The sequence below is a fragment of the Manacus candei genome, unplaced genomic scaffold (genome assembly GCF_025592945.1).
Source record: "Manacus candei isolate 608988 ecotype Guabito, Panama unplaced genomic scaffold, ASM2559294v1 h1tg000014l, whole genome shotgun sequence".
In the NCBI taxonomy this organism is placed as follows: Eukaryota; Metazoa; Chordata; class Aves; order Passeriformes; family Pipridae; genus Manacus; species Manacus candei.
The window spans coordinates 36,836,423-36,907,666 of record NW_026138062.1 but is presented as its reverse complement, the minus strand read 5'-3'; the positions used below and the strand labels follow the sequence as shown (position 1 = coordinate 36,907,666).

At 42.6% G+C, this 71,244-nt stretch overlaps 3 protein-coding genes across 16 annotated transcripts; all 3 read right to left on the bottom strand.

The window, feature by feature from the left end:
• Positions 1-8,216: 8,216 nt before the first annotated feature.
• GJA3 (gap junction protein alpha 3) lies at positions 8,217-22,369 on the bottom strand. Of its 8 annotated transcripts, none has more exons than XR_007903054.1 (4): positions 19,863-21,554; positions 13,314-14,822; positions 9,772-10,400; positions 8,217-8,411 (listed from the first exon to the last, which is right to left on the bottom strand). XR_007903054.1 is itself a non-coding variant. In XM_051779120.1 (4 exons), the coding sequence occupies exons 3-4, from the start codon at positions 14,803-14,805 to the stop codon at positions 10,264-10,266; spliced, it is 1,629 nt and encodes a 542-aa protein (XP_051635080.1). In that variant the 5' UTR covers positions 14,806-14,822; positions 19,863-20,249; positions 22,265-22,366; the 3' UTR covers positions 8,217-10,263. The 8 variants fall into 8 exon arrangements, 6 of the variants coding, with proteins under 6 accessions (XP_051635080.1, XP_051635082.1, XP_051635086.1 ...); XM_051779120.1 differs by adding an exon at positions 22,265-22,366 and having other exon boundaries at positions 8,217-10,400; positions 19,863-20,249; XM_051779122.1 differs by adding an exon at positions 22,265-22,366 and having other exon boundaries at positions 8,217-10,400; positions 20,172-20,249.
• Positions 22,370-27,901: 5,532 nt separating this feature from the next.
• Positions 27,902-67,371, bottom strand: LOC127467319 (gap junction beta-2 protein-like). 4 transcript variants are annotated; one of them, XM_051779152.1, is made up of 2 exons: positions 67,351-67,371; positions 27,902-34,185 (listed from the first exon to the last, which is right to left on the bottom strand). In XM_051779152.1, the coding sequence occupies exon 2, from the start codon at positions 34,161-34,163 to the stop codon at positions 33,486-33,488; it is 678 nt and encodes a 225-aa protein (XP_051635112.1). In that variant the 5' UTR covers positions 34,164-34,185; positions 67,351-67,371; the 3' UTR covers positions 27,902-33,485. The 4 variants fall into 4 exon arrangements, with proteins under 4 accessions (XP_051635112.1, XP_051635109.1, XP_051635111.1 ...); XM_051779149.1 differs by lacking the exon at positions 67,351-67,371 and adding an exon at positions 36,691-36,768; XM_051779151.1 differs by lacking the exon at positions 67,351-67,371 and adding an exon at positions 36,491-36,681.
• LOC127467317 (gap junction beta-6 protein) lies at positions 56,564-67,365 on the bottom strand. 4 transcript variants are annotated; one of them, XM_051779145.1, is made up of 3 exons: positions 67,183-67,365; positions 66,693-66,769; positions 56,564-58,348 (listed from the first exon to the last, which is right to left on the bottom strand). In XM_051779145.1, exon 3 carries the CDS (start codon positions 58,324-58,326, stop codon positions 57,535-57,537), a length of 792 nt encoding a protein of 263 aa, XP_051635105.1. In that variant the 5' UTR covers positions 58,327-58,348; positions 66,693-66,769; positions 67,183-67,365; the 3' UTR covers positions 56,564-57,534. The 4 variants fall into 4 exon arrangements, with proteins under 4 accessions (XP_051635105.1, XP_051635104.1, XP_051635106.1 ...); XM_051779144.1 differs by having other exon boundaries at positions 67,202-67,365; XM_051779146.1 differs by lacking the exon at positions 67,183-67,365 and adding an exon at positions 66,899-67,106.
• Positions 67,372-71,244: the final 3,873 nt, after the last annotated feature.

Sequence of the window (71,244 nt, the reverse complement as noted above, 5' to 3'; positions counted from 1 at the left end):
ACCTCTGACAGCTATTGAGTAGGGGAAGCAAAAATATAAGCTGGATAATGGGGGAAGTTGGGTTATATTACATGGGTAAGATCCTTTGCAAGAAAAAAGAAATCTGATGGAAGGATAGTTTGAGAAGTGAGCCAAAAGACTCATGGAAAAGTGAGATGTTTATCTGGAGGAATGAGGAGTTACAAAGAGCAGCACAGGAGAATGTTGCAACCAGCAGTGACATTTTTAGAGATGAATTGGGTGTCACAGACACAGCAGTAGAAGGCGGGGAAGAAACGGACATATCACGAAATAGTGAGGATGAGTGCCAAGCAGAAAGGACAGAGATGGGAATGGCTATGATGCCACCATAAATAGAGAAGGATAGGGATGTGGGACTAGCTCTGTGCTGTTAAGGTGATGGTAGAAAAGCAGGAGGTGAGGGAAGAATCATAAAGGGATGATACTGCAGAGCATGTGTGGACAGGAAAGGGAGGAGAAAGAAGCACAGAGTTACAGCAGGAGTCAAAAAGAATAGCCTAGATAAGGTTTCTAAAGAAATCTGTCAGTGTGACATTTTCAGCTGTTCCTGTGACGCCAGGAGGCAGTGACCTCTACCTCTGGAGGGACTGAGCAGGCTGGGAACATCCTCAGATGTCACCCTCTAAGGGTTCCTCAGCAGCCTTGGCCAGAATCTCAGTCCAGGCCCAGTACTGGTTGCTTCTCATAAATATGCCCTTTTTTTAAACCTCTTAACACATACACAAAGTCAAATTTTAGGAAAACCAAACTAGCAAGATCCCTTCTGCACTGAAGAAAGCAGTACTGCCATTAAAATGTTCTCATGAAAATATAAAAATAAGAGGTAAGAATTCCCTCAGCCACAGTGCTGACAGTGGCTGGTTGAAAATGGGGACAGGATTTTACATCTCATTCCAGCATGTCAAGGAGTAAAGACACTAAGGGGAAAAGGTTTAGCAGTGCAAAAACAATGCTCTGCCATGCTGGTCACAGTGCCTATCCTCAGCTCTCCCTAAAGATTGAGGAGTTTGCCCAATGGCCTCAGTGCTGCCAATGCCATCACCCAGAACCAGCACTAAGGCTAAAGAGTCCATAAACCCAGTCTCCAGGTTTGAGGCTCTGACATTTCCTTAGGTGGACAAACCACTAACCCTGACCCCACAGTCAGCAGTATCAGAGCTTCCCAGGATCTCTGGACAGCAAGAGATCTCCTGGCTGTATTCCTCAATGGATTTCTACATTACTAGAGACTGCAGTCAGTAACAGTAGTGCCCCAAGCTTTATGGCATGTTGTCTCTGTCCCTGCCAGTGGGGTTCTTTCCACTGAAGGGAGTATTCCCAAAGTACCAACCCTCCTTAGCACACCCCTGCTGCTCACTGCCAAGCCAAGCTCTAAATGTGTGGGACAATATTGCTGAGAACTCCCAAGAATCATCAGTACTTTAATTCCTGCCTAAACTCTAGGCAGGAATCCTAGAGTATCCTCTAAGAGGATATCTGCCAAGCCACAGACGTGCCAGAGACTGGATGCAACTTAGTCCAAATATGTCAGTGAGGCCATTAACCTCACTGCAAGTGCAAGTTGCAAGAAAATATTGTAAATGTTGTCTGGCATTGCAAGGACAAGACTAACCCTTGGGCAAGATTCTCTCGGTGTGATGAAGAGGACCTGAAAATTAATGGTATTAAAAAAAAAAAGAGGGAGGGAGGGTGAGAAAGTTGCCCAGGCAGATCTGCTGAACCACAGACACTGTGGCTGCAGCTCTAATCATGCAAAAAGCATCACAAGCAGCAACTTTTTAAACTCCGAGAAAGGCTAAACTTCTTTCCTCTCTGCTATTGAAAGTTGCCCTGAGATCCCTAGTTATTTATAAACCATGCTGCTGTAGGAAACCCTATAAATATCCAAAGTGATAAGCAAGCCCTTATTCTTAGAGCAGCCAACTAAGTAAAAATGGAAATCACCCTTGGCTTACTGGAACCTCTGCAGCCACATCCTCTGTCCCCACCTAACCCTAACCCTAACCCTAGCCCTAACCTTAACTCTAACCCACCACGACCACCACTCACAGTTGATAAACCCAAGAGGAGATACAGGACAGTTGATAGACAATGCAAGAAAATGGACAATGCACAGCATAGAGGATTATATTCTTCTAAGTGCAAAGATTATTGGCAAGAATGGCACAAACAGGTCCAAATCTGGCCCTAGCCATGACACCATAAAAACTCGGTCATGCACACTTTTCTAGGTTCACTTGTTTTGACCTCTTCTTCCTGCTGAAGTTTTTTAAAGGGCTACTTCAAATCTACCTGTGAATGAGAAATCTCACTTCTGTTCCAGCAGAGACCTAAATGCATACATCTCTGAATGCTCACTGTCATGCTGCAGCTGCCCTGGGAATTATCTTCTCAAGGAGGAAAATGAGGCCAAATTGCTTGATTTTACAGAGTACCAGCAAGGGCACATCTGGAATACTGCGTTCATTTTCATGGCTGTCAGTTCAAGGGGAAAGTGGAAACTGGAGAGGGCCCAATAAGAGTCAGTCAAGATAGTCAAGAGCCTAGAGTCCCGAAGATAGGTTGTGGGAGATGGGCTTATTTAGCTTGGTGAAGAGAAGGCTAAAGGAGGATGTAATAGAACCCTAAAACTGATTGTAAGGGAATTACAAACACAATAAAGCCAAACTCTTCTTGGTCATGGCAGATGATAGTGTAAAAAGCTGAAACAAGAAGAAGCAAAAGGTGTTTATGCAACTCTGACAGACAGTGATTGCTTAAAACATTCAGCTCATGTGTTGCTTTGGTGGAGTCTGAACAGACAATGATCTCCAAAAGCACTGTGCTCACCACAGGCTGAGGGACTCAGCAGCTGTAGCAATGTCTGGTATCATAACATTTATAACAGAAAACTATACAGAAATCAAGCCTGAAACCAGAAAAAAATTAATGTTACCTTAACTTCTCTAAAGCTGAGTTAATACTTTCTGGATCTGATTTGGTTTAGTCTTTGCACTCTTTGACTACTTCTGTTACTTATGAGGTCTCTTCCATAAGAGCATTTCAACTCCTTTTGAATTAAAGGAGTAACTCAAAGAGTTAAGCTCCAATGTTTCAGAATTGGTGAAACTATTTCTTTCTCTATATTTGGTTATAATTTTGTTTTGAAGTGCATAAGAGTTAAGGCATCCTAGAATAAAAATCATGTCTGACAGCCATAGTGTCACTTTGTAGCTAGAGGGAACATTCCTGCTGTCACTAAAATACCGCGGATGTAGCCAATTGAACAAAAATGGTACTATCTAAACAAACTCAACACACAATGGCTAGTTCCTAACTTCAGTGGTTCAGCAGACCAACTGTGCTCCAGACAATGCTGAGTTTGTTTAAAGTGTAATACATTTAGTTGTGCATGCTTATATATGAGTTATTGTAAAGTTGCTTCAGGCTAAATTCTTTCCTGCTGCAACACCACTGAAATGAGTATATTTAGAGCAGAGATTAATTTGGCCCATTATGTACTAAACTTTCTTTAAAAAAGAACTATTCTTTCTGCAATTGATCTTGTTCACTGCAGTCATCTAAACACAAAGAGAGTCTTATCTGTGTTGCCCCAGTGTAGTGGAGTTATACTGGATTTACGTTGTTGCAACTGAGAGAATTCTTTCAGCTGAAAATAAAGACAGCTGCCCAAATTACATGCAGATCACTGCACTTCTCTTATACACCAAAAAACTTGTAATGCACATTTCAGTGTCATGCATGACTTGCTGTAGCAGCTGTAGGGAAGAGGAATTCCTGATGTACAAAACTTTGTTAGAAAGTTAGGTCACGGCTTTAGCTGTAAAAGATTTCAACATCTAAGCAAATACATAAGCTTTTCGATTATGCATGGATGGTAAGCTACTTACAGGCAGCAATGGAATTATTTTCCCATCTGGGATTATTTTCCCATCTACAGAGATGGCACTTCAGCATTCTGGGTATGAAAGCTTGGAACTCAAGGATGAAGAAATAAGATTCAAAATAACAACTAGGTGTCTAAAACACAACTATTTGTGGAATTTAGGTGCCTAAAGGGAAGAACTTAAAAATCAGCTCATCACCACCCACCTCCACTTTGTTTGGCTTGATGCTGCTTGAGGCACACTACCATTCATGTGCTGCGAGGTAATTTTAAAATAATCTAAAATAGAAAAAAAAGAACTAAATATCAGAATGACATGTTGCTTCCAAAATTATCATCTCTTTGGTTTTCTAATCCAAAATGTTTTAAAGGAAATTTCTCAGGGTTTGTTTCATGAAGAATATGTGAATATATATTGTGTTCTAATTTGAAATCCCAGGATCCCTTGTGAAATAGAAATTTTGAATGTCGTCTGACCTTAGTGTCAACACTCATTTTGCAATGAAGAGCTTTTATGTCACAGACCAGGCCAACAAAAGCAGGGACAGTGCTGAGACCCCCAGACATTTGAGTTTCCATAGCAGGGAAGCAACACAAAATGATGGACAATGCCAGAGCTGTTGATGCACGTTTTATGGTTTTATCTTACACAGGAAGACAAGAATTTCTTCCTAGTCTTGAGGAAGTTCTGAACCTTAATTAAGCCACACAGCTTGGATGAATCAGGAGCAACCTGTACCACCAATTTATTCTGAAGGAGTGATCTTGCTTGCCGTGAGGAGAATGGCATGGAGGCGGCCAACAGGCAGACACTTGCTGCTCTACCTACTGCCACAGATACACTGAGAAGAGGGTCCACCTGTGTAAACAATAAAGACTTAAACAATAAAGACAACAAAAAGATCTTTTGAAAAGATATCCCAAAAGTTAGACACATAATTCTCATGCAGGCCACAGCAAGAGGCTGGTGCAGACTGCATCCTTCTCCACGCAGCAAAATCCCAAAACACTGCAGGCACTAGTACAGCCACATTCACACACAAATGTAAATGCGGGCATTATTTTGTAGACTCCTGGCTAAGAATTCTGCTCTCAAAGCACTGGGCTTTATAATTTTAATTGAGTAGAGAGTTTAAATGACTACAGGATATAGAAAAGACAGAAAATCAGCCATGTGTGTTTCTGGTACCCCAGCCAGGCTGACTTTGCTGTAGGCTTTTCTCTAATGATAAGAAGATTCTTTCCCCTCAGAGTATCTATAATCCAAACATGATAAATTTGCTTAGGTAAAACATCCTTAGCTGCTTACTTCTGCATTTTGTGCAGAATTTACATAGCAAACCCCACTACATAAGACATGCAAAGCAAACAGTGCTCTGTGAGGCAGGATAGTTCAACCATAATTATCCCTTAGTCTCTGCTCAGAAGACCACAACATTCCTTAAAGTCAAAATCTTTAGAAAGTTTAATCTTCTCAAACAGGGAAGTGAGATATATGTTAGTTGATAACTGTTTGCTCTCCCTTTTTAGTTTTCATTTAATTAAGGAGAATAGAAATACAATCTATATTCTCATGTGGAAAATAAGCGTTTATTTTACTTTACTCCATCAATTCACTGACTTTGCAAACACAAGAAAAATATATCCCAATGAAAAATGTGTTGTTTTTTTGAGAGTTTTACCTTGTGAAGCCCTTTGTATTTTCAAAAATATCCTCTATATAGCACAGGAACTCTTTAAAAAGCCATGTCTCATACTACTTAGAAATGCAAAGGTCTGGACATTTTAATAGACTTTATCATGCTTTCATGGGACAAATAAATAAAGAGGATAAAGAACTGCAGATATTCATTCCTTTTTTTTTTTTCCCCTCAGGAGACAATCTCTAAAATGAGAGGGATGTGGCTGACAAAAGGTACCCACCACACATAGGTTAGAGTTGGCTACATTAGTGATGCAAACACAGCAAGCCTGGGCAGCTTTTTGTGATCTTGGTGTTAGACTGCTCATTGCCGCTCTCCGTGACACCAGGCACCTCAACCACATCTGTAGTCACTGCTGGAAGTGCAGAGGGTCACACTTAAACACAAGGTATGGCAAAAGCCCACATATTGAATGTCCCTTTCTAAGGGCTAAAATAGTTCTGACAGACACTGTACTACAGCTAGTCACTCAAAGATACACAGATCGCATACCACAAGAAAAAGGAAAGGAAGTAATTACCCATGAAGGACAGCATTTTGTTGCTATTTACTACTAATCTCTCTTTAAAAACAAAAAAAACCTTATACAGTGAAGAACAGCTGGTGCGATCCAACTGTCCTACTAATGCAGTAACGGTAATTAATGATACCTGTAATTCTGGCTTAATATCACGTACCCGCAAGTGCTAAAATGTGTATTTCTTCAAACACTCTGTTTTCCTGGACTACAACACAAAAACACAGTCTTCCTAGACCATTTTCATGAGAAGGCTCTCTCTTCAGTTTTGTGATTTTGGGTAAGCATCTGCTTACTCTATTGTCTGCTGAAAATAGACACAAAAACAGTTAGACTTGATGTACATCCACTTGCCAAAAGTGATCAAAATGTCAGACCTTTTAAGACCTGACTAGCTGACATCTGTTTCCTTGGGAGGTAATATGTATTGCCTTCATTCCTATTCCAGCTAAAGAGTGGGAAAGCACTGATAAGGTCAGTTAAATCCCATTTTTAGTCACAGTGAAAATGCTTGCTAAAGCCCAGGTGATTATTCCTGTGCCAAATCCCCAGGGACAGCAGCAGCAGTACAAGAGTGCATGGAATGCTCCTCATTTGGCATTCAGCACAACTGTTCAGAGACTTACTGGAGTAGGTTAGGGTTCCCCCCAGTACACCTATTCTCATTACAATCAGAAATTTCAGGGTGCCATGACACAGCTATGGATGAGGGGGGCATACCTTTCAGCCTTCCTCCACAAGCTCACATGAAGCCACATTGCTCAATGTGGCAGCAAAAGCTACCCACACCATCACACAGACCTTCAGAGACCAAGAGTGGCAACATTCCTACCTCATACTCCAGCCAGAAATTCTTTAGAGACAGTGGATGCAAGGTGACGGCAGCGTGGCTGTGTCCCAAGGGAGGGAGAGTGCAGGACTGAGCTGTGTCTGCACCAGCTGATGCTCTCAGCTCCCTTGGGAGTACTCTGACTGTTCTTCAAGTGACAAAACTGTGGAACATGCATCTAAACACAAAGCACGCAAGACACACTTGTAACAAAAAGTGCTCTTGGTCAAAGGTAAGTGAGTTTTCTTCAGCAATACAGCTGGTATTACCATATCACTTCATGCACTTTCTTCCCTAGCTTATTACTTGCTTTACCCCTGCCAATCAGGAGAGTTGATGAACAATCTGGTTTACCATATGGATACATCATGTAAAGCAGAAAGAGCATTGCCTGAGCACAGCAGGCACCAAAAATATGCTTGACAGTACTCACATGAGAGAGAAGCACTTAGTACCACCAGGCAGAAACTATCCTGAACTGCCAGGTCCATAAAAGTGCTGCATATAAAATAAAGTTTTACAAAGCCTTCATACTTAACACTTCTGGAAGAGTTACTTAGTCTTGCCAACATTGCTGCTTTTCAAAAGTAAAACTTCTCAGAAACCTGGACCTGGCCTTTTCACAGGACTATATAATGTTTAGACTAACTTGCCTTTAGTACATGGTACAATTTCAGTACAAAATTGGGTTACACTTTTGTGTGCTTAACTGTGAACTTTCCTACAAAGGGCAAATCAGCAAATTTCAAATGCAGTGGATACCCCACATTATCCCCAGTAAGGACACATTTTCCTTTCACTAAAATCCTTCATGCATTTTCAATTAACAGTCTCATGACATATCAGCTAGATGGATAGATTAAAGTTAGTGAGTCAGCACTGGGGAAAAGATGGGAGTCACTATCAACACCGCACCACGAGATGAACGGGGATTCCTGTGTCAAAGTAAGAGCCAAGGGTGAAACCTGTATTTGGCAGAAGGCAGAAGGCAGCATTTCACCCTTTGCTCAAGTGGGTCTTGATCACACAGTTCTTCTGGATGGTGAACTTCCTCTGAAGCCACTGGGAGTTCTGTATGGAGACAGGTTTCAGCATCCAGTTTTGCAACAGATGCAATTCAGTGAGCACTTCATATAAAGAAGGAAAGCAGCAGTGTAAGTGAATAAATGGAGGGAACTAACTTCCATTGTGTTAGTATTTTAAAAGACCATCTACACAACCAAGAAAATTTAATCTAAAAGAGACAATGCTGTGGTACAAAAAGTTTATTTAGTCACAATTTTATAAACATATGAGGTAAATTAACGTTTACATCAACTTGCTTCTTACAGAATTTAATATACAAGGCACTTTGTTGAAGACAGCACTTTTAACTGTTTGCTGGTTTTATTGTTCTACAAGTTCCTGACAGCCCAGAAAACTTGTTATGTTTACTGTCATGTAAAAGGCAAACATCTGGAAAGCGACAAGAAAGTTCTGAGTAAGCCTTCTTATGCTTTACAACCCATTAACTGTGAGAAACAGTGGCAATGGGCTTAGCAGTATATTCTCCACCTTAAAATATGCTCACATAACTCTTCAAGAACTGAAACTTCTAGAACTACATTGGTATCTACAGTAAACTTAAAATGCAAATCTACAATTTCTTTTTCACATCAGTATTTTTTGCTTATGCAAATAGTCTCATTACCTTTAATGGTCTTATTTGCAGAAGTTAAAATAACTTGCGTGAAATTGTATTTGCAGGCTCAGAACCATATTTTTGCATAGAAAGCAAAACATTTATTTTTTGTAAAATCTTCTACAGTGTAACAGTGCAGTGTTTATCCTCAAGTATTTTGTTTGGAATTTTAAGCCAGGCTGTAAATTTAGCTCTTAAAGGACCTATGTCACAGCTAGTTTTTGTCACTGAACCTCTAAACACACAGGAAGGCATATGAACAATAATGAACCTTAGTTTATTTGGTAATAATTGAGTTCATGATGAAAAGTATCTTTTTCCATAGTTTTCCATATATCCAACTCCCATATTTCAAATATATAGAGAAAGCAGATACTATAGATCAGTGATCAGGTTAAACTTTATGTCTAAAGAGTTCCTGTGTTATAGTAAGACATTTCTCTCTTAAGTTTAACACATTGGCAGAGTCATTCTTTTACTTATTATACAAATGTAAACTTAGAAAGCAGTTTATTTCATCCAAATGTGCAATCTGAAATCAAAAACTGAATGTAAACTTCAGAAAATCAAAATTACAAGAGCACACTTTTCACAAGAAAAATCAAAGTAAAACATCTGGAATTAAAGAAAAAAACCCAGCCTGTTCAAATCCATGGTGTTAGTGTCTGTATTAAACAAAAAGACCTGGGGGCTCAATGCTCTGCTTCTGCAGACTGCTGTCACCCATGTGAACTCAGTTTGTAGCAGCTGAGGAGGTGGTCCCATGACTAACCAAAAAAGGACCTAAGTACTGATCTGGTTTTTAAAGCTTGCTTTAATTATTTCACTGATCCTACACTTATGTATTCATATCAGAAAATAATCTCAAGAGCTGCAAAATGTTAGACATTTATTAGCTCTGAGTGCCTTGATGAATGACAAATATACTACACTTGGTAACTTGTTCAAAGAGTATTTTCTTTCAGTTTTCTTTTCCATACTTCACCTCAGTATATTTTTTAACTTCAAGTAAGAGAGAGAATAAGTTTCCCCACAATTTTTCTACTCAAAGAGTAAAAATGAGTGAGTTTTTTTTTCAGTTTGCTTAATATCAGGCGTGATTCTGTTCTGACTTCTGCTTTTGCAATAACTTACCTAAAGGTTTCATCTTAGCTGTGCATCTAAGGTCTTTCAGGATTGTGGATTGAACAGCCGTATGACCGGGCTAAATCAAAATATCACTTTCTACCAGTTCCCATGAGACTCTGTAATTAATTGATGTAAAAGAGTAAATGACTTGGAAACTATCAGATAGTTTTTACCAACAGTCTATTCTGCAAGTTAGTATTTGTACATACTTTCTAGAACTGAGGAATTCTCCATAGTTATACTTGACTCATAGGACATTGAATGCAGTGTTCATTCATGAGTAAAGATTAGAGCGCTCAAAATTGGCCACACCAATAAGACTTTTCTTTCAACAAATCTGAGCCCAGATGTGACGCAGCAACTAAAAGCAGTTGTAAGCACTAAGGAGGAGTTCTGCCAAAACAGTTACCTGGGCTTAAATGAAGAAACAGTTACTGGACTCCAAATGAAACTGTAGGTAATGAAGAGGCTTGACGCTGCATAGTTATGTGATGGAACTTAAGCTGATCTTAAAAGCGCAACCTGTGAGTTGTAGCTTTGCTTTCTTAGACCAGTACTGCTTGGATGCAGAGGCTGCTCTCTCAGACTTCTCTTAGGGGTTGCAATAGACTTACATTTCTCCCCCCGAGCTTCACCTAACAGGAAAAATGATCTTTTAGAGCTTTCCAGTAGTTACTCTGACTGAAAATACCTATATTATATACCATAGGACTGAAAATACCATATATTCCACAAAAGCACCTGAACTCTCTGCAGGTCTAACCACACACATTTACTTGAAAAGGTCAGACTAGGTATCAGTTGATCCTAAGTTAAATCTATCTCTGTTACTATTTTTTATATACAATATGGATGCAATCCTGCAGGACACACTCTGTGAGGGTTGTATTAAAGTAAGGACTGCAAGATTCAGAGCCCCATCAAACAACAAGTCAGTTTTGCTCTCAGGCACTGATATAAAAAAGCACATATTCCAGGTGGTCTCGTTTATATAAATACACTCCAGAAAGACTTTGACCTCATTCTTCAGAAGCATAGAAGAAAGGCAAATGTAGCCTTCAAATTTTGATGAACTAAAATACAGAGATGCATATTGCATTTTTCAGCAATATAAATAGCTGGCATTTATCAAAACTTACAAAACTGCTACTATAGATGCTAGTAAATCTAAAAATTTGGAGTCTTATATTCTGCCTCTGTTTACATCTAGGCAACTTCATCAACTTCAGTTTAAGTTCAAGCATAGTTGCATGGGTACAACAGAAAGCAGAATTTAGCTTTTAGTTTTCTTGCAGAAAGGGTTTTTATGGCTTATAACACTGAAAATCCATGAGAACATGTCTGAAGCTGAACACCTAATAATAAATACCTGTATTGTACTACTACACATTGACTTTTAATGCAGTGTCTGCCCCCAAGATCATGGGAGCAGAAAGACTTCTCATCTGATTCACCACAAGCAGGACAAGGAAGTCATGAGACAACATGACCAAGGGTTGCAGAACAGTGCTTCTGATCATGAGAAGCTTTTTTTGACTACTCAGAAAGCAGTAAAAATGTTTAATCTTGAGCAGTAGGAATATATTTTAGCTGTTGAATAAAATGAACACATTCAGGAAAACATATAACAGCAGAAATAACAGGCAATTGTAACTACTAGCTACAGAGTGACCCTGCTTTGCCTGAGTAAGGACTGCACTGCCAGGCCAAATACTTTGAAGATGCAAAGGACTATCCCAGTGTGTTCTCCAGTTACAGTACTTTCAATTTATAGCAGCAACAGGACTGACTCCAAGCTCCAGTTCTTTTGGATTTTGCTTAGAACGGAAGTTGGGCCTAATTCTGCATTCCTTTTGTACCAAAACCCTCCCGAGCCTTATCAGGCATTCAGAATTCTGACTAATGTCGTGTTAACAAAGGAATAATGGACAGAGCCCATTGTAAGGAAAGTTGCACCTTAGTAACAAGTACCCAGTACTTTCCTTCACCCATTTTTAAGGGAAACACACAATTTTCAAAAGCAGGACTTCAATGTCTTTATCTACAGCCCAAAATCTACATTTCTTCTGGCTCCCAAAACTGTATGAGAATGTTAGTTTTGCTTGAATAAGGCCTGCAAGATCTATCCCCAAATCTTGCTCCTTGTAAAATTCAATAGAAATTCTGCAAGTGACTTCAGTGGGATCAGAACAGACTCTTCAGCCACTATGTTGCCCAGATATTTTAGCCACCTTTTCTGCAATACAGTATTATCTAAATCTGTTTTCACTGACATTACAGATTGATGTTAAAGGGTAGGACACAACATGAAATAATGTTGCTTTGGGAATTATACCATTAGTAAGTTTCTTTCCTCTTACATTTTCTTGTAAGATCAAAGATCAAACTAAAATTATTAAATACACAGTCAAGTAACTTTAAACTTAGAGATCAAAATTATTCTCAAAATGTTCAAATACTTAAAAATATGCACTCAAGTTTATTTCTAAAAAGCATTTTTCCAACAAACTTAAGCTGATATCTAGTAGTCTAAAATGCAGAGCTGTACTTTATCCTATTGTTTGTCCACAGGCAATGTATGGGGCCACAGTGTATTGAAATCATAATCCTTGCTTTCTGAAGAGAAATTGTTCTGTGTAATAATTTCTGAGGTGTGATTTAAATTCCTGTCCTCCTCTAAGCAATTTCAGAAGTCATCTAAAATTATAATCAAACATGCTCAAACATATTTGCAGGCTTTTAAACATGGTGTGATCATGGTCGGCAAACACTGGATAGAAGGTCAAACTGAACACTTCCTAACAGGTCAAGAGTGAAAAAAAAAATTATGGAAAGAACCTCAAAAATCTATCACAGGGGTTACCTAAACTTTGCCTGGCCGAGGACCACATTGGTGTTTTGCAATGAGCACAAAGGCTTCTTTAAGTCATGTTATATGGAACACACTGAGTCACCTTTAATATGGCAAGTTGGTCTGTAGAGACGACAGGTGCCAACAGACAATTTGCCACCCTGATGTTTGCCATAGGGCTACGTAAGATTTAAGAGGAAGAAAGTGATTCATCACATCTGCTCATGTAGAGCCTGTGTGAAAAAGAGTGGAAGTGAAGGCAAGGGCAAGAGGAAGATGACAGCCAGGCACATGGGCACTAGGGATATTAACATTTTCCCCAGATCAAAGTCACCCTTGAGGCACATGGCCAGCTACCATCACTACCTGCTATCTGTGCAGGCCTCCTCTATGGCTGCCCTTGGGAGATCTGCCATGGACATGAAGAAAAGTGGGACTGGTCCCCTGGCCCACGGGCTGTGCTTTGGTCACCCCTGACCTATTAGAAAATGTTGATATTTTTCCCCACTACAACTCACAGAGTGCAAAAACAGCAAGCTTCTAAGTTTGAAGCCCAGGCCTTCTCACCCACGCCAGGCCTGGCCTTCCCGGACAGCTCCCCTGCCCACTCTGCCTTCCACCACCTGCCCCTCCAAGCAGGGGCGACCGCACTACACGGCCAGGTCATCTGACCGGGCTCTGCAGCTGCTCGACTTACTGGCCCTGCTCAGGCGCCGCGTGTCTACGAGCAGTGGTGGCTCGTGCATCTCCACAGTGGTGCAGGCGGCCGACACGGGCCGTGCCCCTGACAGCTCCTCCTCGCCCTCCACATCCCACTTGCTGCCGCTCGCCCCGCTCAGGCTGGTGCTGCTGCCGCTGTTGGCTGCAGCAATGGGCAGCACGGCTGGGGGTGGGAGTAGCTGCTCCAGTGGCTCTTCCTGCTCGGGAAGGTGATGCCGGACACTGCTCGGGGTAGAGGAGCCCGCTGAGCTGGAGGAAACCTTCCCCTGCTGCTCCACTGCCATGTTGACCCAGTTCTGCTCGGATGTCAGGGCACGGCTGCTGCTGTTGAAGTAGCTGATGGCGGCTGGGGTGGGTGTGGGAATGGGGGTTGGGATGGTGACAGGAGTAGAGATGGGTGTGGGAGTCACAGCACGGTGTCTCTCCTCAGGAACTGGTGGAGCAACAGGGTAGCTTGCCATGGAGGTTGTGTTGGAGGGGGGCCGTGGTCTCGGAGCAGCTGTAGCATAGTATGATGCCATGGTGACTGGGGTCAGCAGTGGTGTGACAGCGCGGGTGTCAGGCAGAACAGGGGGTGGTGCGGCAGTTGTTACCACCACAGGTGGTGCTGGTGGTGGCAGGGAAACAGGTTTGGACTCCCCTGTGACCATAACTGGTGTCATTGTTGCAACGGGCATCTCAAGGATGTACTGGCTTGTCATGCCCTGCTTAAGCTTCTTCCATCCCAAGTGATATATCTCCAGCATGTTCAGCAGCAGGGAGACTGAGGCCACCACCAACATGAAGATTATGAAGATGGTCTTCTCAGTGGGCCTTGAGATGAAGCAGTCGACAGTGTGTGGACAAGGTGAGCGGCTGCACTGGTAGACTGGTTTTAGCTCAAAGCCATACAGGAAGTACTGGCCCACAATGAAGCCCACCTCGAACAGTGTCTTGAATACGATGTTGAAGACATAGGTACGGAGCAAGGCACCCCCCATACGGATTCTACCACGTTCATCACGGATTGGGAGCTTCTCCTTCCCCCTTTTGCTAATAGGATCCTTGATGTTATTGTTGCCTCCTCCGCCACCACTGCCAGATGCTGCTGCTGCTACTGCGTAGTTGCCATCTTTGCCGCTTCCCTTCTTTTTCAGCTCTTCTTTCTCTTTCCTCTTCTCCTCCATGCGTACAATGTGCAGGACATGGCCCAGGTAAATGAGGGTTGGAGTGGAGACAAAAATGATCTGCAGGACCCAGAAGCGGATGTGAGAAATGGGGAAGGCTTTGTCATAGCAAACATTTTCACAACCAGGTTGCTGAGTGTTGCATGTAAAGTCTGACTGCTCGTCTCCCCAGACCTCCTCAGCAGCAGCCCCCAGCACCAGTATCCTGAAGATAAACAGTACTGTCAGCCAAACCTTGCCAATAACCGTGGAGTGCTCCTGTGCATTCTCTAATAGTCTCCCCAGAAAGCTCCAGTCACCCATTGTTTCAGATTTCTAACCTACAATAAGAACATCAGAGCAATTAGAGCAATGTTAAAAAATCTTATAATTACACAATGCTGGGGCAGAACAGATTGATCCTTGACAAATAATATTTCTCAAGTGCACTTGCTTTTGCAGAATATTGCAGATGTGCATTAAGAACTAGATAACCCTGTGACCATGCAACCATGGGCTTTGATGAGCACAGAAGCGAGATGTTTAGTGCTTTCACAGAGCCCATACAGGTTTAAGTGCCCATGCACAACAGAGAAGAAGGATTCATCAGTTAGAATTTCTACAAGATTTAAATATTTTAAAAAATATTATTTCTCTGTTTCCTCTATCTGAGATGGCTCCAACTGCTCCTGCCTATATTTAGAAAAGAAAGATGGAAACCAGTTCAATTACAGTAATCCTACTATTAATGTAATTGCCCTTGTATTAGAGTGTGATACAAAGTTTGCCTAATTCTAATAATTTTATTGTTATCAGAACTTATATACTCCAGCATTCAGGAAATTAGTAATGTCCCAAGTCTCTACTATTTTCAAACGGTACAAACATAGAAAAATAATTACTCAAAACCTACGGAATTTACAGTTTAATTTTGGAATGTGTACAACTCAACAAGCAAGTTCTCAAAGCCTACTCATGTTTGAATTGTTTATTTATAAAAAAAACCCCAGAATTATTTTAATAAATTGAAATATTGGGAAAATTGAGAAATTTTAAGAGGAATTGTGAAAGGTTTCTATGCCATTTTCCCTACTGTCCTGCCAGTTAGTGTTACTAAACCATACCTACTGCAACATCATTAAAAAAAAAACACAAGAAAACCAAAACAAAACCCAAGCCAACAAACTCAAGGTCACTTCAGCGACTATATACAGAGATTTTCTTGGAAAAAAATAAAATTACATCGTATGACCTTACTTCAGTGAAAAACAACAGCATATATTCTCAGCAATTTCCACCAATTCATGTATAGTGGGCCTCCCATGTCCAGTTCTAGGCAGAGACACAATTCCTGATTTGGAAAGGTTTAAAGTACAAGATTTTTTTTTTAATATCAGATTCCTCACAAGCTTCCTCCAATTGAGAAACAAGCTATTATCTGTGGGTATCACTTCTGTTATCCTTTGACTGTTCCTAATTGGAATATATGTAAGAATATTGGAATACATGTAAGCATATTTCATTCTCCTAATAAACTCACTTCTATATTTTATACGTCAACCTTCAACTGAGAACAAAATAAAAAAATTTACTTTCAGCTAACTTCAATACCTTCAGAAATACTTTTATCATAATTGTAATACAGATATAACAATTTGTATATCAAAAAAACACTATCAGAAAAGTGATTATCCTCTTGTTTAAAACCCTCAGAATATTTTATAACTGAATCACACCTTACTATTTTTATACTTACACTTCTTATCCAAACATGCAGGTGTCTTACAATTCCCAAGAAAAAAAAGGCAGTCATCATTACAGCTAGGAATTTACCATTATTCTCATCATTATATTTAGTGTCATTTCCAGCAATTATGTCACTGGTTTTTCAGAAGAAGCATTTCCAAAGTCTGTACGGAACTTCTTTCAGGCTTTTAGTCAAGGCAATTAAAGGAATTAAAGTTATTTGAGGTACTGTTTTATAACTTGATTTTACTACGAGGCAATGAAATAACTGTAACTGCAGGCTAGTATGCTTTCATACAAAAAGCAACAACGTAACCATTAGTATTTTTCATTTTTGTAAATCATGGAATATTAATTTATTTTTTATCCCACAAAGTTAATTCAGCAAAAACTCCCCCTAAAAAATACATCTTTGATATTCTGCAAAAACACAACCCCTTTAATATCAGTGAATTCTTTTTCCATCATAATATGCAGCATTTCCAGTAAATGATGATACTAACAATAAAACACCAATTTTGTGTACTAATGTCCCTGGTCCTCAAACACTTTTTTAAACATTTTTTTAAATATACTCAAATTCTTTTTAATATATTCAAATTCTTTTTGAAGAATGTATTTTTTTCTCCTAAAATAGTAGCCAAAACCGAATATATTTTGTTATAATATTTTTATAATCTTAGTATGCTTACATGATTTTAAAATTTAATCCTCATTCCTAATTGTATACAGTTTACAATATTCTGGATGGTTAAGGAATTTTAATCTCGAGAAGCATCAATTTTTAAGGAAATAATGAATTAATTTTTTTTGTTTTTTACTCAAAACCATTTGAAGACATACCCAGGTTAGTTCCAATTTTGAACAGACCTAAACCAATGTTTGGAAATGTTCTCATTTTGAGTGGGAAAATGCAGGAACAGCAAAATGAATAATGTGATATTGGTGGATTAAAAAAGTTTAGCATAAACTTAAGCTCAGTATTTCCTTTCTCTGCTATTCTTTGCATTACTCTGTGCCTCTCAGATCAATACTCTCTACCCCACTCTTTATTTTCTATCCAGATCAAACAAAACAGGCAGCTCAGATAATAAATAGTCGAAGTTACGCTTTGTTCTTTTATTGCTAATACAGATATATTAGCAATATATTTTTCTACCTGTAGTAGAAAGTTTATTAGCCATCAAAATGTTAGCCCATTAAATTTTCTTGAATTCATTACTTATGTCCCATTTTCAGCATGACTGCAATTACCCTTGTGTCCAATGGCACAAAGCCCACACACTGTGTTTTATAAAGACCAATATTACCTTCTGTTGCTTGAAAAAATGAAGTTGGTCTGCTCTCATGAAAAATTATAACCTCTGCACTGTAAGGTAAACACAGGTATCAATTTTTTCCCCTTATAGGCACACTGCAGTGCATTTCTTACTCAGATCCATAGGTGGTGATGACTACAATGAAAGTAGAATTTTTTGTGCTTTTCTGAAGATTTATCTAGTGATTAGTAGAAGAAGAACAATAACAATTTGTAAAACTTAAAATTTATAAATAATATATTCATCTAATTTATTCTTAATAATTCTCCATTCAGTAATCCTATGCAAGATTTTTTTTTTTCTTTCTACTACAGGTCAACAATGCCCAGGTCGAGATAATTCAGGACACCAAAGATATGACACAAGGCATTTCTCAAAGGATACACATAAAAAATCTATTCTAATGCTTATATTAGTTAAAAGATTTATATTTGTGCACCAGAGTGTGCAAATTCATCCTGCACACAAAGTGTCTAAGCTGTGAGCTTCATGGCATCTTAACTGCACTGAGATGAAAAACCTCAGTGTTCATCTTGGTATGAATTGCAGCAACTGTTGCCTTCGCCACAAATGTGTATTGCTCATAGTACCTCCATAAGGGAAGGACATAATTTCCAAGTGAGACACAAAGTTACATATTTCCACTGGCTGGAGGGTTCACAGAAATCCAGGTCCCTTATCTTTCTTCAGCGTCAATACATTCTTGAGTAAGCAATTCTTAAAGCCAACATAACTCATCCAAAAATCACACCAAAAATTTAAAGGGATGCCTTAATTCAGATAATGATTAAATGACATCAAATGAAACCACGAGGCCCTCAGAGCTCACAGAATATTTGAGTAAGTTCAACAATACCTAAATCTAAATTTAAACAGCCACAACTCAATATTTTATTTGAGATCAATCCCAAGCTTGCTTTTGTAGTATTACATAAACTTCAGCTGTACAGTGTTGCTTTCAGTGCTGCTGAAATCCAGAGCCAGGCAACTGTTAAGACCTAATCTTAAATATGGATTGTGGAAGGAGACATTTTTTCTTTTTGTGCTTGGAAAAAATGCAGATTAAGGAATGAAACATCTTTATCTGTATTTCTTGATGTCCACTAGAGAATGACAAGAGAATCTGTCTCAGAAAGCAACCTAATTCAATTGTATGAAAAGCAAGGACTTCGTGAACCTTGGGATCATTTAATAAGAACTGTGAGTCCTGTATTGTTTGGTTCACTTAGAAAATCATTCCTCTGAGACAAATACTGGAAAATAGACTGTTCATAAAAATTGGCATGGCATTTAAGAATCAATGTTGTGTTATTAATTACTAGTTTAGTACACGCACAAATACACTTTGCGTAGGGTGTTTGTGTGCATGTGACAAAGAGAACAAGCAAGAGAGAGAATAAATTTTAGAAGTTGTGATGCCATATATATGTATCCATCTACAGGAGGCAAATACTTATAATGTGTCAACTGTAAACTTGTCAGTTATTTTTATTTCCGATGATGTCACCCGATGGGTTCACCACTCCGTATCAAGTGTGTGAAATATGATATTTTAATTATTTATAATTTTTCTCACACATAGATATGTTTATGTATTTATCTACACATATGCAAAGATTACAAACATAAATAACTGCACGGCTGTGTTACATACATAACCAGATTATGAAACCTGATGTACTTATAATTTATTATATTGGTATACCTAAAAAATGTCCCTTAACAATTATTCAGAAACCTGACAGATGCCCTTGTCTGAATATGAGTTCTTAAATTCAGTCCACGTTTCCTTTAATTTGTCATGACAGTCTAAAATTATGGGATTTAGATTTTTATCTTTAAAATTATCTAAATCTTATGAAGCAGTATGAGAAAAAAATGCTGTTAAAACAACTTGCAATATTTAATTTGTTTTTACACTAAACAATCAGGCATTCCCTTTACTACCAGGTTCTTAATTCTGCTATTTAAATCAGATAAAAGCAGTCATCCTGCAGAAAGTCTGCAGTGTGACCATGTCATTGCAGACAAACTGGCATATATGCAGGCACAGAACGAGCTACTATAATTTCCAGTGAAACCTAATGGTGTTTGGTCATGTACCTTTATATGAAATACAATGGTGAGTGTTTCATAAGTCACAATGGAGGTTTCGTAGTTCATTTTATAAACTTGTTTAAACAAGGACTTGAAAAATACCTTCTTTCATCCTCACAGTGTCATACTTTCAGACACATCTATTACCACTCTCACTGTATTTTAAACACTTGTTAAAAATTAATTCCTTATTTGATCTTGTTATTATCTTAAACTTACTTTACTGCTATGGAGCCTCCTCCTTAAATCCCAGACAAAAACTTCTTTGGACTTCTTCTTGACTTCACTTGACCTCTGAGTGAAAGTTTGGCCTGAGTAAAGGAAAAGAGCAAGGAGCGCAAGGCTGAGCCCGGGAGGAGAGCTACACCCCACCTGTTAAACTCCTCTGTTCCCTGGTATAACAAACTCCTGCTCTGATTCTCTAGTTGCAGGAGAAAAACAGAAACGAAAAAGTAACCCCTTTTCTCCCCTAGAATACTCAAATGCCATCTTAGAGCTCTACATCGGAATTAAAAGACAGTGACTTACCAATAAAGCTGAAAGGTGTGGAGGGTGTGGAGCTAGCAGGGGACTGTGGAATAGCCGTTGAGCATGAGGGCAACAGTCCTACATCCCGCGTGAATGAAGCACGAATGAGACAGATCTCTCAGGTGCCCACATACGATCAGCCACACAGATCTAAAAACTGCACAGTAAGGAGTGTCCCGCCCCCCACCCAGATATACAAAGGAAAGATGAGCCTTTCTGGCATTCAGAGACTCAAGAGCCTTTTTCACCGCAGAGAAGCTGGTACTCCAACATTCAAGTATCCACGTGAGGGGACTTCAGGCAAGTAACTGCAAGGGAGATGGTGCTGTAAACCCCATTCAAACTTCTTAAAGTACACTTTTGTACTATGGAAACAATTTAATTTTTTTTCTAGTTTAAGTCTAAAATGTTCCAGTAGAATTCTCTCATTTCCCTTTAAATTTCCCTTAAAGGGAAGCTCTAATATCTCTGGCTACTCAGTTCAATTCATTCTTCATATCTATGTCATTCTTCATATCTATGTATCTATGTCTTAAAGGCCTAACACACTAAGGATTCCAAATAACATTTTAGGCTTATATGATTTCTTCATTGAGTCAGCAATGAACCCAAATACTTTTCTAATACTCTTTTTGCCTACAGGAAAAAAAGAACAGACACAAATTAAACAACTTTTTTTGCTTATAACATTGGTAAACTCTTACTTAATCAAGCTATAAATACCTTCCAAAGAATATTTATTCATCTCAATACTTTGCATCACTCATAAGTCCTAAGTGAAAAAGTGAGTAACCAGCATGTTTGGATAATTCTGAGATCAAAGATGTGACACGAAGAGTGAGGTAAAAGCCTGGTCAATGCAGGGAGGCCAGCCAGCTCTTTTCCCCACTATCAGTAGAAAGTGTTTGTATGGGCCAGATAACTCAGAGCTCACTTCAAGGAACCCCAGAACCATCTTGGAGTACACTTCTGAACTCCATCGTTCTGTGTGGCACCACTTACAAGGGTGAAAGCAATTCTGGCTCTGCTTTATAGTTAAGATTTAACTTGTACTCCAAGTACAAAACTGACTTGGAATCCACATTAATGTTCAAATGTGAGTGGCAACCCTTAAGGAAGAAATTACATGACCCTACACAGGCACCCTTTAGCGGGCAACTGCCACAACAATCTCGGATATATTTAGCGTTTTGCTTTCCACTGCATCTCCTTAGGTATTTCGTTAGGTTTGGACACTTCTGCCTGCCTCACCAGGCTCAGTTCCCGCCCCATCTGCGAGCGCCGCTGGCCTCGGTGGGGCAGGAACGGAGGGACACTGGCACCAGGGTCCCTCAAGGAAGAATACACAGCAGTAGGGTCTCCTCTCGTTCTCCCTCAACAGGATGAGCAGGCTCGGCCCCGCCCTGCCCTCCCCTGGCGCCCAGCCCACGGCTGGGGGGCCCGGCGAGCGGGCAGAGCCCCCAGGGAGCTCCCGCCTCCCGCCCTCAGCGCAGGATCCAAGTGCGCCGGCAGCCGCGGCCGCGCTGGCCGAGCCCCTGTCCGGGCGGCGGGTCCGCGCCGGGAGCCGAGCGGCACAGCCCAGGGTCGATCTACTTACGCTTCGCGGGAGGAGCACTGCTTTAAGCAGCAAAAGCTCAACTCGTTCGGAAGAGTCCAGGCAGCGATAGCGCATAACTCGTTTAACCGGGGGAAAGAGGCGCCCCCAAACTTTGCTGGAGCTATGGAATAAGCAGGGGGGGGGGGGGAGGAGGAGGACTGGGTGCAGGGGCGGGGCCGGTGCCCACCTCCCTCCCTGCTGCTGCCCGGGCTGACAACGCGCCCCTCGGGCGGGCGGGAGCGCGGCCGCGGCTGCCCCTCCGACGGGCTGCCCCTCCGACGGGCTGCCCCTCCGACGGGCTGCCCCTCCGACGGGCTGCCCCTCCGACGGGCTGCCCCTCCGACGGGCTGCCCCTCCGACGGGCTGCCCCTCCGACGGGCTGCCCCGCAGGCACCAGGCACCGGGCGCCCGGCCCTCCCCGCCTCCTTCCCTCCCCTCCCGCCGCGGGCACAGCCGCCGGCTTCACAGGGGCCGCGCCGGCAGCCCCTCTCCTCACCCGGGAGGCTCCGGGCGCAGCAGCCGGCGTGTTCGCCCTTCTCTCCCTGGATTCTAAAACGTTTGTCACTGTGCAGATGATCCATCCCACCCCCGCGGGATTTCCTGCGAAATAAAACAGTTTATTCCTCCCAGAGGATAAAAGCGTGAGAAACCCCTCCCCGCTGGGCTGTCCGCCGGCCCCGCCGGGCTGTGGCGGAGGCAGCGCAGCGGGAGTTATTTCCCGCACGCCCACCGCCGCCCGCTCCCGGCCCGGCCCGGCGTCCAGGGACACAGGACGGCTGCGGCACCGGTGTCAGAGGGCGCCTCGCCCCGGCGGCCGAAGGTACGGTCCTCCGTCGGGTGTTAAAATGACCCGAGAGCAAAAGTGGAAACTAACCCAACCTAAACGACAAAAGATTCTTCACCGAAAGAAGTTGGGTCTTTTTTCGTGAGGAGGCAAACCTCGCTGCTACTGCCTGCGTCTCCTGCATGAAGAACCCAAAAAGATTGCCAGCGCATTTTTTTTCTTTACCCCAGGCCCTCCTCACCTTGGGATTAGCTGTCAAGCTGTTGTGCACAGACCTTTTGGGAAAAAAAAAAAAAAGATCAGTTGCCACTATTTCCAAAATGATGACTTAAGAGTCTCTTGATATTGTCAGCATCGGGACTCAAAAATATAGTGTTGCCCTGAGAAAGAAAAACAGCTGTGCATTCTGGGCAGCATCAAAAGCAGTGTGGGAGGTGATTCTGGTCAAAGCAGGTCGAGGGAGGTAATTCTCTCCCTCTATTCCGCTCTCATGAGACCCCACCTGGAGTGCTGCATCCAGCTCTGGGGCTGCCAGCATAAGGAGGACATGGACCCGTTGGAGCGAGTCCAGAGGACACAGCAAAGATGATTAGAGGGCTGGAGCACCTCTCCTATGAAGACAGGCTGAGAGAGTTGTGGGGCTGTTCAGCCTGTAGAGGAGAAGGCTCTAAGGAGACTGTACAGCAACCTTCCAGTTCCTAAAAGGGGCCTATGAGAAAGTCAGAGAGGGACTTTTTATTAAGGGGATGTAGTGACTGGACAAGGGGAATGGCTCTAAACTGAAAGAGGGTAGGTTTAGATGAGATATTAGGAAGAAATTCTTTACAGTGAGTACGGTGAGACACTTCTCTGGTTGCCCAGAGAAGCTATGGATGCCCCATTCCTGGCAGTGTTCAAGGCTGGGTTGGATGGGGCTTTGAGCAACCTGGTTTAGTGGAAGGTGTCTCTGCCCTTGGCGGGGCAGGTTGGAACTAGAACTTTGAGGTCCCTTCCAACCCAAACCATCCTATGAGTCTATGAAAGACAGAACAACTTGATTCTATGATAGACAGAATGACTTAAACTAGCACAACTCAACAACTCTTCAGCAGTAATGTATGAGTTTCTGTTGATAGCTACTCTACAGCAAAAGAAATGAAAACTTAGTCATTCCCATGGCTCACTGTTGCTCTCTTTAGTAAAAATACCATCCACGAAAAAATTTGACACACTTTGAGGAGCTGTGTGTAACAGTGGACTGTTGAGAAACTGAATCAGACCATCCCCATGTTCTTGTATCCTTCAAATGCTTGATTGCTCCCTATAAATCTTACAGCTGAAGACACTAGGGAGGAAGATCTCTGTGGACCTAAGCACTAGGGGTGGCACAAGAACAAATGACTATTCAGAGATGGGAGATACAGCTGAAGCACAGTGCTCCCATGATTGTAAGTGTAGTAGTACTGCAGTATTGATCCTGAAGCAGTGGGGCATGAGAGGCTGTGTTGGGGTACAGGATGGAATCCCAGCAGCCCCAGTAATTCCTAATATTATAACTTCCTTCATGCCGTGAAGTCTCTCAGCTCACAAAGTCAGTTGAAGGGCAAGAAGTTTATTTTAGGGAGAGGTAGACAGATCTCTCGTTTTCCACTATCTGTCCAAAATGTTTAATAGCATGAAGCAATGGGTGTTTCTTTGGTGGCTTTTTTCAGTCTCTGGAAGTTTCAAGTGGTATTTCTCACCATCTGTACAAACTGGCCTTGATACCTCTTTTTTAAGAAAGATATTCTTACTCAGGAGAGCAATGAGGTTCTAGAGCAGCCTGTCAGTACTGCCACGGAAGGTTTTTATGATAGAATCCATTATGTTTCAAATGGGGAGAATCTGATGCAATGCCTGCTTGCCATGGGACTACAGCCATTAGCTAACAATTTCTTTTCCAAGAATTCTCTTCTGGCATCATATAAGAAGAGGTTTGGTCTGTCAACAAAACCCTCTGGATCATTTGTGAAAAATAAGATAGGCAAGTATGCAAAATTCACGGGGAAAATTTGAAGGAAGCAAATTCTTTATTTAAAAATAAAGAACAAATTATGTACTGGTGAAAGCCCAAGCATGGAAGCATGTCAAGGTGGTATGGAGGGCTATTTGTTAGTCATATGCTAGAAAAGGAGGGTCTGTGCTCAGATTTAGTTAATGGTGTTAAAAAGTGTCTCTTTATGTGGACTTTCTGACAGAAGGATTTCCATGGAAGAGCCATCCTGCTAGCTTCCTCACTTATCTTCAACACTGCCAGCCCTCATTATGTTTAAAAGGTTCCCTCCATTGTCATTAACACTAGACAGCAGCATAAAACTTAGGTGGCATTTAAATTTTTACACTAAAATGCACACTTACAAAATTTTCAGCCTTCGTTTATCACAGAATCACAGAATCATTAGGGTTGGAAAGGACCTCTGAAGATCATCCAGTCCAATCTCCCTGCCAAAGCAGAGTCACCTAGAGCAGAGGACACAGGAACACATCCTGGTGGGTTTTCAATGTCTGCAGAGAGGAATTAATTATTTTCTTTACTACCACCTTTGGTCTTGCATCCAAGCCTCCACCCAGGTGACAACCCCTGTCTGTAGACAGACATTTAGCAGTATATGATTTGGCTGGTGGAGAAACAAAGTGAAGTCAAGAAGTGTGGAGACAAAGCAGTCAGCCAGGTATTTTTAAGATTAGATGAATCAGATTTTCATGGCAAGGTACATGGAAAGAGCAGAATATACCACCTAAGGAGTCTTTCTGCTGTGCCTTTTGCAACCTGATGTGTCTATCTCATATTGACCTTTTTAGCCACCAGTGCACTTGTAACAAACGTGGGTAGAGCCCTTCCCAAATCTTCGTTCACAAAGCCCAGCCATGATGATGACATAGAAAGAAGATAAGAAATAGACACAAAGCTTTATGAAATGATAAAAAGATCTCGTAAGTTAGGAGATATGTCTTGCCCTTAATCTGAACCTGAGCTGTTGCTCAGTGAGAAAAATGGACTTTTTCAGATCAGGATTGATCCAAAACAGTGTTTCCCCATGCTATTTCTAATTTAAACATCTATAGTGAAGTACAGAAGAGGGTTACTCTTACCGTAACTGTGCATCTGAACACAGTTTAGTGGAAAGAGCCCTCAGCTGTGGTACATGTCATCAGTCATAAGCAAGCCACGCCAAAGCGACCCATGGCTCAGCAGTGCTGACAACAGTTCTGTCCACACTGTCAGCCTTAAAAAACCAGTTACAAATGCCTTCAGTTTGGCTTGTTGTGGCACCGTATGGCACGTTAATAAAAAGAATTGTGCTTGACATGCTGCTGCGCTACAGAAGATGGCACTAAAGATATTTAAATGTTGGGAATGGGTACTGCTACCTCAGGAGGCACAGCTTGAAGCAAGGAGGATTAAAACATTTTCTTCTCTAGCTGTTTTTACATGGAAATATTTTAAAACTAATTAGATAAGAAATAAAATGGCAATTAAAAGACTGAAGTAATAGTTTCATCTCATATTGCATAGTAAATTTTATTATCTCATCAATTAGTGATTAGTGTTCTGTTCTGTTACACACTACTGCCAAACATGTCAGAGAACACAGCATATTAACAAGCAAGAACTGGTGACAGGAAGAATTATTATTATTTCTAGTTTGTAGGAAGACTTAATGTGACTTCTAGCTTGTAGGAATGGAGCCACAGGAAGACTTAGTATCTTGTCCTCGGTTATATGGTTCTGAGAATAGCACTGAGACTCTAGGCTGGTGTTTAAGCCACCAGAACTGGCTTCCTCTCCAAAATCCTTTGGGAACTGTGGGAAGTCTCCTAATACAACAACAAAAATCTGAATGTTCTGGGATATGTAGCAATGAAACGCTTTCTGGTCATGTTCATGGAAGCAAGAGCTCCTTATGAGATGTATTAGAGGAAGAAGTATAAATGTACAAGCCAGGCATCTGTTAGGAGGAAGAATAAAAAAGAAAGACACAGGACATGCAGGATCCTAACAGGAATTATACCTGCTATCATTCTGTCATGGTGTGATGCTACTTTTTTTTCCACACTACAGGCAGAAATATGGAATAAAAATATTGAAATACAGTCATTCCTGCCACAAGCCTGGCGAAAAGCTAACTGAGCTGAAAAAAACCATCAAAATGCAAAGTTCAAATAGTTCTCTGCTGAGTTAATGTGTTAAATCAATTAATACAAAAGTTGAGGGAAGATTGTGTTGGAGCAGGGGAGAAGATGGCCAGTAGGTCAGAAGCAGGGCCAATAGAGAGGAATAGAGAGCAAGGAAGGGTATAGCAGCAAAAAAAGGGAAAAGGCAGTTAAGACTTTGTCTTTCTAGTAGCAGTCACTCAGGAAAACACAGCCAGAGGCTGTGGTTTGAAATTGCAGTGTGTATAGCATCAAACAAACGTTGCCATTCCCTCCACCCCTTCCACTCACTCCCTGCAGCTCTTCTTGCCCAACACTGTGGCCTGCTGCCCCACAGTCATGTCAGCGTGGAAGTTCATGTGGCCTCCCTGTAAGCCAGATCAAGGAATTGATCCAGCTAAAAAACAATCCAGCAAAACAAAACATTTGTTTCTTCATCAGCTAAAACAGTCAGCCAATCCAGTGCTGAGCACAGCTGTGCAAACAATTGTGCTGGCACAGTAAAGGTCCTGGAGCTGAGTGAGGCACAGTGATGAATGGGGTGGGAAAGAGACACAGACAGGTTGAGAAGGGATGACATCAGTGTTAATGCCTCAAACTAGTATTGCTAGTGAACGATTCACAGTGCCAAACCACAACCAAGGCTCCTAAACAGGATGTTCTTTCTCATTGTATTCAGGGTAAGAGCAAATACGGCATGTTTTACCAAGAATGTACCTTGTTGTCATGCGTGATGACTTTGTCAAGGCCTCAAATAATGACTACCTTCCACAGAAAGGAACAGCAGTAGTTATCTTGCTTTGAAGTAGAAAAAAAAATATTAAGTATAGGAAAATTTTTCTACAAATTTCAAACTGCTGCACAATGTGATGGTCTGCCTTTGAAGTTAAAGAAATCAGTAGCACAAAATAGAATGCTATTGCTGGGAAATATTCTGCATGCAGATCAGGCTTCAGTGAACTCCACCAATGTTTGCACATATAGTAAAATGGGCAGCAAAACTGAACGTTGATCTGGGTTTCAGCCTTCTTCCTGCTGGGAAGAATGCCTCTTTTGTAAGACACTAAACCAAGGCATAAGGAGCTATTTCCTCACTATACTGAGGAGAACAAAAATAATTCCATGACCATTTATATTAATTGCAATTTTATTTACTCACAATGACATCTTGTATGCTTTGTTAGGTGGGACATATTACAACACAAGAATGTCTTATTACAATTGCTAAAAGCACAAAGGAACCATGCTGACAGAGATCATGCTGGATAGACCCTGCACTGGCAAACAGACTTGAATTTATATGAAAGAGATTTTGATTCAACAGCTGAGCTTTGTCTCAGCAAAAGGAACCTGTATAACTGACTCTTTCAGTTGAGATCCCCTTCCTCACACATTTTAGAAGTTCCCTCTGTCCTAGAGCAGAGTCCTATACCCAGATTATCCTCAAAAAACGTTGGACAGTTGCCATTTAACAATCTTCAGTAATGAAGTCTGTCAACCAACTCAAAGTTTAACCTTCTTCACAGAGAGATTTTGCAGTCACTAACTTACAACCCATTGCAACATAAGCCTATTATTTCTTGTCTTATTGTGAGGGAATGTAAAGTGCAACATCTTCGTCTCTTCTTTGCCACAATCTTTTACATATTTGAAGAATGTTGCTGGGTCTTTCCTCAGACTTTTCCAGGCCAATTAATTTCTTTCAGTCTTTCCTCATGGGTTCTGTGTTTTAGATATTTGATGGCACATTATTCCTGACCCCTAAATTTCTCCAGCTGATAAATGGGCTTTTGGGGCAGATGGTGCCCCAAAGTAGGCTCTAGATAAAGATTTTCGGGTACTAACAGAAGTGGAAACTTTATTTCAAACATCCTATTTTTTATAAACCTGTAATGCATTCCCGTATGATATTTTTTCAAGGCAACAATTTTATTGTTTCATGTTCCACTGATGTTCTACTACAAACTCCAGCTCATCTTTACAAAATTGTTTTTCTTTCGCTTCAGACAGTTTTGCAAGTGCTTGGTGTTTCACAATAGTAGCATTTAGACTTTCCTAACTTCTAAAACTACTATTGTTAAGCCATTTCTCCCAGTGATAAAGATCTTATTGAATCCTAAGCTTATCTTCCCATGTACCTGCAGCTCCTCCCAGCTGCATAAAGTTTATCCCATTGGTGAATCTTTATGCTGTGACAATGAGTCATTAATATCTATTTTACTGCGCTACACAAAAGCTTTTATCATGGCATAGGCAGAAATTATGCCTGACAAATCCATGTTGCAATGTCTTATTCAATCTTCTACCAGATAACAGCAAGGGAATGATTTAGTGAGTTTGTTGCTCTGTATCTGTGCATACATGTGGAGGTAAGTGTATGGACTGTTTTTATTTGTGCTGGACATATTGTGGAAGCTATTTAAACTGTATATTAAAATTTCAGTCCTCGGAAAGGATGCAATACCTAGGGCAGGGACATGACAAACTGTAAGCAGACATTACACTAATGATGCAACATACAGTAGGTTTGAAATCTTTACCACACATTAATTATAAAATATTTTTTCTGGCACCTGTTGCAATCATCTTAACAATGCTTGATTAAACTGTTCTGCTGCCTGTGAACATGACACAGTTGTCACCTTTATCTTTCAATTGGATTTGGGAATAGAGCAGGCAGATGTGAAACAATACTTTGAGTTTGTGACAGTGATTAAACTGGCAGAAAAAGGGAGAAGGTATGTGCAATGATGTGACCAATTCTGACACTGACTTCCATGGTAGTACCGGGGGACCAACCATAGCAAAAGCAAGCTATGTTCTCAAAGGTGGAAAGTCTGAGATGCGACTTGTTTCCTCAGCTGGACCTGCTGATTAAAGCTTAATGCATTTCCAAACCTAGCTTATTAGGACTTTTTGGTGGCTAGGAACGTTTATATGGAAAATACACAGTCAGAGCTGAGCCAGCTTTACAGAAGAGAAATATATTCTGTAAAAGTTGGGTTGGTCAGATGGGGAAAAAAGTACAGGTATCTTCTGAATTATGTTGAAGATCACTACCATTAGTCTTAGCTCATTAAGCTTCAAATAGTTACCATTACTCTTGCCACTGTCTATAAACAGGTTCAAATGACTGTGGAGGTAATAAAATTGTGAAAATCCAAATAAAACTGTAAATAACAGTCAGGGTAGTGGCCATCCTGAATATCAGAACAGGTGACCAAAAATATAGTGCAATTCTTTTGAGTGTGATTTTGTTGCCTAGTAAAACCCATTAGCTGAATTTGCAGGGGAGGGGACTATAATTAGGGGGAAAAAAACAGATTCATTTTCACCTAGTTGGTAGTAAAATGCTCTCAGGTGTTGCTTACTGCTGCAGTACACTTTTTACAAAATAAAGCAGCTTTTAACAGAGTTGCTATTTTGAATTGAACTTCCATGGTACAGGAGTGCTCTTCTCTGTATGGACCATATAATTTGTCTTTTATATACTTCCTGTCAGATACAAAATAACAGTGCATTGGCTCATGATGACTGTAAACAACTGAAGGATTTTATTTATCTTTGTCTAGAAAATTTTTAATAAAAGTACTTCTATATCCAGAAGTCATAAATACAGATTTATACTTCTGACTTCCTTTCAAATCCGCCTTTCTCCCACAGTAGTTAGGGTTTTTTCTCTAGATGCATCTATGAGTTAATAGTGAAGTTTGCTTCCCCTCCTTTCCTTCCCCTTCTGACAAACACGTTTGTAGTTCTGGTTTCAAGGTCTGGATGAGTGTTTAACCTGATTAAGTCAATGGTGGTTTTTTCTGGTGATTTCAGTCAAGCTATAACTCCAGCCAGTCCCACTCCTACACCTCCCACCTCTGATAGCACATTATTAATGACATTTTATATTCTGACTTTACTGGACACTGAACAGTGAGGAATCAGCCTCATGAGGAAATAGTAATGACCTCAGATTTGCAGCTTCAGTTTTCAACACTCTTGAAACCTTCATTCTGAGGAAAGCCCAGGAACCAAGTACCAAAAATGTAGACACTACTAGTGCATTTCCAGAAGGAACAAACACAATTTCAACACAGCATTGTATTTTAATCTATAAGAAATCCATTTGTAGAAGGTCAGCTATGCAATGTAGCATATGCAGAAATAGTATCTGAATTTTTTTCCCCATATAAAGCAGCTATTCAGTCAAATTAAATATACACAGAAAATAAATCTGAGAGACAGTAAATATGTCCTGGTAGAGCTATTATTGCCTGATGCTGCAGTCCTGGATCAAAGCCGTCTCTTGGCTACTTCCAGACACTTTCCCCAGTTCTATCTTTTTACCCCGTGTGATGATCTGGTTGCCAAACTGCTAGTTGAAGATAACTTCATCATGTTAGTGTTAATGGTTTTGGTGTGTCTCATTTCAAGTTCCAGCTAAATTCAAAGGCAGGCTGGGAAAATGAACTCTCTTCTCTATAGAGCTGGTGAAGTAACTTATCACTGGCCTTTTCCAGCCGCAATTCTGCTAGCACAAGGTTGTCTTATGCAGCATATTTTATTTCCTGTAGAGCACATAGGTGGACCTTCCACTATGAGCTCACGAAACTTCAGTATAACAGGCAATGTAACCAACTGAAAAACCAACCTGCAGCAGAAGGCTAAAATCCTTTCACTAGCCCTTGGCTATTAAATGTGGTATTGGTGCATACATTTTCCATTGCAGTAAAACAGATTTTCATTAGACACATTAGGTAACACACAGCATGTACAAGTAATACAGAAAACACACGCACATATACGTGCTTTAATTATAATTTCAGAAAAAAATAAAAATCTTGTTACAAAAGAAATGTAATACTAGAGCACTGGCACTAGATAGTTCGTTCTCTTCGTACTTGTGTATGGAACAATGCAGGAACTCTATCAAGCACAAACCTGATATGTGCCAAACTTTGTTCTTTGGAGTTGAATTAAGGATGTTTTCACCCTCCAAGTTTCCAGTCCAGCTCATTATGAATGACTATCTTTTTGTTCATGCTTCTGAGGATGGTGTTTTCATGGTTTCCTTGCTCCCCTCTTAGATGACAGATTTCCATCTGCAGTCAAGTTGCAACACTGGATGTAGCTCACAAGCAACAGAAGCCTGTTCATGCTCCGCTTCCAGTGCACAGTGAGGGGCCATGGGCCTTAATTCGTGCAGCTTTGTTTACTCCAACAGTGACAAATTTAAACATACAGGTGAAGATGAATGCAAAGAGAGAAGGTGAGATAGTGATTATTCATTTTAGGGAAAAGCCAGTGATTAAAGCTCAGGAGGAGAGACAGCCAGCTTTCTAGAAGTGGGTTCAATAAGCACGCACTGGGGAGATAAAACTGTGTTGCCGTATGTGCTGGTGTAGGTGCCTATGACAGATATAAAATATGTTTCAAGACAAGGCCAGACTGACTCATATAGTTCTTCAAATTAGTAATATACAATTTACAGCTCAACAATGTGAACTTTAAGGAAAATATCAAGTTCCTCCTCATTTCTGATTGGTTCACTTCACTATTTTAGCTCTGCAAGTTGTCTCTAATTTATGCTAGACCAACTGTAAGAAAAGGAATGGCGTTTTAATCTCACAATGTGGAATGTCAGAGAGATTGGAGTGGTTTGCTTGACTCATTTGAAAGGTACATCAGATAGGGAAAAGGTTTTATGAAGAAAAGCTGTGCAGGTTGGATAGGAAAAAGGGGTCCATGGAAGGAGCACTCCATATCATGCTGTAAGTTGAAGCATTTCTTTTGGGTAACAAACAGAAATGAAGCAAGGCAATTTTTCTCTGTTTTTACTGAAAAAAAACCCTTCTGAAAGGTACACAGCTAAGTGAGGCACAGTCAGGTGGTAAAAAGTCTCTTCATCGAGTACAGTCTACTGTACTGAGGTTCTTCACAAAGTATTAGGGGAGAACAAGAGAAGGAGGAAGACAGTTGCACTGCCTCCACCTTCTCAGAAGTTACAGTCCTTTTTTTCACCTGATCTAGAGAATGAAAAATGAATTTTGTTCCTCCCACTGCTGTAGCATCTGTGACTGTGGGGAGGCAGCACTGGTCCAATGACATTCACAAGCAGTTGAGACTGGCCATCTCCAGCCCTGTAGGAGATGCTTCTCGGTGCAGGCAAGAAGACAAAAAGATAAAAAGATAAAAGCCATTGCTGGTGCCCAGTAGAGCTGATAGCATGCATTGCCATGGAGTGCCTGTGTTCCTAGGCCATTTCCTTGCTCTCTAGATTACTTAGAGAGGATATCTGCTATAAACACAATTACCCCTTGTCTTATTCCTTTACACAAGCTGTAATGTCCCACAAAAACCTTTTACCCCACTTTTAGCCAAAACCCTTTGTTATTGGCTTCCCTCTGAGCTGACATAGTGGTTTTGTGATTCCTGGCTCTCCTCTGGGCATTAGAGTCTTCTCTGGTCCTTTTCACTCCCACTTTTTGAAAAGTGACTCTGTCCCAACAAGAGGGCCAACAGCAGGCATACTTGGAAAGGCTGCTGCCAGAAGGCTCCTCTCTATTTCTGAATGCAGGAATACTGAATTAGCTGAATTATTTTAAACCTGCATCAGTAGCAGCTTCCCAGGGAGGCTATATTTTTTTAAACACAAATGAGCATTCATTTTTATGCTTTTCCTTGTGTGTGGAAAATATTGCTTATTGTTCTCTGACACCTAAGAAAGTTTAAGGGACATGGGGAGCTAGGAGATCCTGAAACTGGGGAGTTATTTCAAAACTGTTGTTTTCCCAGGTACTTTCATGCAAATTTTTATCACTAGGTAACACAACTCAGCCAGATTCAACACCATGCAGATCCCAGACACAGCAAGCATGAAAATAGTAAATGTGGTTTTCTCAGTGGGCCGAGACACAAAACAATCCACTACATTGGGGCAGGGCCAAGCATCGCACTTCACCAAGCGGGGCATCTGATACCCATCGTACATGTAATAGAACACATACATGAAGACAGCTTCAAAGACGATCCTGAAGAAGATGCTGCTGGTGTATGTCCACCACAGGGGTCCCCGGATGTGAATCGCTTCATTTTTTAGCTCTTCAATATCAATTTTCTCACCATTTCTGAATCGCCGTTTCTTCTCATGCCTGGTGTAGGCCACGTGCATGGCCACCAGCAGCGCAGGTGTGGAGACAAAGATCAGCTGCAGGGCCCAGAGTCTGATGTGAGAGATGGGGAAAAAGTGGTCATAGCATACATTTCTGCAGCCAGGCTGAAGTGTGTTGCAGACAAAATCTTGTTGTTCATCTCCCCAGACTTTCTCTGCAGCCACAACCAGGATCATGATACGGAAGATGAACAGGACTGTGAGCCATATCTTCCCAATACTGGTGGAGTGTTTGTTTACACCTCCTAAAACAGTCTGCAGAGTTCCCCAGTCCATCTTCTTTTCTGTGTCCTTTTACCTGCAGGATGACACAATACACAGAATGGTCACTTTTCCAAGTGTGAAAAATCAGTTCTAGACCTTCTGTGAAAAAGAGGACTTCCTAGCAGTCTCTCCAGAGCAATAGGCAAGTGTAAAGTCACTTTGATTAATGTCCACATGTTTATGGATTCAAAAAGCTTATTAAACTCTCTCCTTCCATGAATTTATGATGGGACAAGGATACCTTGATGTATTTCTCAACGAGGCTTTGGGGAGAAAAGTTACTTCTTAATACAATTCCTCTGTGCATTCTCTAGGCCCTCCATCTCTTTATTTCCCTTTCTGTAGCTGACTCTTGTCAGTGTTTTGCCTTTCACTGTATTTCCCAAAGCAATAGAAATTACTATCGCTGCATGAGTTAAACCATATTTAGACAAGGTAGAGACTTCTCTAGTACTTTTTACAGGATTTTTTTGCCAACACCACAGCCCTAGAAGGCTGAGCTGGTGTTTTCTTTGCCTCTGAGGTAAGTACTACTTGGCCACCTTCAGCAGAAGTCCTCATTCCACCCAGACACCTCCAGCAGGCCTCCAAGGCCTTCTGCTGCAGCTCAGACATCACCCTTAATCTCAAAATTACAACATTTGATTTTGCCAACACTGGTGAGAAGCCTCAAGTCAGCTCTGTCAGGGCTGCATGCTTATATAGCACAAACCAGCAGGCAAAGAAAGATACAGCAGAGCCTGCCCTTCCACATTCATTGTTATCTCATCCAAAAAGGAGAAAAGCAGGGTCAGAGTTGAGAGGAAAAAGCCCTCAGCTAAAGAGTTTGTGTTGATTACCTAGATGCTATTACACCCCAGCAGAATACAGGAATTCAAACCTCAGAGAAGATCCATTTCAGCTTTCCTCCTATTCTGAAAGACTAAAATCCACACTCTTTGCTCCTTTGAAAGTAAGTTCTGCTGAAGTCAGAATTCAGTCTCGGGGCTCAGCTTTCACTGATTGCAGCCACTTGGAAACTATCAGTGAATTGGACAAAATGCTTTGAAACCCGAGCTGGGAACCTGCATAGCTGGTCCATCATCTCTCAAGGCTAGGCTCAGCTGTGCAATGTGGGAGAGCCACACTGGCCATGGATAAGAGCTGCGTCTCTTCTTGGTGCTAGCTGTGTGTTGTGGGGAGAATGTGGTACCTTGAAACGTAACACTGGCCAAAGTTTACAAAAATCTCTCAAACAACAAAGAAGAAAAAAAAACATAACTTTTTACACTGGTGTAGGTACAACACAACCAAAGGACTAACATGTCCCAACACATACCCTTGGTACCAGGGCCTAGCTTGTGCTGACAAGCCTTGAGGCAAGAGGGAGAGGTCAGATTTCCTGTGATACAGAAAGGTGAAATTGGGTAGGACAAAAAAAACCAACAAACCAACAACTTTGAGAAGATGGCTGGAATTCCAGAGACTTCTTATGCTTTGTCTCTGCTGAAACTGGCACCATATTATGCAACTTTTTACACTGACCTAAACTGTAGGCTATCATCAGACACCTGCATCTTTCTCTTAAGAATTTCCTCATGCCTGTTGCATAGTCATTAAAATAAAGTCAGTGAAACCTTCACAAGGGGCTAATCAGGATTGAAGGAAAGTATTTGAAGTGCATATCACTGAGAGATGAACAGCCTGGGCTCCAAGTGCCGTCTCCCACTGCAGTTCTGAACCAGTGCTGCAAGTTTTGGGGGAAAACAATTTCTCCTTGCTCATCTGCCACTACAGAAACACCGAAGTTGGCTGTGGGGAGAGAGTGAATCTACCGGGACACCCAACTTGCCAAAGCCAAGACACCGTTATTGAAAACAACCCTAAATTCCCACTCCGGGGTTACCAGTTGGACCCCACCCCGTCCCTCCCTCCCTCCCACCGCGCCGACCTTCGTCCCGCCGCGTTCCCGCGCGGCTGGAGCGGACACGGAGCCTACAGCGAGCCTTCAGCGGCGGGAAGCGGCGCGACTGCCATCGGCTCCTGTCAGCGGGCACCGCTGGCAAACAGCGCGTTTGGCTCTGAAGTCCGACGGCTCTCCCCGGAACGCCGGCTGCTGTCATCGCCCACGACCCGCATCCCCGCAGTCCGGGCCGGTCCCGGGGCTGGGGGCTCACAGCCGGCGCCCAGGCACGGCTGCCTCCCTGGCAGCTCCGGGGCAGCGGGGACTCGGGGCCGCGGCGTGGCTGCCCCAGCCCCGTAGTGCCCTCTCCGCTGCCGGCGGCCGCCCCGAGCCCAGTCCCGCCGGGACGGCCCCGACCCGAGCCCCTCTCTGGCACACCACACGAATCCCGACCCACCTGGCGGGCGCACAGCCTAATCCCGATCCCACCGGTGCGGCACGCGGGAGCCTCTCTGGACGCTCACCTGGCAGGGCTCGGCAGGACACGCGGAACACGACGGGCGCGCCGCGCTGCTCCGCTCCCGCGTCCCTCGGTGCCCGCGGACCGGCCGCTCCAAGTCTCGCCGCCCCGCAGCTTTAAGGTCCCTCCCCGCTCACCTGCCGCCGCTTTTAACCCGCCTCCGCCCGCGCCCCGCTCCTGCGGCCGCCCGGAGTCGGCGGGATGGACGCCCAGGATGGGGCGGGGCCGAACCAAGGGGCTGAGCGGCTCAGCGGGAGCCGCCGGCGTTGGGTTCTGCCGTGCCCGAGGGGCGGGAGCTGCTGGGCATGCAGCGGGGCTGGGGACGGGGTCTCTCGCGGGTAAAGCCCTCGGGTCCGCCTGGGACGTCCATGCACACAGGGCGCGCATCGGGCGGAGGGAGTTGGTACACTGCAAATTCAGCCCTGCGCCGGGGTCGATTCCCAAGTGTTGGCAGAAAACATGTCCCGGAGGGAAATCCAGCCCCGTGGGACCCTCCGAAACTGCTCCAGTGCCATGTCAGCCCCAGAAAATCATCACCGTGGACCAGTTCGGGCAACGGTCAGATAAAATGCAGCTCCCACAGACCTTCTGTAGGGTGAGGCAGGGCTGGAAAAAGAAAGCTGAGACCTTCTTAGAAGGCCTGAGTTTGGAAGACAAGGAACAGATAAAATAACTGCTGAATTGACAGTAAAAAAGTTGATCTTGGTCGCCAGATGTAGGGGCAACAAGGGCAGCAGGCAGCTAAACGCAGGATAGCAGTAAGATGATGCTTTTCCGTTTGAGATCTTGTGGGCTTTTTACAGCTGTAGGAAACCTTTCTGGTATCCTCATTAGTGTGCGCAGCCTTGATTTCACTGATACTGCGCAAAGGGAGTGGGGTAAAAGTTTTTGTGAAAGTAATCTAGCAGGAAGTATAAAGAGTGACTCAAAGAAGAGTTACGTGCTGTGTGAAGATCTGTCACTAGGTGTTATTTGTCTGGAGCTTGAGCTCTGTTGTTGACAATAAAAAAAAAAAGCTTCTTCTAATTATAGTACCCTTTGAACCCCATCTAAAAGAAAAGTTTCTGAGGACGAGGACGGTGGCCTTCCAGGCATGAATTAGCTAGATCAGCACTGCGGCCCTTATCTTGGGCTTTGCTTGTAAAGTATACCCAGCGTTTCTGTCAAGATCAGGTCTGCACTTCACCCAAAGCATCCAACCAAGAGTGACTTCTATTAAGTGATGCTTGATTAAAACATAGTAAAGAACCTTTGCTTTTTAAAGCACTGATGAAAAAAAAACCTATCAGAAAAGAATGCTGTGTTAAAGAGGGTGTGTAGGAAAGTTAATAAAAAATTGTCTGAGTATATAGAGTACTGCTGTGTTTGTTTCTGTATATTGAAGTAAAGATCTCTATGTTATGCTTAGTACTGAGCTTGGTTTTGTGATGCCTGTCTGGAAGTAGAAATGCTTTCATAAGATGGGATTTAAATAAAATTTAAGCTTGATTTAGTAATTATGAGAAACTAGAACTTGCGTATCAGCAAAATGACAGAGTTAATTTGGTTTTGCTCTCAGAGGTTTAGAAAATTAAGTTGGATTTCATGGAATATCCTGAGTTGGAAGGGACCCACAGGGATCACTGAGTCCAACTCCCTTCTCTGCACAAGACAACTCCAAAAATCACACCATGTGTCTGAGGACATTGTCCAAACACTTATTGAACTCCGTCAGGCTTGGTACCATGACCACTTCCATGGGGAGCCTGTTCCAGTGCCCAACTACCCTCTGGGTGAAGAACCTTTTTCTAATATCCAACCTAAACCTCCCCTGACACAACTTCAGGCCATTCCCTTGGCTCCTGTCACTGGTCACCAGAGAGAAGAGATCAGTGCCTGTCCCTCTTCTTCCCCTCATAAGGAAGTTGTAACTGCAATGAGGTCTCCCCTCAATCTCCTCTTCTCCAGACTAAACAGACCAAGTGACCTCAGCTGCTTCTCATACGGCTTCCCCTTAAGGCCCTTCACCATCTTTGTTGCCCTCCTTTGGACACTTTCTACTAGCTTAATATCTTTCTTATGTTGTGGCACCCAAAGCTGCACACAATATTCAGGGTGAGACTGCACCAGTGCAGAGCAGAGTGGGACAATCCCCTCCCTCAACCAGCTGGCGATGCTTTGCCTGATGCCCCCCAGGACAGGGCTGGCCCTCCTGGCTGCCAGGGCACTGCTCACTCGTATTCAACTTGCCATTGACCAGGACCCTTTCTATGGCACTACTTTCCAGCATCTAATTCCCCATTCTGTCTGTACATCCAGGGTTGCCCCATCCCAGGTACAGAATCCGGCACTTCCCCTCATTGAACTTCATATGGTTGGTGATTGCCCAGTCCTCTAATTTGTCGAGGTCTCTCTGCAGGGCCTCCCTGCCTTCAAGGGAGTCAGCAGCTCCTCCCAGTTTTGTGTTGTCAGCAGACTTACTCAGTGTACCTTCAAGTCCTGTATGCAAGTCATTTATGAAGGTGTTGAAGAGCACAGGGCCTAAGAAGGAGCCCTGTGGAACCCCACTACTGACAGATCCCCAGCCCAACCTTACTCCATTCACTATAACCCTTTGTGCCCGACCCATGAGCCAGTTGCTCACTCATCATGGCTATGTGCTGGACATTTTGTCCAGAAGAACACTTTAAGAGTATTGAAAGCTTTACTGAAATGTAAGATCTTTAAATAATCTAAAAAAAAAAGTCATGAAGAATTAACTGTTTTATAAAATAATACCCAAGTTTGATAGTGGTAAATGTAAATGCTTGGAAGAAATCCACAGCCTGTGTTGCTCAGTACTGCCATAGCATTTTTCATTTATAACCAAACAAAATCTATGCTAAAGCTGAGTGCTATTTTTAGGCTTGATTTTTGTTTACTTGAGCATATATGTAAGGAAGTATATAATGCTATATTTGGGAAGGAGAGGGGAACCCTAGCAAGGAATTCTGACAGAGCACAAATCCAGGGGTGAAGGCTTGTTGCTTACACTTTGCTTAACACCTGTCTCATTGGCAGGAGGTGCAAGAGACAAGTTTTAACAACTCTGGAATCTGTAAATGTTTATCTGTAAGGAAGGGGTAGCATTGAAGGTGAGGAATACAAAGCATGTATGTACAAAACATTGATTCTTGTGGATTGTAAAGTAATGCGGAAATAAAAGCTTCATAAAAATAGGAAAATAAATACTGTTGTAACTTCCTCAACTCGGAAACAGGTTTTACCTTACTTCAAGATAACAGAAGTCTTGCCATCATCTTCCAGTAACACCTTACAGCTTTCCAAAGACTATGTCTGCATTTCTTCATTCAGCAGCCCCCAGGCACCTTCAGAGGCTCTGTCTGGATCTATACTTTTGATAGCCCTTGTTTCACTCTGCTTTGCCTAAGCATGTTTTGATGTCACCTGTATATGGATTATATAAATATTTAAGACTTATCCTACCTCTCTCTCTCTCTCTCTCTCTCTATATATATATATATATATATCCACATGATCCCAGAGTAATTAACTCAATAGCTTAATATGTGTAGTGGAAAAAAAAAGTTTCATTTACTGAAAACCTGCCCTTTAATGATTTCATGGTACATTCCTGACTCCTCAGCATTAGGATTAATAGCTAATTATCTTTCCTTGTTCATGTCCTTCATAAATTCATAAACTTCTGTCATCTCCTCTCTCCATCCTTTTTATTCTATGCCAAAAGGCCTAATTTGTTGAATCTGTGCCTTGCAGGAGCTGTTATATATCTTTATTATTCTCATCACAATCTTGTGTGTCTTTTTAACAAGAGCAGTCCAAGTACCTGCACAGTTTATATAAGCACAGATCAATGCTTCCTATTGCATTCTCCATAATTTTCTAGTAATTCCTATTTTTTTTCATTTTTCAGACACTTTAAAGTAATAAGTTGACTTTTTCATAGTTACTCCAAGATTCTTTCACGAGCATTGCTAGAAATTAGAACAGTACCTCCTGGGTTACATATATGCCCATGTACTTGAATAGGTACATTTTGAACTAATTTTTGCACTGTGTATTAGTTTGCATCAGCAGATACCCAGGTTCACTGGCCATTTTATTATCCAGTTACTCACACTGGATAAGATCTTCTGCTATTCCTTGTGGTTAAGTTTAGATTTGACTACCACAAAGCATCACTTTAATAATACACAAGCATTTTGATTTTTGCTGATTCATATATGTAGCAACCTCCTTATTCACCGCTTTTGCTTAAAATGATGCTCTTTCAACACCTAGCAGCTTACTTGCTGCTCAGCATGCACAATTGTCATTAATCAACTGGAAATGCAGCTATAGACTCAGACTGTACTTTGCAAATAGTTTTCATTTCTTTGAGGCTGAATTAAACATGCTACACCGGGCATTTTTGCGCTATCAGCAATAAAAGCACCTTCCCAGTTCAACTCAGCATGTTTAACCAGTTTGCCTCTGCATTTGCTTTTCAAACACTCATTTTAGTCTTTATAAGACCAAAAATACCATACTTACTTAGCCTTTGAGCAAATCATTTTGTCTCCTTCGATATCTTTATGTGCATAGTGTCTGAAATAAGTACCCGGCCATTTTTATCATGTTCACTTTAATTGCTCTCACAGCCTTTTAAAAAAAAGCTTTTGTATTTCACAGAAGAGTGCCTGAAATGCTCTTGGCAAGTCTGGCTAATACAAATACATGGTCATAGGAGCTCAAATTCATAAAGCTGTAGCTTCCATAGCTTCCATATCTGATATACGACACTGAATTCCTAAAGTTTGCACAGGAACCACATTGGGTACACTCTGCCTCCTCCCTGCCTGCACAGAAGTAATGGGGTCATGTCGTTTTCAAGAAACATTTTATTTACGAAGAACAAATTTTCATTGTTTGACATAAATACTTTGTTTGCTACTCTGTCATATTTCAGCTTTTTAAACAGTAAAATGTTAATTTGATAAAAATACCACTATGGCTTAGTACTGTAAGAGAAAGATTAGAGATTGTAAGGCTGGTCTGAGTATGCAAACAACACTCAATGTGCTTTTTAAACTTAACTTGATGTAAGGGTTGCAAAGATGGTGGTTTATATCAATGTTGCTGCAGGTGACTCTCAGTTCTCATGCCACAGGCATCAATCCCATAATCCTTACAGTCTCCAAAGGCTTCTCTGCTAGACAAAGCTTAAGATCATTGATAAAAGAAGCCAGCACAGAAGACATCAAGCTTCTTTTATGTTCACTGCCTAGTTCAAACAATTCAGGAGGCTTCTGGAGAGGGGCACAGCACCTAGTTTACTTTTGTGAATTAGAGCTGTTTTCTACGAGACTGTTCCTCAAAATTATTTTCCAAAGTTATCCCATAAAATAGCAATGTGCCTATTCTGTTGGTGAAATCTTGGCTTTTCAGGATAACAAGGAGGTCAAATGAGTTTCTTCATTTTGTCCAGTAAAAAAAAAAATCAATAAAACCAACAATGTGACACTTTACCATGACACTTTAAAGTGTCAATAGCTGCCTGATCCCTTGTTTCAACCCCCTGTGGCAACCACAATTTTCTTTGCTAGTGGCTGTTTGTCTTTTCTCCCTAATTCAAAGATAAGTATGGTTCCCTCAACTTCTCAGGTCTTTATTAAAAGATCTGCAGCTCCAGAGACACCTTCACAGGCTCACTGCCTGTCCTCTCAGGGAGGACATCTAGCTGGCCCAGCTCTCTAGCCCCAGCTCTCCTTGCAGCTCACAGGACCCCCAGTGCCCTGAACTCCATAGCCCCTGGCCCTGCTTGTGCACAAAGGCTCAAACCCTTACATGGGTAAAACAGAGTCGGTGGGTAGGACCCAAATTTCCTACTTATGGCTCCAAAAAAAAGTTTGTGAGAGGATGATGAAGTGTCGTGTGAGAGAGTGATATGTTTTCACAGAGAGGGTCTCATTTCACCAACAACTCTACCACAAAGATGCACTGTAGGATCAGGCACAGACAGAGCAGGGTCTATAAAGGAGCTTCACGATTTTCTTTGCTTCTGGGTAGATGCTTTCCACTGTCTCTCAGAAATAATCTCTCCTCAAAGAACAGAGGGGTGTAGGGTACAGCCAGAGCTAGGGATAGACCTTACTTTTGACCAATTCCTATGCTTTGTCATGCATATTCCATGTCTGTAAATGCACTGTTACAGTTCAGGCAAAGTTTTCTCAGGCTTGACAGTCTTTGTTGCTTATCTGAGGAGGTTTTTCTTCTATCTCTTGGAGCACACGGAGCATAGAAGAAACGCACATTAGTTTACTTATTCACAGATAAGGGTGGGAAGTAGACAATGAGAGATTTTGGTGGCAAATGCCAGGCTCTGGGGAAAGAAGCTGCTAAAGGCTGGATTGATTGAGCAGCCGTAAAGGCTGCTAAATACAAAGGGTAGTGCTAGTGAATCCTGTGGAGAGGATGGATGCCAACAGTGGGAGATGGCCTGATTCTGCTCACCTCACAGAGAGAAGGGGAAGATGTGGGTAGGGAGCATTGGGATTAAAATTTCTGATGTGAGTCCTTGGACTCAGTGACAGGAGCTCAAGAAGAATGGTGGGGAGAGCAGGCAGCATCTGAGAATGACATATGATTCCTCCATGGAAAGTGGGCTGGATTCACATATTCACATATATATGCGCATTGTTTTAATTTAATCTGAACAAAGTACATTCTCTTGTTCCTTTTGTCAATATTCAAATCGCTGACTACATGACTAATCCAGCAGTTTGGCAAGGTCTGAAATTCAAGTCCTGAATCAGATTCAAAACAAGAATAGGATGATTCAGTGACGACCTGGTTGCACCTATGTATGCATCATATTAACCAGGTAGTTTCTTAAATGCAAATATATAATGGGAATCATTTCCTCTTGCTAAACTAATCAGAGACAAAGGAGCTGAACTGGGTTTGGGAGAGAAGAGTCATGAGGAACTAAGGGGATGCAGTTGAAACCTCATGCTGTCAACAAAATTAAGAAAAGCAGTAAGTATTACAAAGAGCTTTCCAGGCAGAAGCTCCAGTCAAGCCCACAGCAGCATGTTCCACCAACAGACCTGAGCTGGATTACAGCTGTGACCTTGCAGATCACTGTGTGGCACACAGCCAGCAGCAATCCCAGGGCCCTTTGTCTGGTATCCCTATGCCCAGTGTTACTCCTTGGAGCAATGCCCCCGGGAACATGCTTGTGGAGCTGTCTTGGATGTATCTGGGCAGTGTCCCAGGATATAAGGACAAGTCAAATTCTCAAATGCCCACTCTGTTTTTTCATTCCCTAGTTTTCCTTCATTCCCCACTTTAAGACTTTTTTTCCTGGCAATTCAACTACTTGTCAAACAACACATCTCACTCATCCCATCAGATGGCTCCTTCACACATGAAAGCCAAGTGGGTCTCTCTTTATTTGTGGGTATCTAAGAGCAAGGGCTCCATTGCCGCTGAGGGGGTCTAGAAAATTTAGCACTCTGCAAGGGAGTTATGCAAATAATTTGGAGAATGCTCAAAATCTACTGACTTTTGGCAGCCACCTATATTCAGTGGGGCAGATTAGAAAAGAGCACAGGGTGACAGAGTGAGACAGTGATGCTGATTGGGCAAAATCTACAGCATCTCTTGGGCACTGAAGCACACAAAACTGTATGCGAAGCTGGCACTGGTGCCCCTGTGTAGAGACAACATTAGGAGAGCTCCTGTCATGACAGAAAACCAAGCAGGCAGCTGCATGCTCAAGCTTGACTGCTGTTAGTCAATGGGCAACTATTTGGAGCTGGAAATTATGCAAGACTGTGAGGCTCTGCTTTGTACGGGAATTAATAAAGAAAGCTGAAGTAAGGTTCAGGAAGGCTTGTTTGGTCAAGGGCCACTTAGTATTTAGTAAAAAAGGATATACACCCAAATTATACACCACCTTGTACCTAAGAGGGAAATGTTACCAGCAGAGTGGGGAGTGAAGTCAGCTTGCTGGAATGATTCTGCTGACCTGAAACAACCGGACACAAAAACAAATAGCAAAGCACACAAAAATGCTGTTGAGCTGAGGGCAGCGTCCTTTGTCAGAGGAAGGCAAATCCTGCTTCTCTGGGCTTTTGGGGGAGGTGGGACTGGACTACAGCCCACCATTGCTGCTTGGAAGGACTCTTCTGCATTCTATGGCACATGCAAACCCCAGCTAGTAGCACAAGTCTAAGACAGTGTATTGATATGTAAAACATGAAAAATAAACACATGAGTTAAACCAGGGAAATGTTAGATACCTTGCTAACATAACAAACAAACAAACAAACAAACCCACCACAAACAAAAAACCAAGCCAAGCCAAAAGAGAACTTTTTACTAAAATAATTCTTCTGCAGTTGACTAAAATGTTCATGGGTCAGTGTGACCGTTTTCTTGCACAAGTTTTGCTGGGTTTACTACATTCCTTTCCTGCATTTCTAGAGGTGATAAACAAATGTTTGGTATAAATATAGACAGACTTTCAACATTTAAGGGCTAAGTAATGATCAGTGATCGATGTTTATAATTTAGGACCCTCACTAATAAATTTGAACTACAATTGGAAATAGCAGCTAGGGACTGAACCAGCAGTTAATGAAAAGAGTCAGTAATTTATGACAGTATAAATTATTATGAACAGTTAAGTGGTGATTTTGTATTCATCAAAGGTTCATAGCTCTTGTGTGTAACAGGTTGGAAAGGGATAAGGATGTTGGCTCTTCCTCTGCTTTGTGCAATAAGAGGTGGAGAAGACTTTGAACATGGCAGTATCCCTGGGGTACAATGGCTGCTGGTGAAGAAATTCCTGGAACTCTTCCCCTATTAGTCTGAATTATGTGTCTGCTATTTTCGGCTCTCGCTGACATCCTTACAAACTTTACATTTGTTCTTCCCAGTCTTGATTTTCCTAATAATCCCTTTTCCTTGCCTGAAGGACAGTGTCTTTTCAGCCCTGTCACTCTCCCCGTCTTTTTGCCAGCAGCTGCCACAGGCTGGAAAAACTGAGAACTTGTCTTCCTTCTGTGTTTTTTCTTTTTTTTTGAGTACCAAGAAGTGTGCAGAATACTCCCAGAAAGTAGAAAGGCTTTTCCCAGGTCCTGACTCAGACAGTGGAAGGTGACTTTCAAGTCCTTTGAGGAGACTGTTGTACTGCCTGGTTTAAAGGGAAGATAAGCTGCAAACTGCCAGGATGTTCCCTGAAAGATCTCTCCAGGATTTATGTGCAGCTGCAAGTGTGTTTGAGCTGCACAGAACCAGGGAAAGGAGCTCAGGTGGCTATTAAGTCTACACATAGATTGAATCAGCTGGATTTGGATCAAGCCAAAGGGACTAGATAATTTAGGAGTGGAGCAGTAATTACTGCTAAATGAATATAAGGAAGGAGTCCTTTATTTCTGTCTCCAAAGTGTGATGAAGCCCCAGGGAAGATAATGTTCCAGGTACCAACCTGTCTCCTCCTTGCTTGTCATCATGCTGCTATCCACAGAAGTCCCAGCACAGCCCACTGCAGAGATCTGGGGGAAGGGATCTTGTAGACACAGAAGAAACAGAGCCATCATGCCAATAAATTACAAAGAGCTGCACAACATCTCCTCAGAAAGCCACTGAGATTGTTCCTAAGCAATGTAGGTATTCAGGATTACGAGAACTCCAGGCAGACACAAGAACCCTTTCAACCAGCACCCTAAAAGAAGGAAAACCAAATCCTTTTGGGTCAGGAATGTTTCTGCCTCTGCTCTCCACCACATGCCTGCTGCTAAGTGGTTCCTGTATGAACTCATGTTTTTATGAATAAATGGTGGGTGGCAGAATAAATTTACCATGGGAAAAAAACCCCACTATTCTTTTGTTATTTGACTACATAAAAATGTAGCATTTTGAAAAAGAGGTTGGAGGAGTTTGAGGCCAGCTCAAGGGAAAGTGCCCAAACCCCACACAGTAAGTACTTGCAGAGCTGTGCTGGCTGGGGCTTCCTTACCAGACCCCCTCTTGGCTCAGCACACAGCTGCATTGCCTGTAGCTGTGCCCTGCACCCTCCCGTGTACCTGCTCCCCACTGGTCACAGACACTCTGGGGTGTCCACAGCTGCCAAGAGGGAGACCATAGCTGTGCTAGGATGCCCCCCAGGAGAGCTCCAGGGTAATTCCCAACACTTCTGGCAGACTCACCTTTGTCCCACGCTGCTGTGTCTGATCTCGCAGACTGATCTGTCTGGGCTCGCAGTCCCTCTGCTGCAGACACCTCTACTTCTTTCTTCTCCCACCCTGTGTGTGCAGTCCCTTCTCAGGATGGCACAGTGAAGGACTGGGATGTCTTTCCTGGTCAAGGCAGCACAGGGGAACTGGGTGTTGGGCTGTCCTAGCACGTAGCTATGCCTGCTTTTCTGCAAAAGTGAAAAGCAGGGAAAAGTCATTCCCCAGATTTCAGAGAAAATGGAGAGGATGGGAACAGAGACAAATTTCAGGTCTTAGTGATGCACAGGCTGTGAGGTTCCAAACCAAAGTGAAAGCAGGCAGTGCTAGGAGGCGTTCACAGTGGGACTCACCTCTTCGGACTGGCAGGGGGAACACTGTGGTCCTGCTGGCATTTGCATGGCCTGATGGCCTGACTTGTACAGGGGACTTTGTCTGGACAACAGAAAAATGGGATTAAAACAACCTTACATCAACTCTGTACATGTCTAGCTTGTGGAAAGAGTGTAAAATAAATCAGGCCTAAACCATACCAGGTGTTTTACTGTTAGTTATTTTATCATTATGGGTAGAGCATCAGGCAAGGGTGCTCATAAATCGATTGTAGTAGTTTCTATTATTTAAAAAGAGATAGAATCTACTGGAAATTATTCTGATTGACAGCATTATGTGAAGCCAGAAGGAAATTCCATTCAAGTTCAAAACATGCTGTGCAGAGTTTGATCTCTGTCAGGGATTGCAATTGCTGTTGAAACACTTTATTTCCAAACTGCAACCCACAGCCTCAGGTGAGGTCATTCTTCCTTGTGTCAAGACATGTTGCATTGTTATGTAACCCCTTGTACATCCAGGGAAGAGGTATTTTGCCTGTAAGTCAGCAAAGTGCACACGCATGTCTATAACTTCAGAGACATGAAACAAAAAACATAAGGGCATAAAACCCAAAATTGCTCATGCCCATTTAGCTATGCATAGATCCAGTAGGCCTGCTTAATTGGATTTACATCTTTTTCTTTTCTATGGCACTCGATACACTTCCAGCACTACCCACGAATGTAATGGCACTGCCTGCTGATGTGAAAAATCACAGCAAGATCACTAAAAACAGCTAAATTAATTTTTCTGTTTCCCGTTGCTCATTTGACATGTGCTATGACAGAATTGTGCCCGCAGTCTGGCTTCAGGTATAAAAAAACTTGTGCTCCCTTTGAAATTCCAGAGAGCAAAGGAAGGTATGGTGAAAGCTGCCTAAACACTATCCAATCAGCCATGGAAGCTACTGGCCAGATTTCTGAAATCCAGCACTTTCTGGTAAGCCTTACATTTCTATACCACAGCCCAGACAGCTAGGGAGGGCTTGTGAGCTGTGTCAGTGGTGGCGGGGGATGGTACTCTCACCTCTCTCTCCTAAGGTTAGATGGAGATGTGGGAGTGAACGCTGCAATCTAAACCAATCACTTTAACAACATGTTCCGGTCCTCAGCAGTGTTCTCCACCCTCCAAGATTGATAGTCAACCCCCAAAATAGCACGTATTCAGGCTTTTGCTGTCAGTGTTGCTGGGCGTGGCTAGCGCTGAGAGTTTATCCGATGTTCAAATTGGTTTAGCAGCACTGACAGCTTACCAAAATAAGCTAAAATAATTTAGATTTAGAGCTTTAGATTAATTGAAGTATATCTACCACAGGAATTTTCCAGGAATTTATCAAGATAAAAATAAAATTAATTTAGTTAATCCAAACAGCTATAGGAAATTCTCAAGCAAAACCAGGCAGCCCTTATCTTTCAAGCATGCCATATCAAATACACCTCAAGTACGACCCAGGTGAATTTGATTCTGCTTCAGATTTTCATATTGCGCTGTGTGACCTCTAATTTCTAATATTCACGTTTTTTCATTGGTATGTGTGGAAAAAGTAATATTTCTTCCTAACAGATCCATCAGGAAACAATATGTTTTCTGCTATCTTTTAATCGTGGTAAATAGGTGGTTATTCTTCAGCGGTCAAGTGGATAATGCCTCACAGCTCTTTGGTGAATGTGGCTGTAAAATACCAGAACTGTTAAAAAAAAAAAAAAAAAAGGAGTAAGAGTTAGCTTGCTGAGGAGTAAATTAAGCTGGTGAATTGTGTGTGAACCAGGTGATGTCGCAAGACCATTCGTAGGGAGGACCTGCAGCTGCATGAGTCAATCCTCCAGAGGCAGTGAAGAGCTCCCTTTGGTTCGGGAGTAGCCGGTAGCACGTCTTTGACTGCCAAACCTGTGATTGCTAATCAAGGTTTCCCTAAACAGTGATAAAGGGGTTAGATAGGTTTTGGGATGAGTTCCAAGAACTTGATAGGATTTACATAAATGTCAGACGCCTCAGTTCGGAGTTGCAATAAAGAAACCCCCCACCACCCAGCCCTCCAGGCACTTAAATTCACTGGGTGCCTTCCATTATCACCTGCAAGTTCACCCAAAACTCCTCTCCCTGGTGTCACTGGAGAGACCGGGGGAGGGGGGGGGTGGGATGGTGGACAAGGGAACTCTCCCGATATCAACCCCACTCGAGTGGGGAAAAGCGGGAAATGCCCGAGTGACAAAGTGTGGGCAGCAGTTTGGCAGGTCAGGCTCTCTCACTCCAGGGGAAGCCTCACCATGACTTTAAATTTTACAATAAGCAGGGGATAAACACAAAAATAAGCTTGGGATCAAGCTTATCCCTCTTGGTTGCGGGGAGGGAACACTGAATTATGCAGCATTCCCCTTTCATCTCTAATTCCTATGAAATAACACACAGTAAGTGCAGTTCTAGGTTACCAGTTTCATGTGTCTGTGACAAGTAAAAAAGACTACTCTTATTGATAATACTTTTTTTTTCATTACAGTGACTAAGAAATAGGAAGGTACCTCTGGCAATCACCTCTGCTCGGTGTGAGCACACATTCCAGCTCTGTGCCGAAGGCACACATGTCTCTGGGAGCAAACCCATTGTGTCTGTGACTCTCATGGATAGCTGAACCTGCCTCCCACCTGCCAGCACAACTGGGTGATATAATTATCTATTTCATTATTAATTTTTATCTTTATATATCTAAATATTTTTTGGTTTTTTCTCTATCACCTCTGGGCACAGGGCAGAGCTGACCTAAGTGCCAGCCCAGGCAGCTCTCATTCCTGAAGCAGTTCAGGCCACTGGAAACCAGAGAGTTGGATGAGGAGTTAAAATTTTACCTTGAAATTAATTTTATTTTCCCCCTACCACAGTGTGACTGCTAGAAGGCTCTTTCCCCAATGTGCCTTAATTCTCCTCTGATCTAAACTAATTCTCTCTAATCATCTGATGATTTTGCCTTCTATCAGACTCTTCTGCTGAAAATATCCCTTGAAATATAAATAATTATCAGGGATGCCAAAATAAAACTGAATCTTTAACCTGGAGTTTAAAACATTTGCTGGGAATCCTAATTTTTGCTTCACTTATTCTGCATTAATGCAAGTTATTATTTTCATTATTCTTCCCTTTGGCCAAGGAACTGCAGGGTCAGAGCTGGATTTGGCCCCATGCAGACAGCTGTGGTGTGCAAGACAGGAGTGTTCCAGCTAACTGCACAAGACTTATCTGCACTGGGCAACTTTGCAGGGACTGGTGAATTAGTTAAATTTTTACTAGATAAGAAACCGGAAACTGAGTCAGTAACTGTGAGTGTGGCAGTTTTTTCAGACAGCCTCTGTCGGATGCTTTTAAACTGTTTTTTATTATCCCCAACTGAACACACACCGTGTGCCTACCTGGGACATGTTTTGATTAAACCCAAGCCATCATCCCTAATAGCAAGACTAAATTCTCCCTCCTGTGTCACCCACATCTGGCTAAAAGCTGCAAGAGTCGTTCCAGGTTTTATTATTGTGAACTCTACCCCCAGGGACATATAGAGGGTTTTACCTGGGCCAGAGGGTTCACCAGCTGCTTTTCTTTCCAGGCTTTTTGTATATCATAAGTGGTAATAAAGGACAGAAAACAATTCTTTCTTGAGGTCATTGTCATGCTTTATATGATGTCATCGCTGTTGCTGTTGCAATTTAATAGTTGCCTGAATTTCCCAGATGTCCCAAAGACATCACTGAGATGGGTCCCTGGCCTGAGAAGTGCATTATGTAAAATATAACAAGGGGATGGTGGTGTAAGGTTCTGAGAGAAATAAGATTAGCCAGGACTCCACTATCATTTTGGTAATACAGAAAGGCTGCACCGTGCTGCTCTGAAGATTTAGGAGCAGAACCAGCTCTGGCCCTGGTTCTGAAGGAAGTAAAATAGCCTGATTCTCGTGGACTGGGAGTCCTGTTGGGTCAGGAGCCAGCAGGGTGTAAAACCTTCCTGCTTTACTGATCTTGCTGTCCCAAGTTTCTCTGATTTGTGGGCTCAAACACAACTAAACTGCTACCCAACATCCAGAACAGTGGATTAAAGAGGCCCTCAGATTTGTTGAGCCAAAATATTTTAGGGAGCTCTCCCCCTCCTCCTCCTCTAAGTAATAAAGTCTTTTCTGCAGCGAATCACTGGAAACAGGTAAAATGGTTGTGAGAGCATGACCACACACGTGGGCTCTTCATTCTGCACAGCACTGGGGGAGCATTGCTGCCCAGTGGGTGGACAGTGGATGGGCACAGCCTGAACTGGGAATTATTTATCCAGTTTGGAGATCTGCTGCCAGGATGTAATAGCTGCTGTGTGAAATGGGACCTGATGTTGCAAAAGGGGTGTGCAGAAAGTGGCTGGGTGATATTGCAGTGTTTTTAAGGAGTTACGCCCTTTCTAAGGGCCTGGCTCAAGCCCACTTGGAATCAACAGGGATTTGCTGAGTGACAGTGGGGAGCTTTGGATCTGGCCCTGAAATGTCTACAAGCTTGCAGAAAGTGCCAACATGATTTTCACAGCATCAGAGGGTGTGGGGAGGCTGAAGTAGAAATTCTGGCATTGACAGGTGCCGCAGTGGCTCAGGCAGGTGGTAGCCTGGTGGTGACAGGATGCAGGGAGCGGCACTGTTGTCCATATGCCTCTTGGCAGGGATGAAACAGGGTGCTGACAGGGGCCCTTGCTAGGACTTGATGGCTGAGTCAGGGCTCTGCAAGAACCTCTCCCTGTCTCCTCCTCCCACAGACCCACCTGTCCATTGCTTTGTGCGTCAGACAAAGCATTAGGCTTCGTGTGGAGAAACCCACGCGAGCCATCCAGCTGTCCATGTGCGCTGGAGAAGCATTCCTACTCCAAAACACGTATCAGGGAGTAGAGCTGAGTAGGTGGGAAATTGCAGAAGTGTTATTTGCACCCCACCCCCATCTTTCTTGGTGAAGCTGGCAAATTTGTGGCTTTTGTGGAAGTTGGAAAGGAGGCCATTCACCTTTACATGGCCAAGCTGAGAAATACAAGCCTGACAATACAGGCCTGTGCAGGGAAATGGCTGTACACGGTGCTTTTGGCAGGGGAAAGATTGCTACACCAGTTGCGCACTCGCTGCAGTCAGACACAAGGTCTCTGTGTGGAAGTTCACTGAGGTGAGGATGGTCTCTGCCCAAGGGCCCACCTGAGGGGACAGCAGTGGCCAATATGATGTAGGATCTCAGCTCTAACAGTCGCTCTGGATTCAGAGGCCATGCTCCCTGACAGCCCAGCTGTGCTAAGGAACATGGAGGTCAGGGAGGTGATTTGAAACAGCCAGCAGGGCTTCACCAAGGGCAAGCCCCACTTAATCAACTTAGTGGCCTTCTATGATGGAGTGACTACATCAGTGGACAACAGAAAGGCTAAAGGTGTCATTTATCTGGACTTCTTTAAGGCCTTTGGCACAGTCCATTCACAGCATTCTTCTCTCTGAATTGGAGATAATGAATTTAATGGGTAGATTGTTCAGTGGATGAGGAATTGGCTGGCTGGTCATATCCAAAGGGGAGTGGTCAACAGCTGAATGTCCTGATGGAGGTTGGTGAAAAGTGGTGTCCCTCAGCGTCTGTATTGGGACTAGATTGTTTAATATCTTCATCAGTGACATAGACAGTGGGACCCAAGTGCACTCTTAGCAAATTCAACAAGGCCAAGTGCAAGGTCACGCACCTGGGTTGGGGCAACCCTCAGTATCAATACTGGCTGCAGGATGAAGGGATTCAGAGCAGCCCTTCCAAGAAGGACTTAGGGGTGCTGGTGAATCAGAGGCTGGACACGAGCCGGCAATGTGTCCTTGCAGCCTGGAAAACCAATTGTATCCTGGGCTGCATCAGAAGCAGTGTGGCCAGCAGGTCAAGGGGAGATTATTCTGCCTTTCTACTCTGCCCTCATGAGATGCCCCTGGAGTGCTGCGTCCAGTTCTGGAGTCTTAAGTACAGGAAAGTTGTGGACCTGTTGGAGTGGGTCAGAAGAGGGCCACAAAAATGATCAGAGGGCTGGAAGGCATCTCCTATGAAGACAGGCTGAGAGAATTAAGGTTGTTCAGCCTGGAGAAGGCTCCAAGGAGACCTTATTGCAGCCATTCAGTACTTAAAAGGGGCTTATAAGAAAGATGGTGACAAACTTTTTAGCAGGGCCCCTGTTGCAATAGGACAAGGGGTATCGATTTTAAAATAAAGGAATGTAGATTCAGACTAGATATTAGGATGACATTTTTTACAAATTATGGTGAAACACTGGAACAGGTTGCCCAGAGAGGTGATAGATGCCCAATGGCTGGAAGGATTCAGGGTCAGGTTGGATGTGACTCTGAACAACCTGATGTAGTTGAAGATGCCACTGCTCATTGCAAAGGTTGGACTAAATGACCTTTAAAGGTCCCTTCCAACCCAAACTAATCTATGATTCTATGAAATAGATTTATTTCAGAAGCATTGTAATACAGCCTTGGTTCAGTAAGGGGAATACAGGTAACAGTGGCAATAGAAAAACATACTAGGCAATCAGGAGAAGAGGTCTCCCTCCTGTTGGCTGTGGCAGTGCTTCCCAGGATGCCATTGTAGGGCAAGGGTGGGTGAGGCACTGGGCTGGCACTGCACACACCAGCAGAGTTTCTGCCCAGAGTTTATGGGGGAGCCAAACTGAATCTGACCTGCCAGCAAAGAGCTCACAGCTGCAGTACGTGGGGTAGGGTAGGCAGCCTAACTACGCAGAAGGAGGAGAGCAGGTTCAAACCATCCCACAACTGCTCTCATTTGCTTTAAGTGCTTTGTCATGAAGGGTTGCTAGCAAGGGCCTAGGTCAATGGAAAAACAAAGTCGAAGTTGCAAGGGGGCTGGCCTGAGAATAAGAGTGAAGGATGGAGGAGAGCGTGCAGTGGGGCTGGAGTCAAGGGCTGCAATGTATAACAGTAATAGAGTCCAGCAGAGACTGCTGCTGCATCTGTAGGTGGTCAGGGCTCCTGCCTATTTGAAAGGAAAGCAAGACAAGAGGCTAGGAGGGGATGCAGAGAATTTGCAAGAGAGCTTTTCCAGAGGCTCTGATTAATTGTTTGGCTCCACAACAAATTTAAGCAATCTCCACCTCAGGCATAACAAAGGAGAAATCACAGGGTGGGGAGCTGCAGCAGGGCTGGGCAGAAACAATTAAGCCAGCTGCCATCAGAGAAAACTGGCTGAACTACCATAGGATAATGGTGGTGCCAGTACAGTACAAACTGCCGGTCACCAGTGGGTCAGAGATTTGGGGGAATGGTGACACCCTCTCCTCGGGGCTGCAGTGCAGGAGCAAGGGCAGGTGCAGAGAATGTATAGGAGCAGTTCTGAGCAGCCCCAGACAGCTTGGGAAGACAGAGGAAGTTGGAAACCAAGAAAAGCAGCTTGGCTTTTCCCTGTAGAAAGGGTTAAGTATCACCCTGCTAAACACAGCTGCCTCCCCTGCCCAGGCCACAAAGTGTAGCAGTGGGAAGTTGACTTGGAGAAACAAATCACTAAAGCTGCCATTTCATCAGAATGCCATCTACTAGGAATAAAGAGGGCACTGATAGTGTCAGGGACTTCTCCTTGGCAGTAAACAGAAGTCAGGGGATATTTCAGATAAAGGAGAGTGTCCATAATTAGGATTGCACACCGTGTGAGAAGAAATATTGCAGCCAAACACATCAACCACAACTGGTCTTCCCTGCTGAGCCAATCAGTGACTTAGCACTAGTGAAGCCTTGGATCAGCTCTGGCTTTTTGATTTACAGCTGCCCTTGGTGTAAATTGGACAGGGATTGGCACATTTGTTCCCCAACCTATCTGGCTGCCAGGACACAGCAGCAACAGGGCAGTGTTGCCAGACTGCACCTTACCCAGTCCTGCTACTACACAGGAATCATTAAACCAACCTAAACTCATTTACAGCATGGCCACACACATAGTTGTGCTGGCCTACAAAGGATGACCATTTCTTCATTGAGACTTTGCCTACTTATCCAGGCTGAAAAGAACAACAGACACAGAACTCATGTTCTAGAAAAAGCTAACTGCTGGAATGAAACCCAGTGTTTGAAAACTTGTAAGCAGGAAAACCACCCCCCACCATATAGAGAGCTGCTTTCATATCCCCATTTGGGGTTTTGCAGGCCTTTGCTTTAGCATAGGCCAAGAAAAAATAACCCCTTCTCCCATTTGAGGAAAACATATCTACGTTAAGGTGTTTTGCAGGTTTACTGGCATTCAGCATGGGGCTATTTCAATTTAATTACTAAAAGTGGTGAGACATGATCAAGTATAATTATTAACTGATCTCCATTCATACTCAGTATATGGTATGTGATTCACAGCACATCCTGGATGAAAGACCATAGCTCAAGTCCCAAGTTGTTCCATGAAACACAGTTCTAGAACAGAAGTAGCTGTGTCTCCACACTCTGAAACCACCATCACACTTGTGCCCCTCAGGATGACTGGAGGGGGATCCAGTGAGGTACAGCCTGAGCATCCACCTTCCTGACCCTAAGAGAGCAGCTTCATAAGTCTGTAGAGAGAACAATACACACTAATACACAGTTTTGTGTATACTTTTTCCTCAAGCTTGCTGGTGGACACATTCAGAAGACTAGCAGCAATTTCTTTTCACAACAGCGATTAAAAAGGAAAATGTGCTGCGAAGGCAGGAAAGATCAGGAGTTTGCCAGCAGAAGAGAATAGATAAATGACAGGGCTCAGCTCAGGCCCTCATGCAGGGACAGAGCTGACTCTAGGTATTTTCTCCCTCCTATTGCTTGCACCTGCTCCCTGTTAGGATTTCACTAGTCACAGATAAACCAGCCAAGCCACCCAAACCCACTTACAGCATGGACACAGACAGAGCTGTGCCAGCACCTGTAAGAAGTGTCATACAACAGCATGAAGAAAACAGCACTGAGTGCAATCTCTGTCCTAAGGATACCTGTTCTTTCTTATGCTGCTTGGAAGAGTAGTTCCATTACACAAAAACAATGAAGCTAATCCATTTGTACTAGCGTAGGGAAAAAAGAAAAGTAATTCTAGTAAGGTCAGTGGTGAGAAGTGACCCAAACCAGGAAACACACAAAACAATATAGCTACGGTCTTGCACCGCATGCACCTCTTCCACCTTCAGGTTCCCCTGCCTGCAACAGCATAGCCCTCCCACAAACACATACTGCCATGCACTTGAGAGTTACCAGTGTATCTCCACTGGAGTATGGACAACAGAATTAGGGCATCAATGCTCTAGATGGGAATGAAGGGTGTGCAGGGGCTATGTGCACTTTGGATGTAGAGTCCCTACTTGAAAAAGTTTCGCAAGTTCCTACTGAACATCTCACTAGCATTCACATATAGACTCTCACTTCACTGAGAAAGGTTGAAGTGTTTGCCTTTTATTCAGAAAACTTGCTCCATTTCCAGTAATACTTTCCCATGTCCTTGAAACCAGATAGCCTCTAGTCTCAGAACAGCACCATCAGTCAAGCACAAAAAAAGCAGAACAAATCAAAACCAAAAAAGTTCCATGATGTGATATAGCATAAACACATACAACTAATACATTAGAGAAATAAACATCTACATTAAGTTATGTAAGTTGCTATAAAACTGGCAGTATGCAATTAAAAGATCAGCAAGATTACCAGGTCTGCTAGATGTTTAAAGCAAGCCTACATAGGCTGTATCTATATTCTCATGCTGATTTTAGGCATGACTTTGCACTCAGGATCTAGCTACCTTTCATACAACTTCCTCTACAGCCATCAGTGTGTATGCAAGCATCTCAAACTACCTGGCCAGACTCAAGCAGCACTTGCAAAGCTGTAAAGATGTACCCTACTGCTGTCTCCTCCATATGAACATGGTGTTACAGGGTTCCTCTGCATATGCCTGGTTGAGAAACAAAACACAATCAGTTGCATACTATAACACCTTAAGTAACATGGAATCTTAGATTTTAGAAAAATATTTTAATTGTCAGTTCACAAGTAAAAACTATCACTATTACAAAACATCTTTTAATACTAGAATACCTAGCTTGGAACGAATTTTGTTCTTATTGCTGTTGCATTTAGTTTTCACGGGTCAGCATGAAGGTAAGTGGTGGGCTTCCCACTTGTCAGTCAGCTTGTAAGGGTACTCATAGGAAAGTGTACTTTCCTATTTAATCCTCACGGAATTTTCACATGTTTAGGCTTCCCTGACTTTTTCCAGACATTTACATACTTTACATCTGATACTACACAAAGTCTCACCCAACTGTGTTTCATGTAACAAATTTCATTTGCAGCCTCTAAATAAAACATTCACTCCAAAAAGAGTGAGCATCAGCACTGACACCACCTTAGCTACTTGAAAACCCTATAACTGTGTTCTGACAGCTATCAGATATCAACTCATTCATTTCATTTTGTTTGGTTTCTTCCTTATTCTCATGGTTGGGTTGCTGTTTTGAATTTCCAGCTTTCTTAGACCTTCTGAGGAAAAACTTTGTCAGTAAGTAACATAATTCAGCCACATTTAACAGAATGCAAATGCTGGACACAGCGATCATGAAAATAGTAAACACTGTCTTTTCAGTAGGTCGAGAGACAAAGCAGTCTACCGTGTTGGGGCAGGGCCAAGCACTGCACTTCATCAAGCGAGGCATTCGGAACCCATCATACATGAAATAAAACGCATACATGAAGACAGCCTCAAAGATCAGTCTGAAAAAGATGCTGCTGGTGTACGTCCACCACAAGGAGCCCTCAATACGAAACCTCTGTCTTCGGATTTCTTCAATGTCCTTGTATTCGCATTTCTGGTCTCCCTTTCTGAACTGCCTTTTCTTCTCGTGCCTCCTGTAGGCCACGTGCATGGCCACCAGCAGCGCAGGTGTGGAGACAAAGATCAGCTGCAGGGCCCAGAGTCTGATGTGAGAGATGGGGAAAAAGTGGTCATAGCACACATTTCTGCAGCCAGGCTGAAGTGTGTTGCAGACAAAGTCATCTTGTTCATCTCCCCAGACTCTCTCTGCAGCCACAACCAGGATCATGATACGGAAGATGAACAGGACTGTGAGCCATATCTTCCCAATACTGGTGGAGTGCTTATTTACACCTCCCAAAATGGTATGCAGAGCTCCCCAATCCATTGTCTTGTTTCAATCCTCTGGCCTAAGACAAGACAAATAAACAAAACTAAGATTAATCAAGACAGGAAACATACCATCAAGCATGTAGTTTAAAATAAAGCCAGTATCATAATTGTACCATACCCATGTGGTAACATTTTGATGCAGTGGGCTTGCCTACAACTAGTCATAAATAATAATCTAATCACATATCAGCAGGTAATAATTCATTACTTGATTATACACATGGCACCACATTCATTTGACTTCTAGGTGTATTAGCCAATGCCACATTAAGTAGGAAAAGCAGATGGGAACCTGATGAACACCGCCTTAAATCAAAATATACAACTCCTAGCAGCTGGATAACAGTTACAAAATAACAGAAGATATCAGCCAGAAGTAAGGTAGATGTTATGTTAAAAAGTAACGTGTTAGACAGATATAATTCCCATATAGATCAAGGCAGATTGGTCTATCCTTAGCTTAGAGTGTAAATAATGTTCAGATGAGTACATTCCAGCAATAAAGACGGACCTTGAGTAACTCCTGCTGATACTCTGCACCTTCCATGAGGTCTAGATAACCTGCATTCATCAATCTAAAAAATGTGACTGTATTCTTAGTTGAAGCAAATTCCACAATAGCTTGAGGCCATGAAGGTAAAGTCTTGGTCATTATCCATCTTGAGTTGGATGTTTAAAATCAATGCTTAAAAAGATTCATACCAAAATTGCTTTCTCTCCACTAACTACAAAAAGGGCATAGGGTAACTAGACAAAGACTCCTTCATTGTCAATGCCTGTCAGGTTATTTTCTCCCCCGGCCCCCTCTTAACACAGACTGCATTACTCCTAGATTAGCAAAGACATTTCAGAGGCTGGTAGAGTACTAAAATCAACATTTGAAGAGTTCAGACAGGTCAGCAGTAGCTCAGAGACTTTTCAACAGAAGCATATAGATTCCAGTGGGTGAGTTTCAAAGTACTATGACTGTAATTCACAGCGACCATTCAGAGGCATTTCATTTCAGCCCACCTCCCCTGCTCTGCATCAGATGGATTTACAGAAAGTTAGTTTGCAAGTACTCAGTATTCAAGAATCAGCCAGGACCCTCAGGAGTGCTCACAGATCTCTTGGCTCTGAAATTCCTCATGAAGGTTTTTATTTCACAGCTTCATTAATTTGTTTGCATCTCAGAGACCATATTTCTTTGGCATTTACAGCACAAGGCACCAATAAGCAAAATCACGTTTTCTAAGTTTCTAGAACAGAGCAGCTACTGGCACAAAAGGCCACCATATCTATCACAAGATGATCGCATTGCGTGAGGAAGAAAATTATGACACTTCTTGCAGTTGTCTTCCATGTCACACTCCCTTCTGAGTAATGTCAAAAGCCTTCCTGGTTTACAGTGAGTTTATATATCATGAGTAGGTCATATACAATTATACAGAGCATCAGTCAAAGTACACAACAGCCCAGAGAAAATGAGGGCACTTAATTGTTACATTAGGTAATGCAACAGTATCTTTTCCTTGAGTTACTGGAATAAAAGTGTGATCTCCCTTCACAAGTTCCATAAACTACATTTTCCTCAGATCCTGCTGGTTGTCCATGTGGCATTATACTCCAGGACATAAAAACTAGTTGTTCTATCTTCTTCTCCCTGCCTGTCAACCACATTCTTACAGTGTGAAAAGGCTGGGAAGTGGAACCTGCATATTCCCTCCTCATAAGCCCTGTTTCTTAGCTTCACCTCTCACCGCACATCCAGTACTGCTCCCCTTTTGTTACAACTTCACATGAATTTGTTTCCTCCTTCCTGTCTCCCTGTGCAGAAGGAGGTTCAAAATACGAGTGCCCCAGTGTGTAGTTAGTTAGCTCAAGAAACTTCTCTACCCCTGTTTGCTCCTGAGGTCACACTGCAGTTCATCTCCTGTGACTCTGTGAAGGTGCATTATAAACCAGGTGACTTAAGTTCAGAAGTTATTCCCAGGACTAGTACGTTTTGCTTGGTTTTTAAACCTGATCCATTTCACTAACCTGCTCTACAGCACAGACCCACAGAGCATCTGAAAAGGCAGCTTTGTTAAAAAAAACAGGCTGCAAATTGTAACGCAGAATGAGCAGTCAGTGGGGAAGAGGGGTTGGCAAAGCTTTAGTGCTGAGGACAATACACACTTTTCATCTGACTTGCTCCATCTCCTTTGAGAGTACATTGTGCTTGTTAAGCCAAAACACTGTGCTTCAATTCTAACAGGCATGTCCTCGTCTGTATCAATGAAGAGAAAGCCACCACACTTTGAAGAAACAGCCTTTTGCCCTGAGTCTCCTAGTGAGATTTCCCCTCCCTTCCAAAGAAAGCCTTTGTCTTTCACCTCTGCCCAAACAGTCGCCCCTTCACCCTTCCCACACACCTTTTCAAATCTTCCAGCTATCTCTTCAGCTCCTCCTGCCACCATCCACTATTCTTCCCGCTGCTTGCCGAGCTAGTCACCAACCTTTGCCCCTTCTTGCTTATGACCTCTCAGGCTTGTTTTGACACTGGTGGAGAGTCATGTGACTTCTGGAAACACTCCAGAGTGCTACAGGCACTGATCAGATACCAGTGAAGTCTCACTATCTGCTCCCTGAAGGGTGGCACAATTATAATTGTAGGGCTGTATTCAGGCAGCCTGAATTCCAACCAACAGTGTTTCCTACCAGCTGGCTTTAAACAGTTCTCCTCAATGCAACTTAGAGGATTCCAACAAAAGTAATTCAGAGACTGCCAAAGTGTCCACCTCTCTCCAATAAAAAGACACAGTGATCCAAGCAGAATTTAAGTTAACCAAGTATGGCCCTCCAAACTATTAACCCCTCAGTGCAGATCACTCCAGCTAAACATCCCATCTGGACTATCTGTACTGATGTGATGGCTCATTTACTCCTAACTAACTCAAAAGCTAGGACGTGGATCAAAGGTTATCTTTCTTCCAGGTACTTGTATTATTTTTTTACTAGCAAGTAAAATGTTAACTGCCTTGCTGACCAAAGGAGAAGAAAGCAGGAAAATTACATCTCTTTAAGGGGTTGATAACTCTTATTTTTATAGAGCCAGTCCAGATAATATTTCTATGGGAGCAAATCCTGCCAAATGCCTACAGAAATAACAGTATGCAGACAGTCAAGGACTTACTCAGTTTGCTGTTCTTAGACGTACAGCACAGTACAAGAATACATTTAAGATATGAAAGCTTAGGTGAATTTTTGGAGAAAAAATGTAAAGTAGGAATGAGGACAGGGATTGGTTATAAAGAAAGAAGCTGGGAAAACAGGAGATACTTGAACTTAGTGAGGTTGAGTAACTAAGCATTTAGAATCCTTTCTAACATGGGAGTATATTAAGTGTTAAATTTTCCTTCAAAAAATTGCAACTGGGCATGAAAATAAAGCCTTTCCAAGCCTCAGCACAGATCCTTGTTCTACTACCAGTGGCACCTTCTGTTTTATTTCAACAACTAGAGGACCACAGAAGTATATGGCTGTTACAGTAGGAGTTAAAAACACCCAAAGAAGATCACCATGCTCCACTGAAAAGTTAAGTTACACGGGAAGTGGTTCTATACAATCACACAACAGTCACATAAGTAGGTGTTTCGTTTGGGGTTTTATTTTGTTGTTAGTTTGGTTTTTTCCAGCTTAATAGCTTAACTATTTCTGTAGTTCTACAGCTTCTGGGCAGTATTTTGAGCTGTGTGCTGCCATGGCTAGACTGCCTTCTACTTTAAAGCTAGCTCCTGTAAGCCTATATTAAACCACAATCACAGCAAGCTGAATACACCCAGTGAAAATCCCTGCAATTCACAAAACAGAGGACAATTATCACTGAGCTCCCATGTTTATGAGTACAGCTAGCTTGCTAACAGACACTTCCCACCCCCACCCCCCTTAAAGACTGTTATACTAGGAAATCATTAGTCAGTGGCTAAATCCACAACTAGAATACAGGGAAAGTAAAAAAACCAACACAAGATACATCTCTTTCACATACACATATGGTGCTGGCTGCTACAGGATATTATCAAGCAAAAAAATTAGTAATTAGCAAGTATTACAATATTTGGTTATGCTGTAGGAATATCCAGGAGTCCCGTTAAAGAAGAGGTCTGCAGAATCCTTATGCATAAATTTAGAGCACAAGTATACTCTTCTCCCCACAGCTACAATTTGGATACCAATTTACTTACTTTACTGGATTTACACAGAAACTTAGTGGGTGTTCAGAATGACTCCACTTCTATCAGAATTTTAGTGCAGAGTGTACCAGGAGTTACCAGTTTGGTGTGACATTCCACCCCTTTCGGCAGCCCCTCCAGATGCTGATAGAAGATCAGCAATCTGCCAAATCAAAAGTCACTTTGTCCCATGTGGGAATGTGTTAACCAAGACAGTCTTTAAGCAAAAAAGCACTGGTCTCAAGTGTCACTTGCCAGCCCCCAAGATGGGGACAAAGATAACTCAGATGCCTAAGAGTGGCAGTTCTAATACAGAATTTTTGCCATAGAAAACATTTAGAATATCTAAACTATCAGAGGCAAAATCATTACCAAATCTATTTTATGACCCAATTTGAAACAAGAAGTATTGCTGCATGCTGAGGTCCAGCATGCATTCAAAAATGCTTCTGAGACAGCATTTCCTTCAGGTCTTGATCTCAACAGTCACACTGGGAGCACTGACTCATACAGGGACTGATAACCAGCATCAAGGTGTCCTAGAGCTGTATATGCTGTTTCATTACCCAGATTTGAAGAACATTCAAATCTGGATTTCAGTAGTTTTGCAGCAGCATACCTCCACCCTGCCAACCTGGCATCTAGTTTACAGCAAGTACTTAAATGTTAGGGTATAGAATTTGTTATTCTGATTACTGAGTTAGTTTTGGTGCTATCCCACAAGAACAGCAGCATTGCCAAGACCAAAGCAAGGAAGCTTCTAATAAATACAGATTAACATCTTCCAAAGGCGGCATCTTTTTTTTCCATCAAGACAGGCTGGTACACAGGCTACAGCAGCTACTTGTTAACTTGCTCAGACTTCCTAACTAATCTGTCAGTCTGCCCCATGCCTCAGTTTCCCAGACATTAAACTAGCAATAACAATCTCACCATCTCACAGGGCTGTTCTGAAATGCTCCACTACAATTACAAGCTTTACAGGCTCAGTGGACCAAGAAAGATAAGTACCATCTCAAAGCTGGAAGCACAGAGCTTGAATTCAATCATCCAGGATATTTCTGATACCTGGAAAAGAATGCAACTCCCTGCATTGCTGTAGCTTTAATGCAGAGTTCAAAATGCAGACAAAGCTTTGAACTTTGACTTTGGCAACCAAAATCCTTTAATAGGCAGCTTGCAGGTATTCTAATTTTACAGCAGTGTATATAAAAACTTCAAGAAGCATGCAGCTGGAAGGCTCTGAAATATCAACAACTTTACTTCTTTCCTAAAAAGTTGAATAAAGATCAAAAGAGAAGTCTAACAATCACAAAAGCCTGTGCAATTCTCTCTAGTAGCTCTTAAACTTTGTTCTGAACACCTATCTCCAGATCAGAGTGGAAACTGGAGAGCAGAAGAGCTGTGACAGAGGGATTATAGTATATCTGATTTGACACAAGAACAGGCAAAGACTAATCAGGAACAGGAAACCTGACAGTTGCAGGCCTGAACACTGCAAGCATTGTTCTGTCATTCTACTCAAGTTTATGGAAACAGGAGGCATTCTTTGCCCTACTTAAATTCAGTGTGAAACCCAGAGAAACCCAACAGACTAGGACCCAATATGTATGTAGTTAAATGTTATAAAAAAAATTGCGTTAGTTAAATATCAACACCATTAAGGGTTCAGTTCTACCCACAATAACCCCCTGATGACTGTCCCATATTCATGCCCTCACATAAGTTTTAAGCCATTTTCCAAGAATGCTGGGAAATATCCATAGCTATTTCAATAGCCTGCAACTGTAACTGTAACTGTTCCAGAACATCCCTGCACAACATTCATTCCACTGGTACAAAACAGGAAATCAGAAGTGTCAGTCTCACTTGAAGGCATAACAAGACAGCACAAGTCCTATTAGAATTTAGCCCATCTCAGCCATTTTCCCCTGTAAATCTTTCCTTCAAAATGTGCTTAAAGCTTTTTGTTTTGGACGAAAACCAAATTCCCATGGACTGTGTCTTCACTGATACAAGTGTCCTATTTCCCAAATTTTAAAGAAAGTTTTAGGGATACTGTGCCCTGCTCCCAGTCATCAAAAGAACTTTTTAGTTATGACACTTATGTTGCTTTTTATTTTTTTTTTAAAGCCTGTTACTTAATTCCTATTTCCTTTCCCCTACACCTAGGCAAAGGTCTACATCCCCTCTACAAATCTGCCCACTCCTGCTTCAAATGTAACATTTCCTATAAAACTGGCAAGCCACTATCTTCTTTCATGCATGCAGAGAACTTGCACCCTTTCAGAAACACTAATTGAATTTATAAACATTAAGATTTTATACTGCAGTGTAGCTTCTCCTCGAGTATGTATTTTGTTATTTCATTCATCAAAAGACAAAAACAACTTTTTCCTTTTTAAAAGTCTATTACAGGAAGAAATGCTGGTAGGAGATAAGGAATAAAATTAGTTTTCAACATTCTTTTATCAACTAATAGGAGATGTGTTTCTCTTGTTCCACATTCCTTCTGTTTTGAGAGCATGTTATCTTGCCTCATATATCATCACTTCAAGCTTTTCCTTACACAAACTGGTGTTTAGCCAGGCAAGAGTCACAGTTCTCCTTTCAGATAACTCATCAGTCATCATTAAGTAACAATTAAAAGCAGTGAGGAACAGAACAAGAAAAAACATCAAAATTAGATTCGACCCATGTTTCTGTTTCATGCAGTCTCTGCTTTCATTGGAACTGTTCACAAGAATCACCTTGTAAATGCACCCTCTTTACTCACAGGCAGCAACTGAGTTTATGCAATGACTGTTAGGAAGAACTTGTATATGTATCTCAAAGTGCTGCTATTTGTCCAACTACTGAGATAGTCTGCTCTACCTTTTCCCTTGTACAGTTACATCTTTGCACAAAATAAATGAGGCTGCCAAAATAATCTACCTGGATTGTGCATCAAGGGATGCAAAACACCAACACTGTCAGAGGCCTCAGAGGCCCCAGCCTCAGCATAGAGAGCTAGCTGTGTTAGGACAGAATCAATTTCTCCAGAGAAATATTTTTAATTCACGGGTTTTATTGTTCCATTCTTAAGCTCTGCAATGCGTAGTCCTACCGATTACAAGACTGACAGTTCTGGAGACTGTCTGAAGTCTCCCAAAAACACTGACACACGAAGTAGAGATGTAACCTCATGGCTCTGCAAAACATGTTGGAAAGCCCACTTGGAAAACTACATTGCAATGCCTAGTTGACACAAGGAGGCACCTCCATTTACCAGGCTGAGGTTTGTCCCACCACTGCCTTGTTCTCCAAGCTACATCTAACACAATCACATCCTTCTGCCTACTGCCTTTCCTCTGGGGCTCTTCAAGGTCTGTAGCTGAGAAGCAGGGTTTTCAGGCTGAACAGAGAGAGATATTAGAAATTACATAATTCCTTTAACAAAATCAAGGATAAAAATGTATTTTATTCTCCTCTTGACTCAATGTACAATGTACACATGCACATTGTGGTGATCTCTAAGAGAATCTGGGCCCAAACCCTCATATCATTTCATACAGGTCACAGCCAGTAAAATGCAATAAGTGATTGAAGTCATAAAAACTGGGTTTAAAGGAGCAGTCTTAAGAGAAAAGGCCACTTCCTTCTTTCAACCCTGTGCCTGTTCTCTTAAGAATATTTCCAGGCTACATGGTGAAAACTAATGGAGTACAAGACAAAAAAATAATTTCCTCTATTTGGGCAGGGGGGGTGGTGTTAATAAAAAAAAAAAAAAAAAAAAAAAATAGTTTCTTCAACACAAGGGATTCTGAAAGTAATACCCAATCTAGGAAAGCCCAATGACGGGAAAAACAGTCATGCCCAGCATGCATAAGAACACACACAGCCACCAGCTACTGCGACGAGCTAGGCAAGCACACATGCCCTTACTCCAGCATATCCCCTGCATTTACTTAAGGGCTTGAGTACTCGTTCTTTGTGCGATCTTATCCAACCCTGATACTCAGAAATACATTTATTTCTGACTCACATCTCTCATTTCCTATTCCCCCTGTAATTCTGAGGAATGTTTCCAGTGTGCGATCAGACACTCACAAGACCTGTCAGTTTTACTGATGCAAGCTGTTTACCTTCCCGCAGCTCTCTTTACATCTGTAGGCGTGTCGCAAATTACCTGTAATTGCAGGAGCCTTGATTTTGCTTGGTGTTTTAGCCGGTCGTACGTACTTCACATAACGCGCTTACAGACAGCTGCTAGGAGGCGAATAAAAGACATCGTTAGAATTTAAGCGCGTAATTAACAGAGACATGAGCATTCCCAATTAAAACTGGTCTCGGGGTTCCAGCACTGTCCGTGACGCTTAAGCTCGGGAAGAGTACCCGAGAACTCCCGTGCCAAGGGAGGATAAATCCTGTCAGGGACGAGGGGAGCCGCGCACACGCCGCCGCCGCGCCGGCCTCCGCTCCCTCTCCACGGCGGGCAGCGCCACCACAGCTCCCGGCTCCGCTACACCGGTGCCGGCCCCGCTCTGGAGCGCAACAAGTGTGGCGGCAGCTGTACGGGGGGAACCTGTACGCGGACACCTGCCCCGCCGCGCCCCCCGCCCCTTCCGCCGCCGGCGGCTGCGCCGCGGCCCGTCCCTCCCGCCCGCCGCGCCCCTCACCTGCCCCGGCGGTACTCACGGCTGCGGGGCGCGATCCGCCCCACCCGGGGCACCCGGCACCGCAGGCAGGCGGGCAGGCTGCGGGGCTCAGCGTGACTCTGTCGGTGCCTGCGGAGCGGCCAGTCCAAGTCTTGCCACCCCGGAGCTTTAAGGTCCTTCCCTGTTCACCTGCCGCCGCTTTTAACCCGCCCCTCGCCCGCCTCCGCCCGCGCCCTGCTCCTCCGGCCGCCCGCCCGCGGAGGCGGCTGTGGGGAACCCGGGGCGGGGCCAGGCTAGGCCGGGCCGGGCGTCCATCCCCACCGCTGTGCCCCGGGAAGGGGCTTCTACGGCGAGCGGGGTTTTGAATGTGAGGAGGAAACAGCCAAAATAAAGGGTGGGGCGAACACCCCCTGTCGCTTCCCGGCGCCTAGGGGCTGGTTTGGGCTTGTAGGGGGAGAGCTTGTAGGGAGATCAAGGTAAGAGCAGGTATGTGGTTTTTTTCAGAGGAAGTGCATATCTATTTAAGATAGCAGTTTCGTGTTTCCATCGTGACAAATCCAGGTATTCAGAAGGGCCTTGGGACAGAAAAAAAAGCAGGTCTTTTCTCCTGGAAATCATTAAAGAACTGCTGGCCAAACACAGAAGGACGAGCCAGTCGTTTCTGGCTTTTTGAGGTTTGTTTTCAAGTACGATTAAAATGCTACAGCAATGCCCTGCAGACTCGCGGGCTTTCACGGAGCTGCGGATATTTGTCGGTGCAAAGACCTATTTTGGAAAGTTTCCTGTTTCTAAGGAATACAGTTGCTGAGGAAACAATTTATCTTAGGTTCAAAAATCCCTGCCCAAAACTGCATTCTCTGTCTTGTACCCAGGCACATCAAACTAAATAAACGGTTTGTAAACCTCTGAACTAAATTTCCAAGGAAAATATACAGCACAACTGGAACAACAGGACATTTGCTTAGACTGCAAATGAAAAACGCGTTTGTTTGTGCTTGTTTAGAGTATAAGGGTTCGAATAAATAAAACAATTTCCAGCTAAATTCTACTGCCTTGTATTTCCACTTCCTAGAATACAAATAATTGATTTCATCTTCAGGGAAAAAACATAGAGATTTCTTGCACAAACAATCTAATAATTGAAAGATAAGAAGTCATCATCAGCTGTGGTTTAAATATTAGCCTCTGTGGCGCTCATCTTTCCTCTGCCACCCCTTCTTACCCCTGCACTTAGGTCTGTGGAACCTGTGTGTTAGGACCATAGAAAAATTCATGTTGGAAGAGATCTGAGAAGGTCTCTAAACCAACCTGTTGGTCAAGCTGGGACCATTCAACAGTTATACCCCATCCATGGGGAACCCAGCACTTGCAGCAGCTGAAATCAGTTCACTGCAGCAACAGTAGGACCAGGTCCAAGGTATAAGATGTGACGATGACCTAGACAAGTAATAAATACCTGAGGCCTGAGTTTATCTGCATTCACTGACTTCTGAGGGAGTTGTGTGTTCAGATGACATTCAAGGTTCACGTGCATGAGGAAGAGAGGTGGCTCTGGACCCAGATTCACACCTGCACTTTGCAAAAGGGAAAGCCTATCTTCTAATGGAAGAAAAGCTTTAGAGACATCTGGAACTCATGTGTTTTTCCCTCTCCAGTCACCTTCCAACTTGATTCAGTGAAATGTGTCATTCCAAGGTCAAAGTACTTTAAACATTTTCAGTAAGAGAAGTATTAGGAAAATAAAAGTCAAAATTGTAAGTCATGTGAAGAGCAGCTGAGGGAGCTGGGGGTGTTTAGCCTGAATAAAATGAGTCTCGGGGTGACCTTATTGCTCTCTACAAATACCGGAAAGGAGATTGTAGCAAGGTAGGGGTCGGTCCCTTTTCCTAGGCAACAACTGACAGGACGAGAGGACCTAGCCTCAAGCTGCACCAGTGGAGATTCAGGTTGGGATCAGGAAGAATTTCTTTACTGAAAGGGTGGTTAAACATTGGAACGAGGTGCCCAGGGACGTGTTGCAGTCACTATCCCCGGAAGCGTTAAGAAAAGGCTGGACGTGACACTTAGTGTTATGGTTTAGTTAACAAGGTGGTGTTCAATCAAAGGTTGGACTCGATGACCTTGGAGGTCTTTTCCAACCTAAATGATTCTTTGATTCTATGAAAAGTTGGTGGAAACAAGACCCTATGGGTCCAACTGAAGGAGGTGAGCCACAGGCAGAGATACAGGATGGATCTCTCTGAGCTGCCTTGTATCAGGTCTTCACTGCACTGCCTTTGGGAGGATGTCACAGTTGGAGGCCAACACCTGGTGTTTCTCCCAAGGCAGAAGCACATAGTTCTGGCAGCAGAGAAGTCTTTAGTGATATTCTGTGTTTCAAAAATTAGATGATATCAAACTAGCTGGAACCACAGTGGGGAGCACCATGTACTCCTCTGCTGGGTAATTTTTTCATCTCTCATGTGTTTAATGCTACTCCTCTGACCTGGTAGCGTCAGCATGCTCTTTGATTATAAATGATGATGCAAGGGATATTAGATAGAAAGAATGAGATGTGTCAGTGATGGAAATTTAAGGAGTAGGAGTCTTAGTTTTAATCACAGTGTTTTCTCTTTATGAGGGTAAAATTAAATATTTAGTAATTGACTACCAATAAACAGAACTAAGCTGTACTTATTCCTTTACAGATATTGAATGTTTTGTGTACTATTTACAAGCATATAAAAAGTACTGTTTAATAAACCTGTAAAATAAATAGACATGAATTGATTATTTTTGGATTATGACAGTCCCTTCTCCTGTAATAGCTGCAGCTGTGCACTATAATGCACATGAGTATATTTTGTTTGTTGACATAATTTTAAGCTAAAAAGGGAGAAGAAGGGGACGGATAAACATAGAATCCACCTATAATTGACAGATAAACAAAGAGGAAAATGAAAGTTACAGGGTTCAGATAGATACCTTGCACAATAATGCAGATAGTGAAGAAACATCTTTAAAAATATTTTTTCTTTTGCAAATAAATAGAGATAGTTGTCACAACATGATATTAAGGACCAAGAATAGCTTTAGGTATAAAGCCTAAATTCAGGATAAGGCCAGTCTCTTTGATAGTGCATTTCATCATCTATAGGGTCATAATCACAGGCAAGGCTAACTATCCTGTAGACCATTTAAATCATGAGTACCCATTTGAAAATACTGGCATAGGTCAAGTTTTCCTTCTGAGCACTAATAAACCAGAGTCTGACTAGAACTTTTGATTGAAATGTTAAACTAATTTGCATACACTTGATTAGACTGAAGATTTGTACAAAAGCAAATCCAACTTCTCACTCCTATTATTCAGAAGGGACAAAAGAGGAGAAAAAAACAAACCCCAGGAAGTTTCTTTTCCATTTTTCCATGGCAGATGGCTCTAACACTGTGGTGCAGACTGGAAGCAGGAGGTTTTTCGTCTGGAAAATTTCTGGTTCCTTTCCAAACTTTCACATCTCTAATTAGACTCTTTTTGCCTTCTGACTATTGAGCAGTTCAGAGTGGGAGAAAGAAAATTAAGTCCAGTCCTTCAGTGTAAAACTGTTGTGCTGGTCTCAAAGTGCACACTGTCCTGGGGCACATTTATTAGGGGACAACAGGTGTACATGTGGTATTGTTGATATATACTAAGTCTTGGATCAAGCCCCATCTTTGTTGTATGCTGCTCAGGAAGCTGTTCTTCTTCAGCTTTTATTTTCAGTTTAATTTACTGGTCAACATTCCTGCAGGGATGGTGTTGGCCCTGATTTACGTACTCTGGGCAAATCCCAGGAACTTATCTGGCCAGAAATAACACCTAAAGAGTCATTTCCTTTTCAATATAATTACTTTAATGACAATGTGTAGTATGATAAAGGTCACCCATGTAACGTCACTGTTTATTACCCACTACAGCTCCTCAAGCATTTGTACTGCCTTGAAAAGCACACTACCTTGTTTTCCCACCTGCAAGGACCTTACAGGTGCTCTTAGAGAACAATTGGGATTTCGCTTCCCTCAAGTAGTGGGCAGATGGCTGTCTGCCTTATCTTTTTGGCCTCA

Excerpts from the sequence above, each read along its gene's own strand:
- GJA3 (XM_051779123.1), bottom strand. The coding sequence starts at position 14,805 with ATGGGTGACTGGAGCTTTCTGGGGAGACTATTAGAGAATGCACAGGAG. Across the intron at positions 10,401-13,313 it reads GCGGCGCCTGAGCAGGGCCA|GTGAAGCTCGGGGGGAGAAA; the intron begins GTAAGTCGAGCA and ends TTTTCCTGTTAG.
- LOC127467317 (XM_051779145.1), bottom strand. The coding sequence starts at position 58,326 with ATGGATTGGGGAGCTCTGCATACCATTTTGGGAGGTGTAAATAAGCAC.
- LOC127467319 (XM_051779152.1), bottom strand. The coding sequence starts at position 34,163 with ATGGACTGGGGAACTCTGCAGACTGTTTTAGGAGGTGTAAACAAACAC.